This window comes from Perognathus longimembris, chromosome 24 (assembly GCF_023159225.1).
Source record: "Perognathus longimembris pacificus isolate PPM17 chromosome 24, ASM2315922v1, whole genome shotgun sequence".
In the NCBI taxonomy this organism is placed as follows: Eukaryota; Metazoa; Chordata; class Mammalia; order Rodentia; family Heteromyidae; genus Perognathus; species Perognathus longimembris.
In genome coordinates, this window is record NC_063184.1 from 24379739 (window position 1) to 24451827 (window position 72089).

Here is a 72089-nt window from a genome sequence, read left to right on the forward strand (position 1 = left end):
GGAGCTGTGATTCAAGTGGTAGAGTGCCAGCCCTGAAAGGGAGGCAGGATCAGCAAAGAGGTTCTGAGTTCAAGCCCAGCACTGCGAGACAGAGAGAGAGAGAGAGACAGAGACAGAGACAGACAGACAGACACAGAGGAAAGAGAAAGAGGGAGAAGAAGGAGGGAAGGAAGGAAGGAAGGAAGGAAAGAAGGAAGGAAGGAAGGAAGGAAGGAAGGAAGGAAGGAAGGAAGGAAGGAAGGAAGGAAGGAAGGAAGGAAGGAAGGAAGGAAGGAAGGGGAAGGTAGGAGCTACTAGAGTCTAGACTGTCTTGGAGTCTGGTGACCCACATAATCAAGGGCCAGAATTCCCGCTGAGTCGCCCGGGCTCCCCAGCCCCCTTCCTAAATCCCGTCCTTAACTTTCCATCTGTCACCCATCTTCTCCTAGCAGAACCCCAGCCTGCCAGGCCCGGCCCAGCTCCCCCATCCGGCGCGCGGCAGCCTTCGCAGCCAGCCTCCTCCAGGCTCCGGGCGCCCCAAAACACACCCACACCCGGATTAGGTCAGGCAGGCAGGGGAGGGGGCTCGGCGGGGGCGGAGCTCAGCCCGCACCAGGCAGCTGCCGCCGCCGCCGCCGCCGGGGAAGCTGCGGCGGGTGGCGGCGAGGCTCGGACTCGGCCGGCTCGGGGCGAAGGGCGCATCCAGGCAGGGCCTGGGGGTCCGCAGCCCGGCGCTGATCCCCGGCTGCCGGGGCTCCGCGCCCCGCGCCCCGCGCCCCGCGCCCCGCGCCCCGCGCCAGTCCCCGCCCCGCTCGCTCGGGCGCGCCGCCTCGGCTCGCCGCCGCACGATCATTTCGGCTCTGGATCGCGCCCAGCTCGCTCCGGGACCCGGGAAGGGACCAGGAACCCCAGTCCGCGCTCGGCCGGCGGGGGCCCACGGCGCGGCGCCCACCCCCGCCCCCCCGCCCTGCCCCAGAGCCGGGACCCGGGAGAGGCGACGGGAAGCCCGCGCCGCAGCCAGCGCAGCGGCGGCCCCGCGGCCCCGGGAACGGCGCAGGTAGGCGACCCGCGGCCGCCGGCGCGCGGGGACGACGCCCCCCCCACCCCCCACCCCGGGCCACCTCCGCCCTGCGCCGGCCCCCGGGAGACGCGGGGTGCCGCCGGGGACCGACTCGGTCCCGCATTGTGCGCGGGGATCCTTTGCCTGTTGCTCGTCCCCATCCCATCCGGTGTCCGGCCACGGGGGAGGGAGGGAAGGAGGGAGGGAGGGAGGGGCCGTCCGCCCCCCCCACCCCCCCACCCCCCGGGCAGGTGGATTTCTCTGCAAGGTCATCGCTTCCTTAAGCTCTGCCTCTGAAGGTAAACGGGAGGAGATGCGGGTGCTCTCCAGCTCTGTTAATTAATAATCAGATCTGCACACTGCATATTCCTAGAGAGGGGTGTGTGCGTGTGTGTGTGCGCGCGTGTGTGTGTGTGTGTGTGTGCGTGTGTGTGCGCGCGCCTCTCGGTGTTCCTATGCGTTTCCCTTTAAGGTCAGAACACTAGCCCTCCATAATGTCTGTGCATTTACATGTGTGCATGTGTATGCATGTGCGTGTGCATGTGGAATGGGAGTGCTGGAGGTGGGTGGGGAGACGAGAGAGGAAGGGCGGGCAGAGGTTGGGAAAGGAAAAAAAAAAAAATACATGTGCAGAGCAGAGACCTGTTCACTGCCCAGAGGTGAACTTTGGAACCACATGAAATCAAGGGTAGAGGCTGAAGGTAATAAACACTCCACGCGAAGCAGGTGTGAGGAAAGGTTGGGAGAGAACTGTCATCCGATACACAGGGCAGATCTTCACACTGCCCCGGCGAATGGCAAAGATGCAGGGCAAAAACCTCAGTCGCAACAATGGACAGCAAGCCGGGAGAAAGGAGGGGTAGCCAGGAGACGGTGGGACATGAATTTGGGGAGGGGACCAGGTTTCCGGACCCTCTTGGGGGCGAGGGGGGTGGGGGGACCCACTGGGAGAAGTCTCAGCTTGGGATGTAGGCAGTTGTTCAAGGTTAATTTGATGTGAAAACCCAGAGAGAGAGAGAGAGAGAGAGAGAGAGAGAGAGAGAGAGAGAGAGAGAGAGAGAGAGAGAGAGACACCCTTGGAGTGACCACCCAAGTAGCATTGGTCTTCTAAGAAGGTGTCTCCTTTCCCCACTTGGAGCTCTGTGTGTGTGTGTGTGTGTGTGTGTGTGTGTGTGTATGTGTGTGTGTGTTTCTGTTAAATATTTTCTCACACCCTGTTTGTGAAAGATTCATTGGTCTGTGTTTTCGTTTGATGTTTGCAAGGAATCTGGGTCATGGTGGGACTGGAGGAAACTGAAGTGTTTACAACACCAGAAAGATTGGGAGTGAGCGTTGATTAAGGCTTAGCTTCATGAAATATTTACACGTGGCATGCGTGGGCTTTTGTTTGCCTCTGTTGGTACTGGTGCTGATTTTACTTTGCTAATGCTCTGAATGTACTTCTCTCCGCAACAATGCTTCTTGTCCAGTTCAAAACTATTTTTTTTTTGTTTTTGCTTTTTCCATTGTGTTCACCAGTGGGCCTGACCTGAGCAGCCATTGTAAGAATAAAGATACCTGAATCACGGCCCAAAAAGGAAAACTTCTATTGCTACCATCAGATCTCTGGACATCTCATGAATTTTTTTTCTTTTAAATAGAATCACAAAGAACATTTTCTGTCCAATGTGTGTGTATTTGTGTGTTCAGTGGGAGACCATATTGATTCATAAACTGGAAATATAAAGTAGGAATTGCTATCCTCCTAAGTCTGGATGTTAGATCATTCAAATTTTATTTCAGAAACAGACTGGAGGAACTCCTGGGGAACACATGTACCAGGGTGTTGTGGGTAGGATGAGTCTTCACCTAATGGCTAACTAGACTGTTAGCAAAGTGATTAGGGTAAAGTCATGAGGACACAGCTTCACATGGGGAAATGACAGGCTGGAGTGTTGTATGAATCACTCCAGGCTGGATTGGAAAGAGGGGGGATTCCAACAAGCTGTTGGGAAATGAGTATTCTAATTGCCTCAAAAGACTTGCTCCATGCAGTTAATTATTTGTTCCCCTCAATCTTTTTCTTGATTATGCCTCAAAGCCTCCTAAAGAATATATTTAGATACAGCTATCCCTCACTGCATTTCTAGGCAAAAAATCTGCAGCCTGCAGGGGGAAAAAAAAAAGCACTAAATTATCAGTGGTTTAAAAAAAAAATCACAGGATCGTAAAATCCTGGACTCAGACAGTGAGGACGCATGGCTTCAGTCCCAGCATGCTCTGGGCTTCTCTCACAAGCAGCTGCTCCTGCTCTTTGTGGACTCATTCATTCAGTCAGTCACTTGTTCATTCATGCATTCAGCATTGAACTAGACATGTCCTCGAGGGTGGAATAGAAGAATGAACGAGAAGGCCTAGTCTCCGCCAGAAACTTAAAAGAGATGGACAGTAACCACCAGTGAAATGCTACTGAGACCGAGTTGTGAAGGAGGCAGGAGCAGGGCATGTTTTTCTTGGACCTCAAGAATGAGGGGAACTCACCTGGCAAAGAGGAGGGAAAAGGATCTCCTGGTATAGGGACCCAATTATATAAAGATCCTGATATAGCGATCAAAGTATGCAGAGGCCAAGGAAGACAACAGTGTGGACATGTAAAGGTAGAAAGATACAGAAGGAAACAAGACCATCCACAAGCTAGTCTAAAAGAGCTGCTACCTTATCTTATCACTAAGCCATTACATCTGGAGAGGCAAAGTCCCAATGCATTCATATTGAAGCTCTACATGATTCTGATTGCTCTAATGTATTTCCAACTAATATCTGAATACTATAATGAGCTTTGGAAGTCATATTTTACTGTGCCAGGTTTCTTTTATCAAGGAAGTACCTACCACCTACTTTGTACATTATGCAAGTAAAAAGCGAGTGGACCAGTGGACACTTGACGTTTTAGAATGACTTACAGACCCTAGGGCCTTGTGCTTCCTTAGCTAGCACTCTGCCACTTGAGTCACACCTTCAATCTGGCTTTCTGCCAGTTCTTTTGGAGATGGAGTCTTGCAGACTTTATGCCCAAGCTGCCTTTGAACTATGATCTTCCATATCTCAGTCTCCTGAGTAGCTAGTATTACAGGTATGACATCCTAACTGCTGGCAGCATGTTTAGTTTTGAAAAATAGAATAGCATAGAAGGATGATCACTGTTCATTCCCACCCTCCCCCCTTAGTGATCACTAGGTTTTGAACTCAGGACCTCACTCTTTCAAGGCCAGCTTTTTGCCACTTGAGTCACACTCCCCTAGACCTTTTGGCTTTTAGTCTGTTTTGCAGATAGGTCTCCGGCTTTTGCTTGCACTGGCCTCAGACTACAGTTCTCCTATTTAGGCCTCCTGAGTAACTGGGATTGGAAGCGTACATTGCTACACTCAGCCTTGGGACCTTTGTCTATTTGTATGTAGGTACAGAAAGGACTGTGAGGTAATGTGTATCTCCTTACTCATCATATTCGAAAAACCACAGAAGCTGCTGCTTTAAGTGACAGCAAAAAGAGAGACCCCTCAGATTGTAGGAGGCCAGCAGTTAACTTAGGAGAACTGATGTACAAGTGCTTATGAAATATTCCAAGCAGAATTGCCTCATTAAGAAAGGCAAGACTTGTGACTTACCAAATGTGTGGCAGTAAAGAAGGCAGAGATCAAAAGTCCTTGGGGACTGAAGTAGTCAGGAAGGCCTCAGGAAAGAGATGGGACTTGAGCTAGTTTATGAACAATACCCAGATCCTGGTGGGCTATGAGAATGAGCTGGTTATATAAAAGGAGGAAGCAAAGAATGACATCATGGGAGGTTTGTATAGGAATCATCTGGGAAAGAAGGAATGTCAAGTAGGGAGGAAATAATTATAATGGAGTTTGATTATATGGATTATATTGAAATATTGCTCAAGTTGTTAGTTTTTATTAATTTTATTACATGTATTTAAAGGTATTTTTGAATATAGTAATGTGTGTGTAGTTCATAGTATCAGGTTATGAGTTTCTCACCTCCCATCCCCCACCCTACCCTACTCTCAAGAGCAGCCTTTACTCATTTAGCAAAAGTCCTTACTTCAATGCACTCTTGGTAACTATAATCCTTACGGTGTATGAAGACCTAGGGACTTGTTCATCTGTTCTGCTGTCTTATATCCTTATTCCTATTCCTGCAGCTTCAGTTCCTCCTCACCTCCCCATAAATCCTATTTTATTCTCTATTTCTTTACACATAGTCTTCCTATTTTTTAAGTTAGCTATTTTATACCCAAGAACTGTTTTTCTAATTCTGCTATTTTAAGAAAATCGGGCAAGGGTCATAGTCATAACATCCCAAGTCTCACATGTCCTTACATATTTGTTTTTCATTTACAATCATTTACTGGTTGGGCTTTGATTCGGTTGAATTTGGTGATTGAACTATTGAAAGGACAGGCTGCACCACAATGGGCTATGATTATCTCATTTCTCAGAACATGACTATAATCACATGGTCTTGACACAGGAAGAAAAAGGAGCCACACAAGTTCAGCACACCCTTCTATTGTCTTCATCAAGCTCCTCTCATGAGTAAAGTCCCAAGCCAATCATCTACTGCCCTATGAAGATGAAGCAGATGACTCAGCAGTCAGGATCCCACAGAGAGGGCAATGTCCGCCATATTGTCTTTCCATGGTCTTGGTTCAATAACTATCCAGTTTTGCATGTGTTTCTAGAAGTCACCACAGTTGTGTTTTGCTGTAGGTAGCCTTACAATTATTTTGAGAAGAAATTCTTTGTGTTTCATAAAACATTATTGGCTTTCTTCCAGCTCTTGCTGTCTTTCCTCTGCAAATTCTAATACTGTAATCAATGTTGTAATACTAGCACCTTTCTGAATAAAGGTCCAACCTTAGCCAGAAGAATAAATATGCAGCTCATTGGCTTGCACTGGTTGATTTAAAGCATAGTTAAATGCAGAAACTTCCTTTTTTTCCCCTGTAAAGATATTTGGATTTTTCTTTCATCTTCCTCTTCTACTCAGAGTGTTTAAACTAGTGGTAACCTAACTTATTTGCATAAGAGTCAGGTTTGGAATACTAAAAGGCATTTTAGAAACCACATTTGAGTTGAAAAGACATTTACTAAATTTGATGGGGGGAATACATATACATATATATTTACTCAATTTATAAATTTTATGGGGGAAATATATTTGTATATATGTACATATATGTGTGTATATTTATATACATATGTGTATATATACATATGTGTGTATATATATACATATATATATCCTCTTACACTCTAAATTACTCTCTTAAGGACTAGTGAAAACACTCTTCACAGTTTTCTAGCTGGGCATATTGGAATTGGCACTTTTCTAATTTCCCATGTCTGTAATTAGATTGTCGCCTTTACTTTGAAGCCAGCAGCATAATTTGGGGCCCAAACTATTATTGCCAGGAAATAATAACTGACTGGTATCCAGAAGGTCAAATTCAATGACCTCTGCAATCCTGAGTCTGGAGGTAAGATTGAGCAATCTGGTTTTATGGGATTTTTGCGATTTGTTTTGGTTTGTTCTCTTAAGATCCCCCAAAGAATTCTGGATATAGCTGGATTTCTGACACCATTGTGCAGCTCTAGCCTTTATTATCAAGGAAACAAAATGGATACAGATGAATCCCTGGGAAGCTAATAACTTAACCTAAATCACTGTTAGATCAGAGGCTAACATCCAAAATGCTGCTCGCTGATTCTTCCCTGATCATCTGAGGAGAAGAAGAGAAACAGGACCGCAAGGCAGCGTGAGAGAGTCCCCTTGGTGAGGGGTGGGGGAAAATCCCGTCCATGCCACGAGCTTCGTCTCTGCCTGGAGGGATGAAAAGGCACAAAATTTGTTGTGATTGTTGGGAGATCTGATACAAGACATATTCTTGGTTGCACACAACAAACTCCGTTTACATTTTTTAATTCTCGGATCATAAACAGAATGGATATCTTCTACAATGCAGGGTAGATTGCTTCGGGCAGGAGTCTGGGGGGGGGGCAGGGGGGGCGGGGAAGATGAGAACCAGGAGGAAGTAAAGAAGAGGATGAAGAGGAGGAGAAGATTTAAAAAAAAAAAAAAAACTAGATCTGTAGAATCAAATCCTACAAAGTCACAGACATCTCCTGGGACTGTAGTGCTGTTTCTAATTCAGTAAGGGACAGCTGGACAGAGATCTTCAAGGCTTCTTTAAAAAAAAAAAATCACATTAGCATTGCTTAGTTTTTCTGAAGGAAAAAAAAATCTCTTTTTTAAAGCATGAGTTGTAAATAGTCCTCAAAATTGAAGAGCTAGTTTATGGGGAATAATCAAATGCTTTATGTTGACAGATTCTCGGTTGTTATTTTGAAAGATATTGATTTCTAAACAGCCTAAAATTGAAATATACGTCCTGTGTCCGTGGGGAAGAGGCTTTAAAAATGTTCAAACTGATATCCTGGAGATAACAAAATGGTTATGTGTAACTATAGTATCTGAAACATCACAGCATCTTTTGTGTTTCGATCCTTAACCATTTTTTTCCTAAAATATGAGAGATTATGCCCGTATATCCATTTTAGTAAGTACAAATGTGCCAAGCAGTATTAGGATTCAAAATTTTGCATGGAGTCCAGATTTTAATTCTGAATTATGGCTCTGTAGGAGACAGATACTATGGATCATATTGAAGGGGGATTTGAGGTGGTTGTGGTTATTTTGTTTTTCTTCCATTTTAGCCTGTGACGTGAATGTTTTCCATCAAATACTTTTGTTTAAGACTGTTCAAAAATGCAAAACAACTTTGGTGGCTCATTGTGGGTTTGGTCGTTACCTTTGCAGCTCTCCTACATCATTTTGCAAAGCTCCTTCCCTCACTCTAATTGATGTCTCCAGACTCCCAAACAAGGCTTAAAGCTCCATTACTTCAGGAAACATGAGGCTTGAGATCTTTGTATAAAACTTTTCTCCATGCCATGCATTTTTTATTTATGCTCACTTTGTATATTGCTCTAAACCTGCCCTTTTCTAAATTCTTCCGTACATTATTTCTCCTTGAAAAAATGCAGGTCAAGGGAAGCAACTAGAATTTTCAGTTGCTGATAAGAATTTTAATCAGGGCTCTAGTTAAATTGTTTATGACAAATGAGAGTGGGAAGGTGGTCCTTGTCTTCTTGTTGAACATATTTGAAAATAGTCAGAGAGCACAAATGTGTCAGTGTCAGGGCAGGGGCTGAGTTCTGATACAGGAAGACGCTTTTGCCATGTTGGGGATGGTTTCTTGTCTATGCATATTGCTGCTCAGAACTGGAGGAAGCTTTGCCACAAACCTCAGAGGGTTCTCTGTACCCCTACTTTCCTGCCTGGGCCTCCATTTGGGGGATGTCTGTAGCAGCTCACAAACAGAAAACTGGTAGTCTTCCTATGCAGCAAGGAATCTTTGCCTGTAGGTATTTGCTTTTAATTAAGCCAATAATTAAAAGTCTGAAGACCTTTGATAAGAAAGGAAACACGAAGCACATTCTCTCAGCTGGAGCTCAAGAACAGCATTTGTTACCTGTAGCTTCCTTGCAAGCTTGCCAGTGGTCGGCCTGAGCGTGACCTTGGGGCTTTGTGTAAGTCACCTGTAACTGTACTTGACTGTGTTGCCTTTCTAGAGCCCATAGGTGTTGAGTTTGTGAGCTAGCAAAGTCCGTGACTGTACTGATGAAATGGCTATGTCTCTGCAGAGCAGAAATGTAGTTCTGAATACAGTTAACTCCCAGAAGTCACTGGGAGCCTAAAACATTTCTATCATCAAGCTATATAGATTCTGTAAAAAATATATATATATATATATATATATATATTAGTGAATCTCAAGTGAGTTGACCTGCTCTGTTAGTAACACAGAAGTGGAGGTTTTCATTTGTTTGCCTGTTTATTTGCTTGCTTAGTTTGAACCAGAACATATATGGCAAGTTAAAAGTACTAAGTTTTAATAATAATGTATTTTTTCCTTTACCTTCAAGACTCATGTCTAAGATTTTACACTGAATGGCCCTTATCTAATATTAAATGCAACATATCTTTATGTGCAAGTCTTTAATCTATATCAAGCATTTATAGCTTCTTGAAAGGCCAGACTGTATTCCAGTCCTTTAGGTAAAGGTTCAGTGTACTCAGTAGGGAGGGCAATTAGGCTAAAGCTTCAAAATGGGGACTAGGAAAGGTGAGAGGGACAAGAGAGGGAGGAGGGGCAAACAAGATCAAAATACATTGTACACATATATGAAATGTTGCAATGAAACACGATATTTGATACAATAAAAAATAAAAAGAAGAAGCAGGGCATTGATAACTAGTGCCTGTAATCCTAGCTACTCAAGAGGCTAAGATCTGAGGACGGGGGGTTGAAACCAGCCTGAATAGGAAAGTCTGTATGACTCGTAGATCCAATTAACCTACCAAAAGCCAAAGGTAGAGCTATGGCTCAAGTGGTAGAGCACCAGCCTTGAGCAAAACAGCTGAGGGACAGCACCCAGACTGAGTATTAGCCCCCAGTACTAGCACAGCAATAATAATAATAATAATAATAATAATAATAATAATAATAATAGTAGTAGTAGTAGTAAATAAAAAGGGAATAGTCTAAAGTGGTACCAATTCATATTTCAGTTTGTGTCTGTGTCTGGACAGCAGAGAAATGCTCACACAGCGTGCTGCTGGGCCACCTGGCAACTTTTCTCTGGAGACAGTCAGATCACCTCACACACCCTTGACTGTGCAGGACGGCTCTGCTCATGTAGCTTTGATGGTGGCGACCGGCCTGAGCGAGAGTCGATGTCTTTGAGCAGCAATAAAGACAAGTACTCTGTGGACATCTCAGAAAAGCTCCAAACCCAGGCCAATCTCTCCAGGAAAGAACACTGCCCCAGAAACTCCCTGAAGTGCTCAATCTTTCTCGACTTCTACTGTTCCTTCCTTTCCCCAGGCAAACCTCACTGCCAGCCCTACTCGGTGCCTCCTACCTCACTTCTAAAAACATCCTCTCATCTAATTATTAATCCTAAAGTGTCGGGCTTCAGGCTCAGAAGACAGTTAGAGCTAAGAATAGTACCGATCGGTGCTAACAGAGGACACGGTGCTCAGGGGCTTATTACTTTCTCATTCCTTGTAAAATGAGAAATATTTGGGTATTCTGCATCATGACCCCTGAGATAGATTGATAATATATAAAAGGCCACGCAAGAGTGTCAGCAATTCTTTAGGGATAAGGTATTTTCTGGGTGGTTTTTAAATAAGCCAATTTGAGTTATACTCAAACATCCATATTGCCATAAAATGCCTTTGGTGATAAACTGATGCTGCAAACTGAAATGATAGGCCTTGAAAAGATCATCCTCCCAGAGTTTGTGGCTTATGGGTGGAAAAGCCACGTCTCAGACAGTTTGGGGAAACTGATTGAGTTGGATTGGATTCAGTGTGTGTGCCTTATAAATTTTTTAAAAGAAAATGCTTTCCTTCACTGGCAATGGGAAGAGAAGCCCTTCTGGAGATGAGGTGTAAAGTGTGAAATGGAGCTGATGGAAGGACCTGTTTTAGGGGAAGTGAATCCTTTGTATCATTGAGTGAATCTATGTAGATCACTTGACATGAACTCCAACCCTTACACTGGGTCCCTTCCTTCTCCTGCCAGGCCAGTCTGAAAACTAGAAGTCGTTTCCATAGTATTCTTAAAGTCTTAGCAAATAAGGCTTGAGACATGTGTACTTTCAACTTCATTCTAAAGGCAGGCAAGTGACCAAGATAGAGAAATTGTACAGGTGCCCCCAGTGTCGGCCATGAATTTAGGGGAACCCTAAGGAAACAGAAATCATTTTTTAATTGAGGTTAGTGTAATTGACATTAGGCAAAATGTTACTGGTACTTTATCACGGTTCATTAATAGTGCACCTTAGCGTATTGTAATTCTGTCTACGGTCCACCGTCTGGGAGCATCATTGGGACCCTCATGGGTGGCCTCCATCTTGGGACTGACACTCCCTCGTGTGGAAATACCCAGCTCGTTGCTGGAAATACCCAGCTGTTGCTGTGGGAAATCCTTGACATGCTCCAGACCCTCTTGGATCTTTTGTTCCTAAACAGATGGTCATGGCTCTTTGGCGGGTGTCCTCTCCAGGCCCATGACCCGATATGTTCAAGTGGTAGCTCCTGCCCTGCAGCTGCTACCAGACGAATCCATCTCTGTGCATTTGCACAGACTTAAGAGGAGGCCTTTTTGAAGTTAGTGGTTACCTCTAAAGGCAAGGAGAAGGTGAAAAGTGGGGTAAAGAAGGAGCTGGAGACTAAACAGAACCACAAAGGCATGTCACCATCGTGGTTCTAAAGCAGTGGAGAGCTCTAATATATCTACCCCTTCCCACCCATCCCACCCCTCCCCCCAAAAAAAGAATGAAGGAGAGACTCCAGGTCTGGGTTACTCTTTCACAACTTGAAGCTTCCCCACGTAGTTATCAGCTGAGCCCACTTGTCATTTCAACAAAACTATGGGGATTTTACTATTGTTTTCTCCACGGTAGAGCTGAAGAAAACTGATTACATCACTGGCTCAAGGTTCCATCTACTGAGAGCAGTTGACCGGGCTCTACGTGGGTTCAGTCATCCATCGTCAAAGGCCGTGTGACTCACTATGCCGGGACATAGTATTCTGCTGAATATTACATATCATATCAAAGAAATTAGCAACACTGGATCAAAATATGAGGAATATGCACATTTCTCCTGTCTTGGATTTCATTTCGTGTCACTTTAAATAGCAAAGCTTCTGAATCAATCAGAAGACGTTTTAAACAATCAGAGTGAGTTCAAGGACAAATATTTGAAGTTTAAAAACCTTCTAAATCATTGTATGAGCAAAACAAAAATTGGCAAACATAACTTCTTTATCAGAATACCCAGGTAGCACATATGCTCAGCAAACAACATTTCTTTGCTTCTCAAAAGCAAAGCCAAGTATATTTCAGAGAATCACGTGCACTGAACATGCACACACGTGCAGAAACACGAGTGTGCTCACACACACAACCAGAAAAAACAAGCATGTGTCTTTGTTTAACTCCATCTATGGACTTCGGACCTAGAGACTATTTTTAGAAGTAGCGTTTCCGTGATTGATGTTTTAATCATAGACTCATTTACTAAGGAAAATTGAGCAATTCTTTATGATAGCTTACAGCTAAATGTTCTAGGTGAAAACTGAAGAGCAAAAGAAAAGGTAATTCATGCTCATTTGCAACAACTTCTGTCTTAAAGCCACTGTTGTGATGCATTAGGACTGGCTTTTCTGAATATGAGAATTCACTATTATTTTAAAAATCATGAGTTCTGTACTTTTTTTCTTTTCAATTTTTTTCTTTTTAGTTCTTGTTTGGGGTTAAAACAATTGACAGAAGTCATCTGTAGGCATTATTTCATTACTAAATTGACTTGTGTCATTAAAAACTCCTCTTTGTTCATGGGGGCAAAGCAGAGGGCATTGCATTGCCTGGTCAGATTTCTGGTAGGTTCCTGGGCTCAAAACCCTTGGGGTTTTTTTTTATTTTGTTTTGTTTTTTGTTTTTGTTTTTTATTGGTCATGGGACTTGAACTCTGGGCATGGGTGTTGTCCCTGAGCTCTTTGACTCAAGGCTAATGCTTTACCATTTGGAGCCACAGCACCACTTGTGGTTTTCTGGTGGTTAATTGGAAACAGAAGTCTCATGGACTTTCCTGCCCCAGGTGGCTTTGAACCACAATCCTCAGATCTCAACCTCTTGAATAGCTAGGATTACAGGTATACACCATCAGCACCTGGCGTGCCCTTGTTGGTTTGATAGCTACAAATATATATGGGAAATACTACAACAAATTTACAAGGCAACTTTTTAAGTATGCTCTATGGAAAAAAAGTTTAACTGGAATGTCAGACCTGTGATTTTATAGGTATTAATTCTTAAGACTAGCTTAGTATTTTGAACTAGGGCACTAGCCAGAGTCAATTTCATAGACAGCACCACTTAAAACAAAGTTTAACTAAGAAGCACATGAGGCATGGCTTGTGAAAGTAGTATAACAACATCACAATCTATGAAATTAGAGCACAGAGTCATGTCATTGCCCAAGGCCTATCAGGTTCTGTCTAGAAATGAGACCATTAAACCCAAAATCCCTATGACCCTTTTAAACTCTAATGGCCACTTGCTTTTGATTCACAATTTCTCATTTTAAAATTTCATTCTAGGGCCTGTTTTCTGAATTTGAGGCCTCTTCAGCCTTCATTACAACGTAGACTCTTATCTCCCTCTCTGCATCAACTCCCAGCCTGTACACTCTCATTATCTCATGCATGAATTTATTTAAAAAATAAACAACAACTAAAAAAATGCCTCCTTCATCACTTTGACAATAAATAGAAAAAAAACAAAATTAAAAAAAAAATGCCTCCGGAGATCTGACATTCTAGGTCATGTGGCATGTGGCCAGGCAAGATAGGTAGAAAGTTCTAGACCTCTGTCATCCATGTTAAATGAGTTCATACGCCTGTGATTTACATAGATTCAAAAGCCCTTAAAAGCCCTGGTCTTCTGCCATTAGCTTTTCTCCATCCTTCCTGAATGTTCTTCAGTGGGAAAGTCCCTTGGTTGGTAAAGACACATTGTGGAGGCCCATGCTATACATTTAAAGCATGTGTTGTTACACAGTTTGAATGGGATTCTACATGAGAAGGCACAAAAAAGAGTTTTCTACATTTCAAAGCTAGAAATATCGAATTCTTAGACCACGTTGAACACAAAAGGGGAAAATTAGCACTTGTATGGTTTAGGACACGCTGACACTTTTTTAGTTCGGATTTTTTTCATGTCTGAGTCAAACAAGAAGTTTTAACACTTGCGAGTTCCTTTGGGGTTTTTGAAACATCAGCTACTTTGAGAGGAGTATTAAGTTTCAACAGTATTTGTGTGGTGTTCCATAGAATTTATCCCCAAACAAGTAGTTAAGGTGTAACTATACCTATGACAATTTTTTCCTTGGGGATTTGTCCTTGAGAGGCATTGCTAAATGTCTGCAGCGTGGGCAAGTGTAAGGCACCGTCAACGTTTCTGTCATGTCAGCATAGCTGTTTACGCTTACCAGCGTAAACTTGAACTACTCAAGAGGATATAGCTGTGGTTTCCTGTTGGAGTTTCTACATAATAGTGAGAAAATCGCAAGAGGGTGCAGTTGATTTGGGTTATTTGCCCGCACTGCTGCTCTTTTCAGTAAAAATGAAAGAAAGGAAAGAAAAAAACAAAAACACGAAGGCAAATACTGTGCCCTTGACTCAGTTGATGTTTTTGTGTGCCCATAAGACAGAGTGAGAAAGATAAACCACCCTGAAGGACCATGAAATCTGAAGAGATGAAGTCAAATTTTGAGAAGTTAAGCATCCAAGTTGACATTCTAGCCAGGTGCTGCCTGCCTGTAATCCTAGCTACTGGGGAGACTGAGATCTCAGGACCAAGGTTTAAAGCCAGTGCAGGGAAGAAAAGTCCATGAGACTCTTATCTCTAGTTAGCCATCAGAATATCGGGGGTGGAGCTGTGGCTCAAAGTGGTAGCTGCAGCCTCTTACACACAGTGGGTTGAAAAGTCGGAGCAGTGACTACTTCTAAGTAGGGTCTTGTTATTGAGGACTTAGTCTCTGTTGCAGGCTCCTCTCCGGCCTTGTGAGGCTCCCATGTGTAATGTAGGCTGAATTGGCTGCCTAATAGCATCCACTGACCTTTAAAGGGTGAAGTGTAGCTCGTAGCCAGTGTAGAAAAGCTGCAGTGTCCTGATGGACTATTTTCTTTTTCTGTAGCTCCATGCTCTGCATGGAAAAACAAGCTGAAGGTGAATCCTAGCACCCACCACACACAAGATAAGAACAACCCGCAAGTCATTAAAAGAAAAATTTCAGCACAGAAGGTGTCATTAAGTTTCATTTGCAAGGCCAGGCACGGAGGCTCACGTCTATAATCAAGCTATTCGCATGGCAGAGATCTGTAAGAGCGCGGTTCCAGGCTAGCCCGGTCATAAAAGTGAAGGAGACCCTATCTCAACAACCAAGCTGGGCGTGGTGGCACACATTCTAACCATGGCTGTGTGGGAGACAAGAGGTAGGAGAGTGGCAAATTAGAGACTAGACACTCTTAACTGAAAAGTAAGTAAAGCAAAAAGGGCTGGGGGGGGAGGGGAGGGAAGAAGTAGCAAAGTGATAGAGCACTTGCCAAGCAAGCATGAAATCCTCAGTTCACACCCTAGTGCTGTTCCACCCAGAAGGTCAAAGGACTCAAAATCATGAATGAAGAAGAAAAATAATTTTTAAAAGAATACTGGTGTATATATAATGGAGCAGATATCCATGTGTGCACAGTTTCTTATGAATGAATGACCAAGGCAGCCTAGAACAATCACCCAGTCATCCCATTTGTTTCATTTCCCTGTGAGATTAGCCTCTCTGCTGTGGTTACCACAAGATCCACTCTGAATTTGCAAAAGGGAACATTTTTTAAACACCTTTCTCTCTCGCTGTCTGTCTCAGGATCATACATTTTCTCTCTGTGAGAACTGCCACTTTAAAAATGCACACCATTAAGGGGGCATCGCAGAAAAGGAGGCATCTGCAGTTATACTGGGACACACTGTGCGGCCCGTGTCCTTGAGATGCCCTACCCCGTATGTAAATGCCGGTCAAGACAGTCAGCCACATTTTGCCATCCTTTGATGGTGCTGGCTGGCTTGACATTGAGCGCAGCACAAACCTTCTGTATGTGCAGAGGTCGGTGAAAACCAAGCTTGTTATAGAATCGGTCTTCTTAGTCTAGGGATTTATTTATGCTAATGTTCCTAATACTCAAGAACATTTCTAAACACATCCAAACATCCTTTTGCTCTCTTTCATCTCACCTTTAACTTAATGAAGTCATTCACTTTCCTTCATTATTTCAAGGTGCAGAGCTTTGAGATCATTTCTGGAATTAAAGCGGACTTCTTAACGCAGTTCTAAAGTCTACCTGTGGTAGGCCTAGGCCTATGAAATAATTTCTAGAAGCAAATTCAAAGTTTTAATATGGCTCTGATATCTCTTCACAGTGCACAGTGCAGTCTATACATGGTAGACTTGAGCCTATGAAGTAATTATTGGAATTAAATACAACTTCTTAACCTGGCACTAAAATGTACCCATAGTAGACCCGGGCCTATGAAATAATTTCTGGAATCCAATCCAAACATGTAATGTGTCACTAAAGTCTATCTCTAGTACACACTATAGTCTATCCTCAGTAGACCTGGGCCATAGTTGCTAGCAAGTTTTCATCTCCTACCCTGTTTATACCCCTCTCTTCCTCTATAACACACTCAGCCATTGCCAAACAACAGTGGACCACAAGAGGCCATCGGAAGTCTATAGCTTCTGTCTTTGCCTATGCTTGCACACATCCCAGCTTGATCAGTTTACATGTGCTGATCACAGGAAACTAACTGCTATGCCTTACTACCTCAAACTTCGAACGGCTTAAGGAAAGAAAATTGTGTGTGTGTGTGCGCACGCGCGCGTGTGTGTGTGTGTGGTGTGTGTGTTGGTCTTTCAATGATGAGGTGGATTGAACCCAGGACCTCCTGCATGCTAGGCAAGCACTCTACCACCAAGCTACAGACCCAGCCGCTCATCTCCTATTCATATATATGTTTAAGAAGATTTATAAGTACCTTTAACAAAAAACTTTTGAAGCTGGAGCATTCTGTCTGGTCCCTGAGATAGTCGTATGGGTGATTCTCCCCATTGAGAAGCAGTGCATAGATTTTCTATATCTTTACAGAGTCTTTACAGAACATAGCCCAGTAGTGTCCTGCACATAAGAAGCATCAATATATATTTACTAAATTCAGTCTATTTTCCATTGAATTCAATAGTGAATCCTTCAGGATTCTGAGGCTAGATGTTAAAAACAAGTATTTTTCTTTGTGTTTTTGTGGTGTTCCTCTTAAATCCTTCTAAGATTAATGATTGTTTCTTTCTTTATAAGTGTCCTGATATATTTATTGAAATATGAACAAAAGTGCATATTTCTTCCATTGGTACTTAGTGACTTTTCATTGTTTTGTTTTATTTTTTTCTTTTTATTCATTCTGAAGAAGCTCCTAGAACCTGTGACAAAGGATAAACGGAAAACGTAGGAATTAATGTGCAAAAGTGGGTGTCCATTGGAAGTGGAACTACATAGAAATGGGAGTCACGTTCTAAATCACATAAGGAAAAAACAGACAAAAGAACTATTGATTCCTCATCCCATTCTTGTCATTCCTTTCCCTGTGTCCACTTCAGTTTGCATACAGGTGAAGTGTTGAGAAATTTCCCTTTGAACAATTATGAAGAAAAGAGATACACAGAGTGCAAGTGGAGAAGTACATTTGAATGACAGAACACGGAGTTGAGAATTCTCAGTGCAGCCTGAAGCCTCTGACACATGTTCAGAATTGAAATGCCCAGTTCTCAACCAAGATCATTTCTGTTGTCTGGGAGCATGGAATGGAGGAGGAAGGGAAAGCGAGGTGGGGAATGAGCAATGGAGTAGGAAGGTTGACCCAGAAAGAAAGCCCAGACTACAGCGGCTCCTCCTGTACCCACTGGTGAGCTCTTAGCACACACAACAACCCTGCCAGGTGTTTGCATTTCCAAGATGTCAGCATTAAGTTGCTAATCTGCCTGATGCCGCCGGCAGCTAGCAAGTGGCAAAGTGGATGTCAACCTCAATCCTGGGATACTAAAGACACGGCCCTGCCGTTGGCTAAGCATGGCCTGCGTCCCCAGAGGGACACCGTGACTCTGACGGGCCCAGCTTCATGCTCCTCCAGCCTCCTCCCTCCTCCTCCACATTGATGGGCCACAGACACGTGGCCTCGTGAATAAGGAGTCCTAGATCCATTCCTTCCTCCCTCTTCCTGCCAGCTGTACTCAAAGTACTTCCGCAGTCACCTGAAGGGCACCTCTGCCTCCAGCACCCACAGGCCTGCCCTCCCTCCCTTCCTCCTTCCCTCCCTCCTTCCCTCCCTCTCTCCCAGGCTGCCTGGGACCAGGCCCATGGTAGTCTCACTCTGTGACTCCCTTTGCCCCCTTCCACAACAGATGGCTGCCTTGCCACAGAAGTACTGGCAACGCCCCACTTCTCTTTGTTCCAGCCCCACCCCACTTCCTCACCCTCAGCCATTTCTCCCAGCCAGCTGTCCACACATCTGTTCAAGCGTTATTCCTGTGCACCTGAAGTGAACCCTCCTCTTCCCATGACGGCCCACCCCAGGGGCGCTGGCCTCTCTTCCAGACCGGTGGGGCCACAGCGTCCTCTCGCTGCCAAGGGCTCGCTGCTCCGCCCTCCAGCCTCCCTGTATTTCTGCCTCCTACACGGAGGTTCTCCTGCAGTGAGACCTGGTGGGTTCGGTGCATGGGTGTGTACTGTTAGGCACTTGCTGTTCCTGGTGCTTTGGTTTTTACCTGGGGTTAGCAGCTGATCCCCACTGGCTTAGAGGACTTCCTGCCTGGCGGAAGTCAGGGTGAGCCACTCTTCTCTGCTCCATCCTTAAAATTTCACACAGGAGTCTGTGAAGCTGGAGACGGAATCTTTGTTTTTGTTTTTGTTTTTGTTTTTTGCCAGTCCTGGGGCTTGGACTCAGGGCCTGAGCACTGTCCCTGGCTTCTTTTTGTTCAAGGCTAGCACTCTGCCACTTGAGCCACAGCACCACCTATGGCCATTTTCTATATATGTGATGCTGGGGAATCGAACCCAGGGCTTCATGTATACAAAGCAAGCACTCTTGCCACTAGGCCATATCCCCAGCCCTGGAGATGGAATCTTAAGTGGTGTTTGTGGCTCTTTACAATTTTATCACAGGCGTGGCCCATAGGATATGGTAAGCATGAAAGCAATGCCCCCCCCCAAGGTAATGTTGTTGTTCCGTGTTTAGTGCTTAAGAGTCTGTTTAGTTGCATGAGAGCGATTAAGAAAAACTCATTATGGCAAGGCTTTGCCTCTTCCCATCCCATAGGCCCCGGTTCAGAGATTTCACAAGCAGCGTATCAGCACTGCTCATCTGAATAACAGGTCCTCAGGTCCAAGTATGTGTGGATCGACAACCATACCCCTGCCCAAAAATGTCCCAGCCATCGAGGGTGAGGTACAGCAATCACATGCACAGCATATAGCCACACTCGTGAATTCTGAAAAACAAACGCTTCCGGCTTTATTTTATTGTCTTTATGAGGGGAAAGCCCACCGATGTGGGTGATCAGGAAGGGAACTGCTAAGGCCGATGCCGAAATCCCACGGGAGTCAAGGGGGCCCGCCCACCTCAAGCCATGGAAAGGTAATTTTTAGGGAGGGCCATATTTCTTTCTTCTTTTTGTTAGCGTGTATTACGCAGGGAGATTTGGGACTAGAATATACTTTGATCACATTGATAACCTCCCACCCCACCACATTACACTTTTTTTAAACCCCCCTGCCCCCTGACTCCCCTCTGAACTTTCTTTTTAAAAAGTTTAGATGGATTTCATTCTGAACTAGAATTATGTGATAATTCTATTGTATCCTATTTAGTTTTTTTTCCAGGAAACTTTATACTAATTTCCATGATGCTAACACTAACATTCTTGCCGGCAGTGTAAAATGATCCCATCACCCCACCCCCACCCTGCTCACCAACATTTTTGTTGCTTTCTTGATGAGTGACATTCTGATTGTGGTACTGGAATCCTGCTAGTGTTGTTTTCCTTTGCCTTCTTTGTGGCAAAGGATGCCAAACATCTCTTCATGAGTTTATTGGCCATTGTACCTTTTCTTCTGCAGACTTTTAATTCATTTAGGGGGGGTGAGGGTTGGTGTTTGTAAGTTTTGAGCCTTTTATATGTTCTGGATATTAGCCCCTTGTCAAATGCCTATCTGGGGAAGGGAAGATTTCTCTCGCATTCTAATAGGCTCACTTTAATAACTGTTTCTTTCACGTGCAGATGCCTTCTAATTTGTCAATTCTTACTTTTTTTTTTTTTTGGCCAGTCCTGGGGCTTGGGACTCAGGGCCTGAGCACTGTCCCTGGCTTCTTTTTGCTCAAGGCTAGCACTCTACCTCTTGAGCCACTTCGGGCTTTTTCTGTTTACGTGATGCTGAGGAATCGAACCCAGGGCTTCATGCATGCTAAGCAAGCACTCTACCACTGAGCCACATTCCCAGCCCAATTCTTACCCTTGAGCTAATGGGATCCTATTCTGAAAGTTGTAGACTATGTGTATATCTTGAAGTGTTTGCCCCTAGTAATTTCAAGGTTTGGGATCTTATGTAAAAGTCTTTGGCCCACTTTGAATTGACTCTTGTACAGGGTGAGCAGTAGGGGTCTCTTTTCATTCCTCTACATGTGAATCTTCAGTTTTCCCAACACTATTTGTTGATGAGGCTAAGCTGTGTTTCCTCCTCTCCCTCTTTTGTGGAGAATCAGATTAAGGTGCTTGTATTTCTGACATGCAATTTCATAGTCTACTGTTCTACGTATCTTGGATTGTTTCCTAATGAGCTGTTAAAAACCAGAGGAGTTATCCCAATAAAGAAGGGCAGTACTGAAGCAGGTGAAAGATGAACATTTCTGTATGGTCAAGCTACAAGGTTTGCTGTAAACATTCCTGGCTTACACTGACATGGGGAATTTTTATTATTTAGATACTCACATGGTATTTCCTCTTGTTCCAGACTACTATTCAAAATAACTAATTTATTCTTTGGGTATCAGTAATTGTCATCATTGCTAATAAGTAAAATTAGCATCTCCATTTTAGCAACTACTCTTTCCTGTTCAAGTAATTTTGTTGGCAAGACAGTACACATTATCGGTCTTATGTGAGATCTTACTTTTCTCATTAACTTACATCCACTCTGCTTAATGATTTTCAATATTCCATTTGAAGAAAATAAAATTACTCTTCTTTGGAGTCATGTTGCCATTCACTAGACATTAACTAGACTTCCTTTAAATTTTTTTCTTGCCAATGCTGTACAAGATACTGAGGCTATCACATAGCTACTCTGGCTATGCTCCTGGAACATCTAATGAGAAAGACAATGACAGCAGAGCAGGGCATTTTAATAGAGATATGCACACATCCCATGATAGAACTGAGAAAAGACATTTAAATCAAGACAGGAATGAGAAGGTTCCCAAGAAGAAAGGCTATTGATTTAAAGTCAGCAAGAAGTAGGGACAGTATATTGAATGTACAGAACTGCTCCAACAAAATACTACAAAGTATATGGTTAAAACAATCGGAGTTTATTCTATTCCTGTTCTGTAAATCAATCAGTCATCTACCAGAAGAATCTGCTCTCTTCTACCTATTGGTGGTTGCCAGCATGCCTCGATAGTCTTTGGTTAATAGATATATTACTCCAATGTCTCAACCTTCACAAGCCTTTCCTCCCTATATGTCTGGGTCTAGATCCAAATTTCCATCTTACAAAGAATATTGCACTTATCACCCAACCAAGCCCTGTACAATCTTTAAATAAGATCATAGTCCCAGGTTCCAGGTAGACCTAAATTTTAAGGGACAGCATTCAGCCATTATAGAGCACATTTCAAAAGCAAGAAGCAGTATGGATTAAGGAAGAACATCTTTGCTATATTTGAGCCACCACTGAAGCCTCCCAATGACTGGATTAAAAGCATGGAACTCTCATGAGAGACACCAGGCTGAAGCACTATTAGGAGCCTCACTGCAAAGGGACTGGTGTGCCAAACGCAGGAATTTGAATTTCATCATGAAATGTGTGGGTACCATTGAAGGATTTTAATTCTGGGAGTTACATTATCCCATTTGCATTTTAGAAAACCTGTCTGGAAGCACTGTGAATCAGATACGCCTGGAAGCACAGAGAGATTATTCAGGAAGTTCTTGAAATAATTCTGGCAAGAAATGATAAGAGCTTATCTTATGTGAGTGAAGGGAAACCAGAGAAGAGTTAGATAGAGAAAGGACTCAGGACCAAGAAAGTACTTATAAGACTTGGTGATTGGTTGCATATGAAGAATAAGGAGAGACAAGCAAGAATGGTTTTGAAGTTCTTGGCTTGAGTGATGAGATGCATTGGGATCATTAAAGTGGAAGAACATGCTTAGAGGTAAAAATGGAAGAACTTCGTACATATTTAATTTGAGATATCAATAAAGCTTCTAAATGGAGATCTTGTATTTTGGAAATCAATGGGAGTTCTAGCTGTAGACTGAAGATTTATCAGCATATAAGTCTTTGGGCCTCCCAGGTTGGATGTGTAAAGTAAGAAAGTCTGGGAAATGATACAATTTCAGAGGTGGGCAATGAATACTTAAAGAATGGCATTCTCAAGGAGACTGCTATTAGAGAAAAGAAGAAAAGCAAGGAGAGCATACCACTGTCCCAGAGGAGCAGAGTGCTCAAAATGTCCAATGGAAAGTAACAGAGAGCGGTAAAGAAATGTGTCCATTTGTTTTGGCTATTCATTGGTGACTTTAGCCGGAGCAGTATTGGGGTACGGGGGAATAGCGCAGGGTGAAACAAGAAGGGTCCCGAGAGCAACTTGAGTCAGCTTAGGAACCACAGGCTGTCATTTCAAGATGGTGAATTGTGAAATCAAAACTGTCAAGAAATCAGTAGCGGTGTGGGTTAGGAAGGATTTTTTTTTCTCTTGGCATTATAGATTTGAACACATTGTGATCCAACTCTTAGAAGACCTAGGTTCCACAGAGTGACCTTACTGGAAGGGAAGTCGGGGGACAGGAAGGAGTACGGACAAGGGGACAGTTGCTCCCATGCTCTTAAGGCAAGGGAGGGATTTCCCACACAACTGCTACTGCGCATGCTCTGTTAATGTAGAATCAAGGTCTTCCCTTGGATTTCCCTGTAATGGGAATTGTTTGCTCCCCACACTTCTCAAATCTGTTCCTCCTCTATTTAAGGCACTCCTCTTTCCTCTTGGGGAATGAATTCTTCCCCTCTGTGCTTTGCCTTCCTGAAGCTGTCAGTCAGAATGCCCTGCTCTCTCCTTTCAAAGGCCAGTTGTTCTTGCCTCCCAGGACTCTTGTCCTGAAGCCTTTAAACTGGTAAAAGAGTGTTGGTTTACTATTATTATTACTATTATTAAATATTATTTCCTATAAGTTAGCCTGGATCATTTTCTGCTAAGTGCTACCACCAGAGTCCAAATGATACCTCCTTTATTCCAAATTACTAACATTTATTACACTTAACTTGAAAATACAGACAAAATTAATATAATTTCCTGGAGATTGATCATTTGTGACAGTTTGGAAAAAAGGGGGAGAATTAAATAAGGGATTATGGTTGTGGCAAATGGATAAAAGCTCTCGTTTAAGAATCAAATAAAGGAGGTTAACAAGAAATGTTAATGGCATGTTTGTACAAAATTTTTGGCGAATGAAAGTCTGGGGGAATTATTTTTGAAACGTGATAGCGCCACATTGGCTGTTGATGGAAATGAAACAGATATGACAGATCCTTTCTTTGTAAGTTTATTAATGCAGCGGAAAATATGGTGACCCTCAGGTCAGAGTTGAAGGCTCGTGTCACTTATGTCGCCTAGAAGTTAATATTGCTCACTAATCTCCAGTGTTCTTGCTCAGAAAATTCTGATAATGAGTTTCAGGGTACTTTGCTACACAGCAATATTGCAGCAGTAGCTGATAAGGTAGGTACTATGGTTTGAATATATCCCCCAAGGCAGAACTCAGATATGCTGCTGTTCTAGAACTTCCACAAGGTGGTGATGGTCCTTTCTTATTCTGTGGTGTCCCCAAAAAAGACAGAAAGCATTGATAGTTTCTAGGGACCCTGATTAGTTCCTATGAAAGAAGATTGTTAGAAAAATCCAAGTCCCTGAGCCTCTCTAGCTTCCTGTCTCATCCTGTAGTCTCTTCTGCCATTGTGAAAGAAGACAAAATGGAGAAAGGGGCTGGATGCATGGCTTAAGTGGTAAAGTGCCTGCCTGTCAACTATAAACCCCTGAGTACAATCCCTAGTACTCTCAAAACAGGAAGGAAGGGAGAGAGGGAGGGAGGGAGGGAGGGACCAAGGGACAGAGGGACAGAGGGAGGGATAGGAGAAAAGAGGGGTTGGGAGTAGAGGAAGGGAGGGAGGGAACCAAGTCACCAGGTTCCAGCATTTTGGTAGAAAAATGGATAACAAATTAAGACACAGGTTATAAAACAGAATTCAGCAAGATCATTCAGGGATAAATGAGGTTATGGGAAAGCTAAATAAAACTGAATTTCTGGCGTTTAGAGCTGTGGAGGAGGAGCCACCCAAGATAAAGTGGGCAGAAAACAGAAGGGAATTAATAGACTATGGGTCACGGAGGGCAAGAGAAGCATGTATTTCAGATAAGAAACATGCACATGTTGCTAAAAGATCAGCTGAGACGAAGGCAGAAAGTTTTTTGGATCCCTTTAAATCAAATCAAGGTCTGTAGCACGCTATCAAGGAGCATCTAGAGCTCAAATTTGGATTTTGAAAGTCACACAGTGAGCAACTCATTAACCTAGGGTACAGGAGGCTTAAAGCTATAAGAGCAGAGAGTGGAAGAAGAATTTGGGTTTATTAAGATCTGCATATCAGCACATGGTTTAAGTGTCGAAAATTATTAATATCAAAAATACCCTACCTTGTTTGTTCTGTGGCAGAAAGATTGGATAGCTCTGAATTCACTGTTAATTAAAGCAAGGATGTCCTCCAGTTCAATTCTCTTGAGGCAAGTAATGGCCATAGCATCTTTCATTGAAATTAAATCTCCTTGGTGTAGGTTAATTGTAGACATTATTCATTATGTAGCTGGGAGCTCCACAGAGAACTTGATGTCCCATTAAGATCAGATAGGCAGACTGGAGTTTGGCTTTTCTTTACTCTTTATGAAATGAGAAGGCAAATAGGATCAGGATCCCAAAGTGCCTCACTGAGACATTTAGGCTGGTGACAGAGACAAGGATGCAGACCAAGGATTGTACAGCCATTCCTCCCCCAGCAGCTATTTGCACAGTGACTCGGAAACAGGTGATGTACAAGGAAGGCTGCTTTGTCTATTCCTCATTATTTGATTAGCCAGGCACAGAACTGCCAGGGCGAATCTTCTCCACCTGTGATGGAATTGTTCTCAGGTGGGAAGAGGAGCGCAGTCCTTCTGTCCTTTATCTCTGTGTTGATTCCTTTGTCCACCATTCCAAGATAACAAGGTCAAAGAATGCAGTAACTCCACCTAGCACTGAATAGCTAATGGCTCTAGACAATGAATTTTTATTAACTAGAATGTATTTTTTAACTAGAATACAGTTTTAGCATGTATTAGTTGTACAAAGGGATTTCATTGTAGTATTTCTATACTGTCTTTCGAGAAAATTCACTCGCTGTATTACTCTTTATTGTCCCCTCTCGTGTGTGTGTGTGTGTGCGTGTGTGTGTGTGTGTGTGTGTATGAGAATCTCACTCACTGACTTCACTGCCCAGATTGGCTTTGAACTACAACCCTGAAGTCTCAGCCTCCTTCCTAAGTAGCTAGGATTACAAGCTTTAGCCACCAACAGGCTCCCCTTCCCCATTTAGACAGTTTTAACATCTATTCTTATATATGCATGCCAAGTAGCTCCTTCCTGCTCATACCCTTGTTCCCTCTCTGTTGCTTTCCTACACCAACAATCCATTTTACACCCAGGTCAGTCTTCTTTTCATTTATTCTAAATTTATTCTAAATTCTGAATATAAGAAAAAACATGCACTCTTTTTATTTTACTTAATGTGATGTCTCCAGTTCCATCCATTTTTTTTCTTGCAAATGACATAATTTCATTCTTCTATATGGCTGAATAACACTACACACACACACACACACACACACACACACACACTGTGTGGAACGCCTTCAGGGACGACACTAGGAAGATTCTCTAAATGAATGCACTATAAACATGGACTGTAGGAGATTTACACCTTCATTTTTATTCTTGACAGAAAGGAACTGCAGGACCAACCTAACAGAAGAGACAGCATCGCTAGTCGCCATTTTGAATGGCCTAGAAGACTATAGTTTTATAAAGCGTGTGTTTATTTGGAGTGAGTTAGAAAGCGTGAGGATGCTGGCAGAGGTGCAGGTGACCAGCGCCTCCCTTCCCTGCCCAGCACCGGCCTTCCGTTGACCCCAGCCTGACATTCATGGATGTCTACTGGACTGGCCTCATTCCCAGCACTTCCGTTCTCTGTTCAGACTTCCCAACTCTCTTTTGTTTGTCTTACTTTTCTCTCTTATAGCATCTGAGTTCTAGTCTAGAGTTTTCCAGAAGTGTGAGACCCTCAAAAACATGAAATGTATCTATCAATCTTATTTATATTTGGATTCTGGATCTCTGCTCAAAGGAAGCACTTCGCTGATTAAATAAATACATGGATAGTGACAGTATTTCTTAATTGTCTCTGTACGATTTAGGGATTCTTTTAGGTCTAACCTCACTTTTTATACTGTAATTTCCTTCACCGTTCCTTTCATTTGAAATGTCCATTTTTTCTTCAGACTTACACAGACAATATTTTCTTGTCCACAGAGGAGCTGTTAGGAGATGTCAATTGAATTAGAAATATCGGGCCTTTCCCTGATTTGAATGGCTATAAAAGCATAGTTTATTACCACAACATTAAGATACTTAATTAGAGACTATCATACTCACTTACAGCTTTTGACTGAATTTGTCCTGTCGCCTCAAATGGATTGAAATCTCCTTAGGGGAAATAAAAGCAAAACCTTTATGTATTCATGATGCCTGATTTAGTGACTCAGTATTTTACAGCAGGAAAGAAACAAGTTGTTTGATCTCGATATCTCTCTCATTCTCTGTCTCTGTCTCTGTCTCTGTCTCTGTCTCTCTGTCTCTCTGTCTCTGTCTCTCTCTCTCTCTCTCTCTCTCTCTCTCTCTCTCTCTCTCTCTCTCTCTCTCTCTCTCTTTAAATTGTAACCAACCCAAAGATCCTGGCCCCAAGGAAACGGATTCATTGTCAAGAGTAGAATACTCTACATTCTCTCAGACACAAAGCAAAAGGGCAGCACAGCAGAAGATTGTCAGAATCTATAAGCAGATGAGTCTCAGAATCTATGAGAATACTGGAGGAGTCTATGACTTGGCCTCCTGTTGAGCTTCTGTTTCTCTAATAGGAGCTGAAAAGCCTCAACAGCCCAGCTCCATGTATAGCTCTCAACTCCCAACGCCTGCCAACCAACACTTTCTCATAGAGGACAGGCTCTACTCTGGCATAAACCAAGTGCAAGCAGCTCATGCCTGTAATCCTAGTAGGCTGAGATGTAAGAACTGTGTTTCAGAGCCAACCCAGGCAGGAAAGTCTATGAGACTGTTATTTTCAATTAACCTCTAAAAAGCCAGAAGTGGAACTGTGACTCAAATGGTAGAGCACTAGCCTTGAGCAGAAAAAAGTTCTGAGAGAGCACCCAGATCCTGAGTTCAAAGCTCAGGACTGGCACAAGCAACAACAACTTTCTACTTAACCATGAATGATCTCAACAGGTCAGAAAATTGAGGGGCTGCTTTCTGAAAGTTCTAAAATCAGCATTTTTGAGATTTACTGTGGATATGGAATCATACCAAAAATAATCATTTTTAAAAAGTCATTTGTAATTGTTCAGCTGGTACATTTTAAGCGTCATGCAGTGTTTCACTTGCATTATTTCACTTAAGCTTTAGCACAACGGTTTGAGGAAGATGTTCCAGTAGCAGCTGAAGAAGGAGCCTTTCCAACCTCTCCTGTTTCCCATTCTCCCTATGACCTTCTCTATCACCGTGATGGCTGGTGACTCTCTACTCTTCATCAAGATGTATAAAAAGACCTTGCCATTTCTACTAAAGACTCTATTTCTATTAAGACTCTATTAAATACATGGGTAACCTGTTCTCTAATCCGTCTTTTGTCAGTCCAATTTATAGAGCCAGCTAGAGGACCTAGAGAGGGAATCGGAAAGGGAATTCTTTCCCTGTACCATGCATAAACTAAGCTTATGCACAAGCTCATGCACATATGCACATGGATTTCTAGAGAGATCTTTACTTCCCATCAGCTTCTTGAAAAGGAGTCTGTGGCCCTCAGGGTGGCCAAAGGAGATGAATTATTAGGAAGAGTAATTATTGTGAAGGGAGCAGGTATTTCTGAATTGCTCTGTTTACCTCTGCTAGCTCAGTTTAGTAATATAGTTTAAAAGCTACGTGTTCTTAACAGTTTGCTGTGGCTTGTCTTGTTTGATGACACTTCTTGCCTCTGTTACTCACCTCTCTCCCCTTTGCAATGTCAACACAGAAGCCACCTGGCTTTCCAGGGATTCGGTGAGATCCACACAAAACAGTATCATCAAACATGTGGGAAGGCATTTGCTGCACCAAATGATTCTAGTCCACTGGGGAATTAGAGTCCAAATGTTCAAATTGTATTTGACAAAAGAGGGAGTTTGGGATCATTGTGTTTTCTTGTGTCTTTGTTGTTGTTGTTTTTCCTGAGCCAATATGGGGGCTTGAAATCAGGGCTCTTCCTTGACTTTTTCCATTCTAAGCTGTTACTCTACTACTTGAGCCATACTTCTATTTCCAGCTTTTAATAGGTTAATTGGAGATAAGAGTTTCTCACATTTGTCCTCCCAGGCTGTCTTTGAACCACCATCCTCAGTTCTCAGCCTACTGAGTAGCTAGGATTACAGGTGTGAGCCACCAGCACCCAGCTTTGCTACTTCTTAAGAGTCCCCTTTGAACCTCCTGGGTTTTGTCCAGTCCTGTTTATAGCAGAAGTCAATGAACTACCAAGCTAGGCTCTCCTTTGTTTCTAGAAAGTGTTGAACAGAAGAACTGGATTAGGTGAAAGGATACTGATCATTCCTCATAAGCCTTTTGTTCAAGCAGCCATTTCAACTGGAAACACACATGAGAACCTCCTGGTGCCCTGTTTGAAACAGTGCTCCTTCCTCTTCAGTCCTGAGGATTTGCTTCAGCAGCACATTGAAAGAGAGAACCCACTTTCTCAGTGTCTTTGGAGGGGAAGGGGCAGGGAGAGTTCTCTTCGTAGGCCGTGCTCATTTGGGGGGTTGAGCCACCTCTCCTGACAGACCTGAACTGACAGGAGCTGGGGGCTCCCAGCATGAACAGTTAGGACAAAGATTTTCCATGGAAGGAAAAGCCTGAATGGAGTAGGGTTTAGGAGACTTTTTATTCTTTACCCTTCTCTTGAGGATGAGTAGTCTTTCACCTCATACTTATTCTAAGACTCTTTATCTCTGGCACCTAAAGGCTAGACTCAGCTGTCACAAGGCCATAGATGAGGGATTTCTTGAAATTCCTGGAGGACTGCCCTAATGTCACCAAAGACTTGTGATGCCACCACAGAAGCCAACCTTGTCATGCCACACTTCTAACGTGGCCACGGTATTCATTACAGCCTGCGAGAGAGAGGAGTGAATGAGAGAGAGAGAAAGATGATAGATATACAGACCGAAAGATGACAGATAAATGAAATAGATACTGATAGATATTACTATAGGTAGAGCGTGACAAATTAGGGATAGATGGAGGATCTGTAGATGGCAGGTGAGGTTGAGATTGGTAGATGACAGATACATAAATTGAGGGATGATATATAGACAATAAAGGTAGATTTAATTTTCTCTCTTTTCTAGAGTTACAGTTAATAGTAAGAGCTCAAGCATGTGTCTTCATTAAATCAGTTCAACAGGAGTTGCAGATATCCATCCTCGAGTAGTTACTTAATCTCTGAGCCTGTCTCCTAAACTGTAAAAGATTAAGCATGTTTACCCTGCATTCTCACTGCCAGACCAGGCTTTAAATCTTTGCTGGTGATTTTGAGAGTAGACATATCAAAGAAATGGGTTAGCCAGGGAACGGTTCCCAATGCACTTAATGACAGATTCACTTTCAGCTACCTTTAGCTGCTGTGTTACTTATCTATAATTCACAAAGAATTCATAAATCTACAGAGTGTGCTAAGAAAATCCTTATGTTCTGGGGCCTGAGCCACTTAAAATGGTTTTTGCCCATCAGTACTGCTATCTATATATTGCCACCAAGAAGGGCAAACTCCTAGTTTCCAAATAGAAGCAAGAGGGACGATCTGATTGTTTATAGGAAATGTCTCTTCTCTTCACAAAAGAAAAAAGAGAAAGATGAATGAGAAAGGGAAAAAGGGAAGGGGAAGAGGACCCCCAAACACACACACACACACACACACACACACACACACACACACACACACATTCTGCAGTTCAGTTCAGTTCAGTTTTGTTCAGTTTGCAACCTCACATTTAGAAGTTATTAAGCTCCCTCATAATGGCCTCTAGCTAAAGATTAAGACATGTACTTCTCACTCTAAGCCACCGAGTACTTGTGCTTTTAAAGTGTTCCATTTGTCTGAGCCAATGAAGACTAAAAATTTTTGCCATTAGGTGAGGGAGGAAAGAGGAGAGGTGGGGAGCCATTTTTAGGGCGTATGAGTCTCTCCTGGACCCACAGTGGGACTGGGGGACTCCATTCAAAGCTGTGTCTTCCACTCTTTTTTCTTTTTCTTTCCTCTTTGCAGCACTCAGATTTGAGCTAGCACTTGCTAAGCTGGTGTGATACTGCTGAGCCATACCTCCAGCCCTGTTTTGTGCTGGTTATGTTTATTGCAAGGCCTCATGGTCTACCCAGACCCTGTGGGCCTGGAGCTGCAATCTGCCTACTTTTAAGCTTCCCATTGTTACTGAGAACATGAGCCTTGGCCACCCACTGCATCTGGCTTCTTTCTGGGGAGATGGAATCTCAAGACTTTTCTCTCCAGGCTGACCTGGTACCATGAACCTTCTAATATCAGCCTCCCATGTCATCTGAGATGTCAGGCAGGAACCACTGCACCCAACTATGGGTTCAGAAGGGGTCTCTCAAACTTTCATGCCCAAGCTGGCCTCAAACCATCATCCTCCCCTTCTAGACCTCCTGAGAAGCTAAGATTACAGTCATTAGCCACTGGAGCCAGTCGACTGATTACTAATAAGGCGAGAGCTTTGCAGTTAACGGGTATTAACCAATCAATCTGAACTTTTTTCTTCTTGGTTCTTGAGTTGGTGGATAATTTAACCTCTACTGATAAAGCAAATAAATGAAAACAAACTTTGCAAGTTACACTAACACTTTCAACTATGTGGTGGGGGGAAGGGATGTGGAAGTAAGCACAAGGACTTCGGAGAATTTCATGATATCCTTTTCGTGGAAGCCTTTTAACTTCCAGTTGCTGAACTTTGAGCTGATCTTATTATCTTCCATTGCTTCTTGGCAAACCTGATTTCTTGGCTGTAGCCTTGTAACAAGGAAGACATGCTGTTCTCTTGGCTTTATGAAACCTACCAGCTTTTCTTAGCAGGTGTCCAGTATTTTCGGTTATTCTTATCTAACTTATGTAATTATCTAACCTAGTCTAAACCTGGACTACAGGAACACCGAGTTAAATAAATTAATATGACACCACTGTTTTCTGACTTGCATGAATAACATCATTATTGTTTTCAACAGACAAGAATCGTTAAGCTCCCTCCCCCGCCCCCCAGCTAGCAGTATATGTATAGAAATAGTGCATTTATACCAGTAATAACAGGACAAACCAGTGCATAGAAACTACAGCACCAAGGAGAAAGATGAACACCCTGTGGAAGTTATTTAAAAATAGAAAAGAGGGAGCCTGGAAGATGGGTGGATTTTTGAAGATGAGGAGGGCTGACGTAAGGGTGAGGTATGATAAACACAGGTGCTGTAGGAAGACAGGGAAAACCTGGAAGAAACAGAAACAGAAAGGAAATATACAATGGGATACTGGAGAAGTAGTTTAGAGAAGCTGGAGGGAGTCAAGATGGAGGAATGGGAAAATAGTCAACCCATTAATATGAATAATGCACTTAAAAGGATAAACTGGTTGACAGGAGAAAATAAATTTGATTTACCGATTTCCTATGACAGTAGATCAGGAAAGTAGCATTAAACCAAAAGATAAAATGTTTTTTTTTTCAAAACCTAAACCTTACCATATTTAACTTGGCCTTATTTTGACATTTTGCAATCTGGATTAAAATTGTGTTTAGTGTATTAACAAGATTAATATGCTATTTAATGTGTAGGCAAAGAAGTAAGATTCTTGAATACCGACATGGGAAAGATCTTTAGAAATCATGTAACCCATGTTGTGTAGAAATCATTTTGCCATTGATTTAATTTGGGCCCCAAAAGATCAAGTAATTAGCCTATTGCCAACAAAATAACATTAAAACACATTTTTGTAATCATTCTGGTCCATTGTTTTTATCTGTGCGATTTATCCTTTTAAAAAAAATGTCTAGCCAGGCAAGATGGCTCAAGCCTATAACCCTAGCTACATGGGAAACAGAGATCAGGGTATTGTAGTTCAAGGCCAGCCCAGACAAAAAGTTGTAGAGATTCCATCTCAATCAATAGCTGCACACAGTGGCATGCACCTGTCTTCCAATGATTTGAGGAAGCACAACCAGGAGGATCACAGTCCAGGGCAGTCCAGACACAAAGCATAAAAGTTAATAAACCAGATGCCTTTGGCTCTCAGCTATCATCCTAGCTACTCAGGAGGCTGAGATCTGAGAATCAGAATTCCAAGCCAGCCTTGGCAGACAAATACCCAATACTCTTATCTCCAGTAAATTAGCAAAAGTACATAACTGAAGATATGGCTCAAGTGGTAGAGTGCCAGGAGTAGTTTTTATCTTGTCAAAAGATGCTCACTACCACTGCATAGGTGTGTATCTAGGTTCCTCGATTTTCCTGCAGGATTTTAATTTATTTAACTATATTTTTTACAACTTAATTCTAAATCCATTCAGGGTTTATTTTGGAACTTGTATAAAATAAAGGTCTTGTTTCCTTTCCTTCCAGATATACCAATTCCCCTTGTATTATTAACTAAGCCAACCTTTTCCCACCAAATGTGAACTCTTCATCATACATTAAGTCCACATTTATATTTTGATTTATTTCTTGGCAATGTCTAGGTCAGATATTTTTATCTAGTCAGCCTGGTTTCAATACTTACTAATTTAATCACAACCTTGCAGGATTTTCTGATTTCTGATTAATCAGATTAACGATTTTCTAGACAGCAGTGGGGTGCAAACAGAACCCAATACACCAAAATAATATTTGTGCACCTTTTTTTAAAACACCTGTCTTCCCAATTTTTGCCTCCATAGATACGGGAAGACAAGTGTGGATGTGCTTATATGTGCTAATAAAAAAAATAGCAGCTCAGTGTCGTCTTCATTCTTCCATGCCGTATTAATGGTGCTGTCTCTTTGATCCCCAGGCTGGCTCTTCAGAAGATTGGTTCCTGACTGTGTGTTCACGCTGAGTGCTCACTGCTGCCCACTGCAGAAACCACTGGAGGGAGCGCTCAGCGGTGTTCTGAGAGAGGAGTTCCATGGGAACTGTTCCCGATCCCCTGAGATCCACTAAAACTTCCCTGATTGCCTCTGCTGGGAAGGAACGGGCTGGAGGAGAGTTCCAAGCTGTCCCATCTCAACAGGGTAAGAACGCCAATGGCCTTGCTGGCACTGCAGCAGAACCAAACCTCAGCCTGGGCTCAGCCCCGCAGGTCCTGATGCAAACTTGTGAGCATGAGCCCTCCCAGCCAGACATGTCTTCTGGTTTGTTCAACCAGCTGGAGAAAGCGTCTCTCACCTGCAACTCTCCTGGTGATCCCCAGCTACCCGGAAGCAGCGAGCCCAGCGCCCCATCGCCAACATCTGCAGTAGGAAAAGATTTTAGACACTCATCCTTCACCATGCCAGCCAATCAGCACACCTGCCAGGCCATCCTAGGGGATCAGCCCACTGCCAGTAGCTCACTGGTCTCTAAAGATGCCTCCATGAAATCCCAGGGCACAGCTGCCCAGCAACCAGAGAGCAACAGTGCAACATGGCCACAAAGCAACAGGGCGCAAGCTGAGGACTCTAGTCACCCTGCAGGTGACACCTGTGACAACAGCAAAGATGAAGTGTCTTGTGATTTTCCTTCTCCAGATAAACTCCAGGAAATGGTGCACCCTCCGAGTGCACCAGCCCAGGCGTTGAGTCCCTCATCCTCTCCGGCAGGTGCATCAGAAGGGGAAAGGCAAGCCTCTGTTTCCATGATGATACCCTGTAACTCTGCAGCAGGAGAAGGCGAATGCACAGAGACCCCAAAGCCCTCTGCCACCATCTCCCAGAGCAAAGGCCTCGCATCTGAGACATCTCCGCCATCACAGCTCACTAGGGGAGAGTTACCGTGTCTTCTGGGTTCTAAGACTGTGCCCACGCAGCATCAAGTGTCAAAGTTTAGAGAAGCCAGTACGATGACCACCCAAGCTGATCATGAGATCGAGGAAGTCCCTGGCAGGGCTCGGCAAGATGCTGAGGTACAGGCTGTGGCAGTGGTGGAGAGCAGGTCGGTCTCTACCAGCCCCAGCATCCTCACCGTCTTCTTAAAGGAAATCCCGGCCCCGGAGCATTTGGAGCCACAGGAGCAGCTGAGCGTCATCTGCCATGGCAGTGGTAGCGGGAGCCACATGTTGGAGCTGTGTAACAGTGCATTGGCCCCCCAGGTGTTAGGGCAGTGCCCTGGCACCCAGCCATGGGTGCCCATCCATGCAGCTGTGTCTGTAGGTTTCCAAGGAAACCATAATCCAGTGAGCCAATCAGGGGACATCTTCAGAGCCCCACCCATCAGTGTGGCCTCTAGTCCCACCCAGGATGGGTGCAATCAAGATGGGCCATCAGCAGGCGTGACTCCAGCAGGGCAAGACCGAACCTCCACACGGCTTTCAGGGACTCATTCCGCCTCGCAGAAAGCTAGCCGGGTTGACCAGATGTCCCTCAGTGCCGGTGTTCAAACGTGTGAACCCAAGGCACCTGTGCTTGGAGTGGAACCCACAAGTGACCACAAAGCAGAACCACCTTGCCAACCATCTGTATCCTGTAGTCCCACCAGCGAAGGTGGCCATGCCAGGAGCTTGGACCCCATCATGAAAGGAGGTGCAAAGGAAGGGACCCCCGCCTCTCCTCAGCTAGTAAGAGAGCAGGAGTCTGCAGACATGAGTATTCCAGAGGCCAAAACCCTACTGCTCACTCCCAAATCTCAAGAAAGCACAGGCCCAGGGTCAGCTGCTCCTAAGAAAGAACCCTCCCCAATAAGAAAGACCCAGGAGAACATCTCAGAAGACAACAGACAGAGCAAGCCAGCCGCGAGCCTGAGCCTGCCCCCCGACTCCTTGGGGGACTCCAGCCCAGGGTCTGGCAAAAGGACCCCTTCTCGGTCAGTGAAAGCCAGTCCACGCAGGGGCAGCCGGGTGAGTGAGTTCCTCAAGGAGCTGAGCGTGACGGCAGCGGCCGCGCAGGTGGGACTCACCCCGGGAGAGAAGAAGAAGCAGCTGGACGCCAAGGCGCAGCTGAAGCAGTCCAAGCGTGTGAAGGACGTGGTGTGGGACGAGCAGGGCATGACCTGGGAGGTGTACGGTGCTTCTTTGGACCCAGAGTCCCTGGGCATCGCCATCCAGAATCATTTACAAAGGCAAATTAGGGAACATGAGAAATTAATCAAAACACAGAGTGACCAGACCCGAAGATCCATTTCCTCGGATACTTCTTCTTCAAATAAAAAGCTCAAGGGAAGGCAGCACAGTGTCCTCCAGTCCATGCTGCAGAATTTCCGGCGCCCCAACTGCTGTGTCCGCCCAGCCCCTTCTTCTGTGCTGGACTAAAAAGGCGACTTGTGTGGGGAGGGGAGAGAGGGTCCATGCACAGGTTTATGATATTCTTAGGTGTCTGTCAAAGCTGACTTCCTTTGACTTTTCCTGAGGAGCCAGGAAGATGAAGCAAGTATTACCTATAAGAAAACTCTATTAAACAACTGTTGGATCCCTTGACTTAACTGCCATACCCCAACCCCCGCAAAAAAAAAAAAAGTCATTTCAACTTGAAAGAAAGAAGCAGAGGACCAAGCTTCCCTGAAGGTTTTTGCCGTCTTAATGAAGCAGAAATGATGTCCACCAGGATTTTTTAATGTGATTGTTTTTGCATACATATAAGAATAACATGACTAATATACATGATCATTTTGTATTACTGCCTCTGTTTATCACATAATAGTATTTCCATTGAAGTCTCTGCTTTATATTGGGGAAAAAAACACTATCAGCAAAAACACTGTTATAATTTCTAGCCCTATTGAAATAAGAACGTTGTTGCCACAGAAAATTTAAATAGAGCATAAGAATCATAATGCAAAGCATTGAAACAAAACGGACCTATTCCTAAGAGATGTAATCTTAAATGAAAGCACCTAAAATGCATATGTAACAAATATGAATTAGCATTTGTTAACATCTGCAGGAAATGCTTTTTTATATAAAACTTGTTATAGCTCTGAATAAACATAAGAAGATTGAATTAGGAAGATTAGCCAAGTTTTCAAATATGAATACCATCTGTATCAAATATAGATTTATACATATACATCTTTTCTCTGTGATTCTGATCAAATTAAATTTACATTTTCTTGCTCTTGAGAAAAAATATGAAACTGGATTCCTGAAAAGTCATCAAATTACAGATAATAAATTTTATGTTGAACAGGTGTAAAGTAATACTCTCCTGAAACTTAGTTAGTAAGGTCCTGGTAAGGAATTACAAATAGCAGATTACCAAACACTGTTTTGTTTTGTTGTGTATCTTCCCATCATATTGATAAAAGGAAACCTTCATTAGTAATAAGCATAGTATATTTAATCTTGCTGTAAACCACAGAAAATTTGTGTTTCTCTTTTGATTTAGTTTCGTAGCATCTAATAGCAAATCTGGACAACACCAAATTGAACATATGCTGCCTTACGGGCAGACTAATTTCTTCCTTGTGTCTAGAATCATTGCTAACATTTAGAACCTGGAGAAAAAAAATAATTTCTGAAAATATTTATTTTAAGAGAAATACCATCAACTCTCAACTTTCAAACCCAGCCGAAGAGGTCTTTATGAACCCATGGTTTGAGTGGTGTGTGGACAGTGTCTAGAAAATGGACAACCTGCCAGAGCTCAGTCCTCACTCCTCTCTAGGAGACAGGTTGGTCCCAGGACCACAGAGCTTTCCTCCATGGCACTGGGCGGAGCTACCCAGCAGTCTTTGCAACGTGGAGTGGTGTGGAAAAGGGGAATGAATGAGCCAGGGCCCTGGGGAGACTTTCCCTCCTGGATTCATTGTAGGGACAGAGCACCATTTAGAAGATCAGACTGTTAGATGTTGGAAATCTTCTCTGAACTCATTCTCCTGACAAACCAGAAAAGAGTGTCTGATATGTTTTCTTTATGGACTCAAGTCCCCTTAGCAGTCAAGCTACAGTACCTCTTGTTTTTGTTGTTATTGTTGGTGGTGATGGTGGTGGTGGTTTATGGTATTTTTATGTATATGTATTTTGCAGATTCTGTACATAAGCAGGGAAAATATAATGCCTAAGCTTTCATACTACAGCTAAAGAGTCTGATTTAGCAAAAGAGTCTGATTTCTTCCAAATCAGTTTGACTGTATAAGCAGCCTGGCATAAGGAGACAGCCTTGCCTGAGAATGGTAATTACAGCTGCTATACTTGGAATTCATAATGATTTTTTTAATAAGGCACATTTTTCAGTTTCTAATTGACACCTATTAAGAATGCTATCTAAAGTAGAAATTATCATCAAATTACCAATCAGATTGCTATTAATGATTAGAGATTTAGTCTAAAGCTCTCTCTTTTGGCTAAGTACCCATTTGTGTCAGATGCCTTCACCAGAATGCAATCCACCCCCTGTCACTCACGGGCTGCTTGAGTCACATATTAGCACCCATATAGGGCATCCATGGAGAATACCTGCATTCATTGCAGCAAGACCCACGCAGATAGGTGGACCACAGACAATACTCCCTCCTAGAATGTGGCTGGAACAGGTGCTTCCTGTATTAAAATAGGAGAGATGCAGAAGTGGAGGTGTGGCTCAAGTGATAGAGCACAAGCCTTGAGCAAAAAGGCCAAGTAAGAGTGAGAGGCCCAGAGTTCAAACCCCAGGTCTCTATGAACTCACAATTTTGAGTTATGAGTGAGTGGACAATCCCTTGAGAATAGACCCCTGCCCACATTGGGCCCTCACTCCTCTCTAGGAGAAGAGTGGTGCAACAATTAGCTTATTAATTAAAGTGGGAGAGGTGAAAGAATTCAGATTTGTTTGCAAGGGTTAGAGGGAGGTGAAGCCAAGACTTAAGAGAATTGTAGACAAAAGGCTCACATTAGATCAATCAGGCCTGCTCATTTGGCCGTCGTACTCTCAAATTAAAATTTCTAAGCAACAATGCCTAATGTGATGTTTGATTTTTGTTTGGTGCTAGAACTGAATTCTGTATTTCTACAATACCTTTCTTGCTTTGTTACTTCTTACATCATACAGAACAGTTTTTAGAAACAGAAGCAGCAATACACCATGAAATTGTTGAATAACATAGAAGCCTATTCGTGACAGTGCTTTTTACATAATGATATCTACCCTAAGTTACTTTCTCATTGAAATCATGTTTGTAGTTTCTTCTTCACATGTATCTGTGACACAGATTCACACATTAGCACTTCATTTGAGATGCCCTGCTTTCTTTCAACAAAAGAAGTTGCAAAATAATTTTCCTGCATACACTGAATTCACCTACACCATGTTTTACCTCCATAATGTGTATTGGGTTGAACATGATGTTTGTCCTTGATACTTTTTAAACATATGATTTGGATGTTTTTAACACAACTCAGTTTTTAAAATACAAATGGGAAATACTTTTTGAAAGCAAGAAATTGAAAATATTTCTTAAACCCAATAATAAAAGAAGGGAGTTTGAATTTAGCATCTGGAGATTATTCAACAATTAAAATGTGACAGTGCTCTTCCATGTTCACCAAGTAAACATGAGAAATTTTAATTTGAGTTGTTCTATTTTCTGACAAGAAACAGAGCATGGTCACAACTGTTATATGTTTATCTTGAATGCTTTTCTTGTTATGTCTGTTTTGATTATTGGGGTTTCATGCCACAGACCAACCATATTACATATAGTAAAATGCAAATTGAACCTACTATTTTGAATCGATGGCATAAGTGGGACATTCTGGGAAGTCAAGGTTAACCAGAAATCTTTCTTTTTGTGTATGTCCAAAAGCAAATATTTATAAAAATGTATTAGTATGTTTTCTTACCTTCAGGTTAGTTATTTTGAATGTAATGTGATCTTTGGTAATTTTTTTAAATCTTGATAATTGTCTAACATGCATGATCTACAATACCAATATTTTCTGCATTTCAGGTGTTATATCAAAATTGAAATGAGTCATACCAAGTATTTATGTGTCACATATGCTCTAGGTGGGACTGTTAATAGGAGCTTGCTGTCTGAACATAGGAAGGCGAGGAGAAAATGGCCATTGGTTGTATCCAGTATTGAAATTTATTGTTCATAGATTATTTCGATGCTTCTTCTCTCATTTGGGGGGAATTCTTTTTGTCCTGGGGAGAGCTGTATATAACACACTAAGACTAGGATACAATATGACTTAAAAAAAAAACTGTTTACAGAGGAAATATAGGAGTGTGCTATTCATGTAAATCATCTACCCTTTGCTGTATTCACTCTGTTATTCTTTTGCTGACAAGATGTGAGAGACTATCATATTCTTTTCATCCTACATATTGTGCCTGTGGGTTTTTTTTAAATGCTCATTTTTTGAATCACGTAATTCACCTTTATTTATAGACCACTTTTTTGCACTCCATATAAAGAAAAACAAATGTATTAAGATAAGGTTTGCATATATGTGTTCTTACTGCAAATTGGACAACTGTAGCCTTTTGTAGACTTCTACCTGCCTGATTTGCTCATTATCTACAATGCTGCCACCGTGGAGATGAGGCTGTTTACTTCCTCCTGCTTTGTCCAAAGTGGTGTTTGAGAAATGAAGCCTGTGGATTTCCCTCTGTGCTAATAAAACAATGAGCTGAGCAGCTCCTTGGATAACTAAGCTGACCATCTCATCGTAGGCCTGTTGTGTCCGCAAAGTGAATGAGAAGTATTTTCCCTGTCCACTTTAGTATGTGCTGTTTCACCTCTACAACTGAATATATTGTTTCTGTCCACCAGCATTCCCTGATGTTAATGTCATCTGTGGCCTTTTTGGTCCACAATGGCCACCTGCAAATAACAGGCAATTTGCGCTATCTCCTGTCTAGCCTGTAACTCTATTCTTTTGAATAAATTTCTGCAACTGGTTGATCATTAGAAATGTCATCTGTGCCAACTCATGAACTTGAGAACAGCTAAACAAGTTCTGGAAAATACTCTTGTAAATACTGAAACAGATTTCCATGAACTTTATCTCTTAAGAAAAATAAAAAGAATGGGGAAAAAAAACACCTTGGCTACAGAAATTGAATAAGCTTTGTTTTCAATGGCCAAGGACATACATGAAGATGAAGTAGAAAAATCCATCCCACAAGAAATCAATGACATCTGCCAGAAGTCATTTCAGCTACTTTTAACTGCGAATACTCACTCACCAGCTAAACTACTCACTTGCCACAACCAAATAACCTCTCTCAAAGTAAATCCAGTACATCTGTGCATATGTATATACAGATACAGCGACAAATCCTGAAACATTTCTTCTGGCTATTAGGAAAAAATCATGGTGATGATCATTATAAAGACATTCATATAACCTGGCAGGACCAGAATGGTGCAACATGGCATCATTCCCAAGTCTTTTTAAGACTCCAATATCTCAGATCCTAATCACAAGAATAAAGACTGTTGCATATGAAAGTATAACCAAGCAATAATGTGCCCCAAAAAAGAAGCAGTTAAACTAACAAGTGCATCTTTTAAGGGCACACCATGATATAATTGTGGTTTATTCTGTGAAGATTCACTCTGACTGTAACCCAGAATATAATATAAGCAAAGGAATCATTTCTGCTTTCTTGGGGGGAAAATGTTTGGTAGTTCCTGAAAGAGACACAGCACTGATGAGCATAAGGAAATATACAGTTGACATCTCTGTTTTCCTGTTACCCAAAATAGAAGAGGAATCATTAAGAATCTTGCTGGCACAAAACACAAGATAACTCCAACCAAATACTTCATCCATTGAAAGGGTAAAACTTATAGTAATTATTCCTTCTGAATGCTAGCTCATCAGAGAGAAATTCAATTAACTCTTCCCAGAGAATTGCCAACCTTAGCTATGGAAAAAAATGGGCTCCCAAATGTGAAATTAGTCAAACATGAGTACTCGTATCAAATAATGCCTTACAGAAAATTCTGTTCTCGTTGGTCATTTCTAAATACTAATCCTTCATCAAGTGTCTTTCTGGGGTTCAAGCTGAAAAATTGGCTGATAAAATAGAAAGACACTGATAATCAGTGTGGTGGAATGATGAAAAGAAACTCTAGCAATATAAGTGATTCCTGGAGAATTAAGTAGGTGAGAAATGCTTCTTTCTTGATTTCTTAAATAGGGAGATGTCAGTGGTTTATTTCTGGGGAGACAATTATACCTTGCTTTTGTTCTTTTATATTGCTGCTAGTATTACCTTTTGTTATTTTGAAAGTGAAATCGTTTCTTCATTAGCAAAACTTTTAAGCAGTTAAACAGTTTCTTTCTGATCCATATCATTGCTTTCAAGAACCTACAAAGGCTGAGCAAACTATATTGGATAAGGAGAAGGGATGTCCCATATCAGTCGGCATCCTTAATCATGTTCACTTAGGTTTCTTAGCATTTGTTCTAGGGCACAAATTTGAATATACTGTCTTCTGTTATGTATTTAATATTTAAAACAATAGTAGTAAATCAGGAGATTGCAGTATTATGCTCCTACTCCTTAATCCCTACAGGAGAGCAAAGCCTAATTCTTGCTTTCAGAGCATCTAGAGATACTTTCATTGAGGTTGAGAAAAGTCAACAAGGCCTGAGCACTCAAGAATAATGTACACTAGCAATTACTAAGTTTCTACGTGTATTTATCTCTGCCATACTAATGTGTGAACACTGTGTCATGTACAATCCTGTAGCTGGCTGTGGAATGTCAGTACATTCTGTAAGTGTGTACAGTCTGTGAGTGATTGGTTTGCTATTTTTATGTGTAGAAGAAAATGATACCATGCTGTATCCTATTTAAAGGCCAATTCCTACCATCAAGTAGGCACACATATAAATAAAATCAACTATGTACACGTGTGTGTTCAGTAATAGCATTTATCCTGTCATTTGTGGAAGGTCAGAAAGGGCTGTTTTTATTTTGTTTCCTTATCATCTATGAGAGTAGATAACATAATTATCATAAAGGCTAGGTTTAGTAATCAGTTCATTGGCATGTTACTATATATGCCAGGGCTAATTACCCACACCATTAGTCACAGGTAAGGTCAGTTCTTTGACCACTGGGTTGATTTGCATTCCTCACACCTCGTATTTGTGTCATGCGTGTGACTAGAATGTACATACTTTGGGTGTGATTGTGTACATACCTTGTATGAATTATCTAAATCCACAAAGCTGTCGCAGGAAAACAGGAAAAAGGAGTGGTTATTCAAAAGCCTCGGAAGGGCTAATCAATATGAATTTTTGCTTTCTACACATAAAAATGTATATGTAGCCTAACTGTAAATAGCTAATCCACATAGCTATACACACATAAATGCATTTTATTCATACTGGTATATTTGAATAAATCACATATTAAAACAACTAACTAATAGCTTCATCTTTCTGTGACTTTCGTATTTTATATCTCTTAATATTGGACCAGATGTTTCCCCCCTTAAGTGCCATTACTGTCTGGTAGCAGATTTTGTGATTAAGAAAATCCAATTCCTTTTGGCTTCAAAAATCTAGTTAGCATTTTACTAAGACTCATGCCTGAGCAGCCTCAAAAGTATTAATGCTTTTCTTAATTTTATATCTGGAAATGACACACACTGGGGAGAACCATTTACATGTTGAAGGGTTCATTTGCACATTTATGCATGTGTACATTTGCACAGGCTGATAAAAGCCCTATTTGTGGGGGGTGGGGGTGGGGGGGCGGAATACCTAGATTTTTCAAAGAATGTATAATAACCCAGAGAAGAAAACAACTACAGGCATTGTCCCCATGAGATTAACCAAACCATTTTGCCAACACCAAAGATCTAAATGAAAAAAAGAAATTACAGCTGATGTTAGTAGGTTAATGAGACATGAACAATTGGTAATTCCTTGGGAAGAACACAAATAGGAAATTGCTATTATTGAAATGTATGACTCTGTGTGGACTCTATAGCAAAGTCTGTCATTAGTAAGCTAGTGTCAACAATGGACAATATTTTTCAATTTATCAAAGAAAGGAGGAAAGGAGGGAGGGAGGGAGGGAGGGAGGGAGGGAGGGAGGGAGGGAGGGGAGGGAGGGAGGGAGGGAGGGAGGGAGGGAGGGAAGGAAGGAAGGAAGGAAGGAAGGAAGGAAGGAAGGAAGGAAGGAAGGAAGGAAGGAAGGAAGGAAGGAAAGAAAGATCCAGAAGTCTGGCCTGGATTCTAAAACCTAGTAGAATTTGACCCAGATTCCTAAATACTAAAAAATTATTCATATGAATGGAGACATTGAAATCATCCCAATACAGAATTCCAGTACAGAAAACACAAACTACTCCTCAGTAATATGTTAACAATAACATCTAAATACATATGTTTTAGAGAATAAATGTCCTGACATTATATCTTAGGTAAAATAGGAGGTTAACCTGCTATAAGAATTCCTTGTTGGGGGCTAGGAATATGGCCTAGTGGTAGAGTGCTTGCTTCGTATACATGAAGCCCTGGGTTCAATTCCCCAGCACCACATATATAGAAAATGGCCAGAAGTGCTGCTGTGGCTCAAGTGGTAGAGTGCTAGCCTTGAGCAAAAAGACGCCAGAGACAGTGTGCAGGCCCTGAGTCCAAGGCCCAGGACTGGCAAAAAAAAAAAAAAAGAATGCCATGTTGGTAACTATACTGACAATGTTTTATAATTGCTAAAAATACATTTGTTTATAGGGGCATTATATCCTTTTATGTTTATCAATATTTGCTCTTGCATAAAAGAAATATACTTAACTTTGAAAGATGTGTATTAATTTAAATGGCACCCAGAAAATTATAACTGTCATTGTGAGAATTGTCTGTGCATATTACTCAGCTGAGGAAGATTCATAGTGCAATATTAAATCACTCAAGAAACAATAGTATTCAGAATGGAAAGCCTATTTATGAATATATCAATATTAGACTCTAAAGTTGTATCTCATTATAAGGTCTATATATAGGGAATCATAAAATGGTTCATTTTAAAAGGTTCTCATCCTCTAGTGATCAACAAAACTTCATTTCTAGAAATGAAGTTGATATCTACAATGAATGAAATCAAAGTGATTTGTAGAAGAATAGATGGGAAAAGTTGGAATTACACTGTCACATCCATTTCAGGTTTGATTTTTTGAATAACATTTAATATACTGAAATTCAACTTGACTTAGTTTTATCCTCAAAAAGCTTAGAATATGTTTCCTTTGCCTCTCACTTTCCATAACAAAAATACAATCGAGAATAAAAGTTACAGGCTGGGAATATGGCCTAGTGGCAAGAGTGCTTGCCTCGTATACATGAAGCCCTGGGTTCGATTCCCCAGCACCACATATATAGAAAATGGCCAGAAGTGGCGCTGTGTTTCAAGTGGCAGAGTGCTAGCCTTGAGCAAAAAGAAGCCAGGGACAGTGCTCAGGCCCTGAGTTCACGGCCTAGGACTGGCAAAAAAAAAAAAAAAAAAAAGAATAAAAGTTACTCTGGTTTGCGATGATGTTGTAACTGTTGCAGTTATTCTTGACCTTTGGTCGCTTCCTGTTTGAAATGCATTGATTTCTTCTTAGAATGACAGATTTCTTCTTAGGAATCTGCAGTGGTACTGGAAGATTTGTAACAAAGGCACTTCTGTTCTTTCAAGTAAAGTAGAATTCCTATAGACTTAATGATGTCTCCAGGTCATCAGAAGGAGGTCTTCCCTGTGCCTGACAGTTGAGAGAAAAACAGAGAGAGAGAGAGAGACAGAGAGAGACAGAGACAGAGACAGAGAGACAGAGAGAGAGAGAGAGAGTACACCTGCATGCTTTTGCTCATGGGTGGTGCGTGGTCAGGAATGCCACTGGAAACACGGGTTGAAAGCACGAAGGGAGGTACCAGTCATCTCCCTCAACATCCTCATCTCAAGACCATCCAGCTATCTGCTGGTATGGTTGCACACACTCTGTCTACCCCTGAGTAAGTAAATTAGGACTCTGCCATCTTGATTCTTAAGAGGACACAGACAGCCCAGCCATGCTCTTAATTCTATTGGAACATCAATAAAATAAACTCTATAATTTGATCTCTTGTTGTCTCTCAGAATCTGCCTTCCATTCATCAGGGGAGGAATGCAAGACTTACGAATCAAAAAATCTCAAAAATAGATTTAGCCAATTTTCCATAACTTTAAATAGTGTTATTTCAAAACTTCCAAGAGCCATAGTCTTCCTCCAACTAATGTGTATCTGTAAGGGCGAGCTATTCCAATTCTAGATGGCACTGATACTCCTACAATCTAACTCTTGCGTTCTTAGGCATTGGGTGCAATGCATTTCCAAACGTACGAAGCGGCATCCGCAGACATGCTAAGAGGCAGTGATCATCAGCATGGCGGGCGGAGATTGCTGGCAGCTGCCCCGGTATTTCTTCCATTGGGTGGCACTTCTGTCACTCGCCCCATCTTCACTGTGGACAAGGAGAGGTTCAGCATCATCTGGCCTCACTGGGCAGACTGAGAAATCAAGCAAGCTCTGATTGCTTGTAAAGAAGGGGTCTGCTCTTTGGGAACTTCCCAGAGTCGCCTTCGCATGACCGCCCTGTTTTAATCCATCTGGACTGCTGTCATAAACAGGAAAATTATAAGACACCGAGATTCACTTCCCATGGAGGCTGGGAGGCCCATCAAAGCACACTTGGTGACTGATGAAGGTTGGCAGCCTGGGGCCTCACATGAAGCTTGGGGGATAGGGACGGGGTATCTCTCAGGCTTCTGTGATAAGGGCATTAACTCCACTCCACAGACCCTGCCTCCATGAAGGAATCACTTCCAAAAACACCTCCTCCTACTACTACCAGCAACCTGGGGGCAGCATCCCAACAGGAATTTGAAGGGAGATCCAAACATGCAGACCCCATGCAATTCACAATAAACTCGTGAATACCGGCATGATTTCATTGTTCTCAATCCCATTCCAATCTATCTAATGCCCTGCCTTCCATGGTGTTCAGACACTGGAAACTACCTTAACTATGTTCTGAAACTAGGTTTTCTGAATATCTCATGAAGGACTGACATAGTTCAGATTCAGATTTTTAGGATGGAAGCCGGAAGTGCCTGTTGAGGATTCGGGTAGGAGTATTGGCATCTCAGGAATGAAACTTACCTGTGTCTTTTTTTTTTAAAGTCCCATTAGACACCTTTCAATCAAACTATATAAGGACTTTGGCTTATCATTAAGCAGGATGTTATTGCCAAAGATATCATGAGAATTTAGAAGCATGAAAACCACACGAAGTGTTGAAACATTTCTCTTGGTTGTCTATGTTCCTTTGCTCAAATTGAAAACAAAAAAAATAATTTCTATGTGCAAAACATTCTGCTCAGTTCTTACACATGCATCTCAGCCTTTGGTGATACATCATATCTATTGGTCTTTAGTCATTTTGTTTCCTGTGGGAGATACTTGAGACAAATAAGTTAGATGATCAAAAGAATATATACTAATTAATATTCTGGGTGGGCAGCATAAAACCCTGGGTCCAATCTCAGCTTCCAGGCAAATAAGCTGAATCTTTTTGAGGCTTGGATGGGGAAAAACCAAGCTCCCTTTGAAAAAATGTGGGAAATAAACTAATATACAAGGAGAAATGTTTTTGTTCCTTCCCTTACTCCTTTGAGGTTTTGTTCTCTTCTTGTGCTAAAAGATTGGGATGTTGCTCTTTCTTCTGTAGAATAAGCATTTGAGGGCTGGGAATGTGGCTTAGTGCAAGAGTGCTTGCCTAGCATACATGAAGCCCTGGGTTCAATTCCTCAGCACCTCATAAACAGAAAAGCTAGAAATGGCGTTGTGGCTCAAGTGATAGAGTGCTAGCCTTGAGCAAAAGAAGTCTGGGACAGTGCTCAGGCCCTGAGTCCAAGCCCCAGGACTGGCAAAAAAAAAATTAGCATTTAATAAATCTAGATAAATTCTAAGAATGGTTTTAAACATGACAATGGGACACATCAAATTTTGACTTTTAAAGTCTTTGCAATTTGTGTTTAAATCATGAGGGCAACATACTCCAGCACTTATACTTGTCAGATGTTTAAGAATTAGGAAAAGGATTTTTATTAACTTTGTCACATCTATCAAGAATGATTTCTTAAAATATGAAGTTAAACACCAATAAAAAATGTATCACCGATCCAAAAACAAGGAAGGGCAAGCGGAAATAAAAATGATAACTTTGACTATATTGAAATGTAAACATTGGAAATGATATGCTGAGTTCATTGGCAAATTAAGAGACAAGTCATACAACTAAGTACTAAAATCTAGAAAATAGTGTGAACACCTACAAATTAAAGGGCAACCAATACAAACAGAGAGATCTATTAAACTCTGTAAGCAAACATCACTTCACTAACATAACTCTAGCCCTCACATCTCTATGTCGCAGGATTCAAGATTCACTGAGGTGAACTAGCTGCCTATGTATTGAAGGGTTATGAGATGGTATGTGGTCTGTAAGAAGACATCTGCAGACAGGAGTTCCTTACTACCAAGGGAGTCTAGGGATGAGACTTCAGGAGGAGGATAGAGAATCCACAGAAAGCACAGGAGAGCACCTGAGATGGAAACACCTGCCACACCCAGAATCTATACCCTCATAACCCCCCTGGCATAAGAACCTCCAACAAGGCCTCAGTTTCCCAAAACCCCACCATCTCCCGACACTGCCTCCCTAAATACCAGGTCTTTGAGCAAAATGGCCCCTTGAAGGACACCGACCATATTAAAACCATAAAAGCTGAAAGGGGGAAGTGTTAGATCTTAAACAAGTGTTGGGTTACTATGTACATTATCACTATATGAGACTGGGCATCTGAACTTGGAAATGGCAAGCACACATCCCATGTTGAATGACCCATGGATACATCAAGTGATGCATCCTCCAAGTTTAAATAGATGTTATCCATCAAGATGCAGTTGCTGTCATTCAGCTATGTGACCTATTTAGCCCTAAAGCATCTGCCTTCGCAGTCCCGGCTTGTTTAGAGGCCCAGAAGTGACCACAGATTTTACAACAACCACTTAAGGAGGGCCAAAAGGAGGCAAAAGTCCACCCAGACTTATTCAGACCCACTATGGTAGTCAAGATGTCAAGATGGCATCTAAGATTTCCAGCCCCTGGTGATCAGATTTTCTATTGGTTGTTCAATTATTGCTAGATGTAATTCAGATCCTAAATCACTAGTCTTAAAAAAGGGAACTTAGCTGGGTGTGACATAATCACAGTGCCCTCCTGCTAGTCTTGGAAGAAAAAGTCAGACAGACAGGCTCCAGCTACCTAGCCTGGAAGAAAGCCAACAATACAGTGTTGTAATGGGCACATAGCATAGCCGCATCTGCTGAAATGGCTACTACCCTCTAGTAGCTGACAGTAATAACCAGGTGATCGCTGGAGAGAAAAGAGAAATCCAGTTCTATAACTGCAAGAAAATCAAATTTTCTAAAATGTTTTCAGATGAGAACTGCATGCTTTGACCACCATCCTGGATTTCAGCCAGTGAAAACACTGAACAGAAAAACAAGCCATACTGGGCCAACTCCTGACCCACAGAGATTATGGGATAACAAATTTGTGTTGTCTTAAGGTGCTCGGTCTGTGGTAATTCACTGTAGGGCAGTAAGAAAAGTAAGAGGACTGTTCCCTTCAACTGTGGATTCAAAATGGCTGAAGATCAAGGACCTGCTTATTCATTTGCTCCCCAACCAGGACACACAGACCCTTCCATCCTCAAGTATGAACTTCACTGAAATATTTAGTGGTAGTATTCATATGCAAGTATTTAAGTCATTTTAATATTGAAGCAAATATGAGGTTCTTGTACTGCATATCTGCCATTTTTCTCTCCTCAGCCCAATATCTTCATTCATCCTGCTCTGTGACTTGGAGACTGACTTGTATACAGGACTTTGCCATCCTGCTACCCAGTACATCCAGAACCAGAGATGCTGGCTGGAGTGGGCTGATCATTGGAATGCCAGATATTGTATTCTAAAAACCTAATGCTTTTTCTGCCTATGAGCTAATTCATCTTCCTAATGGATGTTATAAAGCAGTTCTACTAACTCAAACTAGTAGACAATATTGGATGCCATTAATTATTCCTGATCTTTGCCTTTCCCCCCTCCCCCCGCCGCACACTTCACGAGTAGAACACTGCTAATCGAAAGTACCATCTTTTTTGTCTGGATTGTTTTTATATGCCCTATTCTCCAGTGTCAAAGGGGTATTTAAGAGTTTGAAATTGATACGTCTCTTCCCATATGATAGAAGATAAATCCACTACTTACTGAATGCCTTAGAGATATCATGATATTGTGTATCTTACTATGATAAATGCATCCTTAATTCCGTTTAGAGGATCAAATACTGGAGCAATTTATTTTTGCCCAATATACTGACAGGGCAAGGGTTCAAACCCAATCTGTTTTTAAGTCCACAGTCCTATATTTCTGCTTAGAAAAAAACCTACTATCCAGACAGAAACAAAAAGAGGCTTCTTGCTGACCAAGATAATGTCACAAAGTCCATCGCTGAAGCTCATTAACTTGCCCTAAAGGAAGCTCTAGCTCTTAATCAGAGTCTATCGTTGTAATCCTAATCACAATTCCAGATTACCTACTTTCTAAATCCCTTGTTGGACAGAAAACAGTATTTTTTTTAAGTTTTAGCAAGGATTTGCTTTAGTATACAAGGATAAATAGGGAAATAGAATAAGAGGACAAACTATTTCCTACTTTCCCATGCAAGAAGTGGAAGTTAAAGACTCAAAATAAAGATTTCTAACTGTAGCTTCCATACTTCCAGAGCTGGGTCAATACAGTCAGATTATGCAACTCACGTTAATCCTAGACAATGGCTCTGGATAGGTAAAATGGGTGAGGACTACCCCAAACCAAGGTAATGTTTAAGGTTCCTTTTGGCAGAAATGGCTTTCATTTTGTTTCTATCCATTCAGGAAGAGTTCTCAGATTTACCATTTCAAAGGAGAAGGCAGATTTAGAAAGCCCCTTCTAAGACTCCTAATCTTATAATTAAACATCTGTGAGTGTGGGAGCAAGGAGCTCACCTGCTTTTCTTAGCTTCTTGTTTTTTAAGTTCTGAGTCTAGCCTTTTTTTTTTTTTTTTTTTTTTTTTTTTTTGCCAGTCCTGGGGCTTGGACTCAGGGCCTGAGCACTGTCCCTGGCTTCTTTTTGCTCAAGGCTAGCACTCTGCCACTTGAGCCACAGCACCACTTTCTGGCCGTTTTCTATATTTGTGGTGCTGGGGAATGGAACCCAGGGCTTCATGTATAGGAGGCAAGCACTCTTGCCATGAGGCCATATTCCCAGCCCTGAGTCTAGCCTTTTTGATATCTGTTAAACTTTATATAATTTCCCTGTCTCATAGATATCCCATCTCAATGGAACCAGCATTCTTAAATCAAGGAGAAGAATAAGATATAATTAACAGATGGAAAATAAGAGACATTAAAAACCACAGAGGTAAATTTCACAAACCAAAAATAAAACCAGCTGCACAAGACTACTTAGAAGAAAATAGCTCTTCCTTGTAAGATCACATTAATGTAATAGTGAATGTTCATAATTATTTAGAGATATGCTTGTCATCCTTTTACTCTTACACTAGCTCTACTAAATCTTTCCAAAGATAAAAGTTACAGCTATGTTTTCTCATTCATACTTATTTTTTTTTTTTTGCTTAAAGGTAACGGTCTATTTTAAGTACCATTATTGGGAGATGATTGGTTTTTGTCCCAATATGAAAACTGGATTTAGAAGACCATCCAGGATTCTGCTGTTCAAGGCTATGTATACTACGCATCCATGTTTTATAGAGTCCAAAAGAGAAGCAAAGCAAAATAATGTACTAATGTCCTGTATAGCCATCAGCAGTGACGCTTTCGCACAAGAGGAATGACTTAAAGTTGGCAGTCGAGCTTCTTCTCTCCAGGAGGTGGTGGAGAGGTAGAAGTAGCAAATAACCCTCTTTACAATGGGAAGGAATTGGAAGGAACATTTAATCCTAGAACATGAACCAATATACTCCTAACCACTAGTTGATTTACATTTTTTTAATTTATTCCCACCCTAATGTCTACCCAAGATGTACTTTTTTTTTTCTTTTTCAGTCCTGGGGCTTGAACTCTGGGCATGGATGCTGTCCCTGAGCTTCTTTTTGTTCAAGGCTAGCCCTCTACCACTTGAGCCACAGCACCACTTCTGGCTTTTTCTGAATAGTTTACTGGAGATAAAAGTTTCAGAGACTTAACTGTGGGGCTGACTTTAAACCACAATCCTCAGATCTCAGCCTCCTGAGTAGCTAGGATTACAGGTGTGAGGCACCAGCACTTGGCTCGAGATATATCTTTAAATAACTTATTCATCCACTTAAGTATCTCCCCAAGAGAAAGAAAAATATATGCCCATAGAAAAACATGGATAGAAATATTCATAGGAGCATTTTCTCTCAAAGGTCAAAAAGTAGAAATAACTCAAATATCCAAGAGACAAAATGTGGCATGGCCATCCAAAATAACTATACAGCAATGACAAGTAAAAAAATTACTGATTTATCTCACAAACATGATGAGAAATGTTTGAGGAGGTAGAAATGTTTACCCTAATTTGAATGCTGCACAGTAGATACACATGTTGAAACAGCATGCTGCCCCATAAGCATGTAGAGAGTTTATGTGACAGTTAAAATATTTTCAAATATTATGCTCAGATTAAGACAGACAGACATCAAAGGACTACTCTTGCATCATTCTATCTAAATGAATTATCCTACAAAGGCAAGACAGAAAGGGCAGGGGCTGCCCAGAAGTGGAACAGGAAATTGGTAGTGATTGTCATTCTTTCTGGAGTGAGGGAAATGTTGTACAGGTAGATCATGAGGAAGATTGTAAATATGATACAGTCCTTTCAGTTCATTCTCGGCCTTCTGCCTAAAAGGCTTTCAAAATAGACTAATAGACTTCCATTAAAAAATTTATTTCCATTTTTTTAAATTACATCAGAAACATTCACCTACATCCCAAAGGAAATATAAATGGCAGAAGGGTCTTGAACTTGACCAAGTTCTGTGTTAACCAAATGAGTGCTTTCACAGAGAATAGCAAATATCTTACCACCTTTTGCTTTTTTTTTTTTTTTTTTTTTTTTTGCCAGTCCTGGGCCTTGGACTCAGGGCCTGAGCACCGTCCCTGGCTTCTTCCTGCTCAAGGCTAGCACTCTGCCATTTGAGCCACAGCGCTGCTTCTGGCCGTTTTCTGTATATGTGGTGCTGGGGAATCGAACCTAGGGCCTCGTGTATCCGAGGCAGGCACTCTTGCCACTAGGCTATATCCCCAGCCCCCATCTTTTGCTTTTTTGATGAGTACGTTCTGGGAAGGTTAACCTGCATGCTACGTGATTCATGCAGTTAATAAAACTATATTTTATACTTGAAGTATTGTTAAGAGGGAGATCTGGAAGCATGATATACTAAAATCTCATGGAATTATACGTATAAAACAAGTGCATTTTCCAGTATACAAATTATATCTCAATAAAACTGTTTCTTAAGCATAATAGATTTCTATTTTCCCCCTCTAACATTTTAATTGCCTACCCACATTATTCAAAGTCCTCATAAAATGTTTTTTTAATTGAAGCAACATGTGACTATGCTGTTCATCTCCTTCTAGTTTGCATAACTGTCAGGGGAAAAGGAGAAACTTAATTACCCAAAAATTACTCTCATTATCATCCCTACCAATTTCAACAACCAGTGTGGCTACGAGTAATGTCACACACAAAAATGTGCTCCTTTGCAGTTTTATCAACAACAGAAACCAGGTCTTGGGCTGGGGACCATGGTAAGGGGAAACATTCAGCTTAGACTCTGTCTCTGCACTGAACTAGGCTACAAGATGCCCACAGTTTTCATTGTAAATCCAAAGGAAGAATAATATTAATAGTGCGTCTTTTATATTGAAAAACATCAACCAGAAAAAATATTGTATGGATTCAGTTCTATATGGAACTTATGAAGGTCACATTCATAGGAACAGAGTAGAAGGGGAATTGCTAATAATGGGGCAGGGAAGAGGTGAAATGGCAAAGCGTTGGTCCCTGGGAACAAATTTTCAGTTTTATTCTGAAAAAGTGTCACCTTTGGATATATCGAAACCATCAAAAGATATAGGTAACCCCTAATTTCCTAGCCTGTGCACCAAATATGGTACCAGAAACTTAGGGCCACGAAACTGACCTCAATCCTTGTAGCCAGCCAAAAAAGAATTCGGGTAAGACATGCATATAAGTAAAGGTGATATGAGACGCATTCAACTCGCTGAGATTCCTTGTTCACCTACAGCAAAGGGGAGCGAAGGCTTTTCTTCTACAAAGGCGCTCAGTCAATCCTAAGTGCCTCCCTCTTCTATTTCTCTCCATGAAAAAGGACACTGTGCCCCCCAATGCCAGCTTACAGTCCCTCACTGTCTAGGGCCCATCATTCTTGGGTACCACTGCATAGCAGATGCTGTTGAAAATCCACAGTGCTTGCAGTGGTATGCTAATATCCTCATTTCAAAATCACCAAGCATCCTTATTTATTCTAACTCCATGCTATTCTTGCCTATTATGCTTCAGGAATTACAAAAAAAAAAAAACAAAAGATAATGCTAGAACACCAGAATGAAACAAGATGGCAGTTTCATTTACTTTTATATGAATATGTTGAAAAGATTTGCTGTGTAAGCTTAGTTATTCTCCCACTCTGTCGCTCTTTTTTATATTGGCATGCATGCGCTATACGAGAAGGAGGAAGATTTCCTTGTGACATTTCCCGGCATGTATGCAAGGTCCCAAACCACCCCCACCGCTCAGTCACCCTTCCATACAGGGTGGCTGTTCGTTCTTAGTAGCCATGAAGATACATACTGAAAATACAAACCACAGTGAAACTATAGCTCCTGCCTTAAAAGAAGAACTCATCTTCTCTGGAGAGACAGCCTGGTAAACAGCTCATTAGAATGCAGCGCGGAATGTGCAATCATAGCGATGTTCCAGAACTTTGTGGATCATAAATGAGCATTTCATTCTGGAGAGGAAGGGAGCATCAGACTGGGCCTGGCATCCTTAGAGAGAGAAAGGCTGGACTGACTGAAGCAGCCATCTCCACCTCCACTGCCAAAGAAGTCACCAGAGAGCCTTCAAACCACCGATTCCCAGCAATCACACCATACGGTTGCCCTGGAGTGTTGACCAGGCATCAGGACTTCTTAAAGTTATGATATTCCAAAACAGCTAACCTAAGTCCAGGCCTGGTAGTAGATGCCTGAATCCTAGCTCTTGGGGCTGAGGCAGGAAGATCTTGAGTGTCAGGGTCCTCTGAGCTACACAGCAAAACTCTGCTACCCTGGAAACAGACAACATTGAAAAGGGCAGGAAGAAAAGATATGCTAAGAGAACAGCATGAGCAAAGGCACTGAGCAAGAAAGAGCTTGGTGTATGGTGGTGGCTGCCTGCAGGGGTGGTAGGAGGCGAGGCAAGGGAATGAGGATGGGATCATTGTGTTGCCTTTGCAGACAACAGGTCTGAGGCACAGAAATGACGTGGTTGGGTCTGGGTTGCACAGAACTTGTTCTGCTAGCTGACTGGAGCAGGAGAGGCAGGTGAGGCACCCTGAAGAGCAAGCAGAAGCTTGAAACAACATAGAGAAGAGTTCCACAAGTCGTGCAGGAAGTCCCATGAGAAGGACTCGATGCGTTCTCTGTGGGCGGGAGAGAAAGAGCAATCTGGCGAACAGGTGGATGGAGATGAATTCCTACTGAGACAGCGACAAGTCTCGACAGCAAGTTTCGAGCGAAGTAGGATGTTCGGCTTGAACACAATGCATGTGAGATGTCTGTGGAGAGGGTTCGGGTGGCTAGGGGGCATTCGGCCATCTGGTCCAGGTTTCAGATTGGGTGAGAATACTGATGGAGACTCACTCAAGGTTGCTTTGCTGTGGTTTGCTTCTCGAGCAGCATATAAACAATGCAACAATGCAATGGCCTCCCATTTATATTAAGTGGGGACATGGCAAATGCAAAGCCTTAGTGATTTGCAAAAACATCTGTTTGCTGGAACAAAAGGATTACAGATGTTTGCAGTTACTGAGTTTTGCCTCTCAACCATGTCCCTGCCCAGTAAGCCACAGGAACATTTGAAGTCACAATTGTGCTATCCACCCCCCTCCCCAAACCACATCACAAAGGCCTAATGTTTGGGGTCAGAGCTTTGAAATCTCTCTCATCTTAGCACCTTAGGGAGGGGGGAAGCTTGAACTTGGGGCCTGGGTACTAGGGCATGAAGCTCTTTTTGCTCAAAGCTTGTAACATTTCACCACTTTGAGCTCTACTTCTGTTTTTTTTTTTTTTTTTCTGGTGGCTAATTAGAGATAGGAATCTCAAGGACTTTCATGCCCAGGCTAGCTTTGAACCACATTCCTCAGAGCTCAGCCTTCTGAGTAGCTAGAATTACAGATGTGAACCACCAATGCCTGGCTAGGGAATATATTTTTATCTACCCACGTTTGTTTGGCTTTCTACAGCTCTGAGATTCTTATTTTCCAATGATCAGTGATAGAGGAAAACAAAAGAACTAAGGATATATCAGGATATGAACAAAGCAAGTCATATAAACCAAACTCTGCCACACAAAAAGGTATGTATTATTATTTGTTCTATACTCATAACCACTCAACCTTCATAGATTAAAAACAATTGTATTGCCTTCGTTCATGGTTCTAAGACATAATGATCTCAGCTGGGTAGTTAGTTCTTTCTTGGGATCCTCCAAGTCATCTCTCTAGAGACTCAGGTGATAGATGGAACAAAACATCCAAGAGACCTGCTCACGTGACTGGGCTTTAGATGGTGACTTTGGTTGGGGACTCAGCTGAGCCAAGACACCTGTGGATATCCTTACCACATGGCATGGGTTCCCCACCACCTGGCAGCTGGTAGCAGAAACTGCCAGGCCAGGTAAGGAATATGTGCAGAACGAGCTCAGGACTATGTTCTGCCATCTTCTACCACCACAGCAGGCAAGGAGACTTTACAGATTCAGGGAAAGGAGGAGACGGACGTCCATGTCTTGAGGAGAGGATGACAAAGTCACACTGCAGGGGATCATGTATTCTCCAGTGTGAAATTCAATGTGCCTGGGATGACTGTGAACACACACCATAATCTTCCATAATTAGCAAACAGCACGAGACTGTGAGGAAACCTGCTCCCAATAAAGGATGGCATCTCAGGGAATTTTTGTAATCCTTTTTGCTGCTCCTAAAATACTTCCCATCGAAAGCTATTCCTAAAATGTGAGGCATAAAACTAAAGGTCTTCCCCTAGCAAACCTCTCTAAATGGCTTGGGCACTGCACAAAAGCCACCCAGCTACAGAATAGCACGTATCTGTACAACCAGGGCTCTTCACCTTTCCCACTTTGACCTTGGCATAGGTAAGGGCCCCATAAGGATGACATAGGGCCATTAGCTTCATTTTTGGCTCAGATGTTGGCCTATCTGGGGTTTTAGAATGGAGTCTTAGAGGCCAGACACTTTCTCTGTTTCCCTGTCTAAGTCTTTCTATCTGTCTGAGGGAACTGTCTACTCAAAATAGAATTAAAATGTTTTCACTGGCAACTGGCAGTCACAGTGAACTCCGCAAGTCCATTTTCAGTGAATTGTGTTCAAAAGATAGATCACTGGTACTTGAGAGGTACATGCAAGACAGGAAGTAAGGGCTGACCCTCAAATGTTTAAATGGAAGGGTGAATTAGATGAACTCTCAAGACAGCCATGGGGCTGAAAGACCAGTTTTAGACTTGAGTACGTTTCCAAGATGAAGGAAGAAGAGAAAGAAACATTAAAGGTGCTATTAAAAGACAAGATATTCCTTGCTTGGGTTTCCATGGAGACAGGGGAAGAAACAAAGATCAAAGTTAATGAATTACCTTGGAAGGAAGGAGGAAGGGCAGGAGGGAGGGAGGGAGGGAGGGAGGGAGGGAGGGAGGGAGGGAGGGAGGGAGGGAGGGAGGGAGGGAGGAAGGAAGGAAGGAAGGAAGGAAGGAAGGAAGGAAGGAAGGAAGGAAGGAAGGAAGGAAGGAAGGAAGGAAGGAAGGAAGGAAGGTTGTTTTCCAGGATCAGCTGTGATTTTTGGATGGTGAACCTTAGGAAGGCAGGTAGATGATCAAGGGGAAAAGGCTATCCCTCCCCCCAATAAAGTAGAAATCACAATCATGCAGTTTTCTATGGACTCCGCGTTGTTTCCATTTGCTATGGTTTGTTTTAAAATCGAAGAGCACTTCAGTCTCTTTCATTACAATCCAACATGGTACAGATAGTTCTCCTTCAAAGCTTTCTTCTAAAAATGACTCATGCATTGGGCTGCTCCTGGCTTGTACCTCTTCCAGCTTAGAGAGCTTTAGAGCTACCCAATAGAAAGGAAAAAATACAGAGAGTCACAATCATTTTTACGTATCTCTGACCAGAAGTAGCATTGACCTAAATACAAGGGAAATGCCTTCCTTTGTCCCCCCAAAAGTGGAAATCACAGAGCAACATGTAATCACCATTCCAGCAGAAGTGGAAACCTGAAGATTTCTAATGTAAAGCCCAATGACAAAGTATCCAGATCTTTCAAACCTTTCAGAAGAGTGGATTTGCTAGATGGTGGTAGGATGCTGTCATATACAGCCCAGGTTCTCTTAGCTTCTGAAAGACAGAACCTAGCTGAAGAGAGTCAGCCTTCGCAAGCTACGTTCCCTTCTTGGGGAATCCCAAATGCCAAGTAGTGTTATAAAAATGTGGTCTTCAGGTTTGAAGCGGGCAATCATGAATTCATCCACGATATATTTTAATAATTACTATATGCCGAATACTATTGTACATGTGACAGGCAAAGATCCTGCATCATACAGGTTTGAACTGCCAGCCAACGGTACCCTTAGATATTTAGTTGAACTCATCCACATGATAAGACAGTTCAAGAAGACATTCTAAACCAAAAATAGTAACAACCAAGTTGGTCTTCTTGTCTGTGGTTAGAACACAGGGGAAAGGCATCCGAGTTCACTACATCAGAACTCAGCTTCTCCCTTCGCTCCCCATATTCCTTCCCTCCTCTAATATCCACAGAGAACACACCCAAGAATCTTCCTCTAGGCCAGTCTCCAAATCAGGACAGCCCAACTCGTAACAAAAGTGGGACTGCCTATGTAATTTGTGGAACCAGAGCCAATAAAATGGTGGAGAACTCATTTACCCACTAATAAATTCAAGAAGCAAGAGCAGAGCATTCCATTATGCACTTTGCTAAACACACGGCCCGTGGGACTCTTATCAGTCCAACAACCATGAAGCTGTTCTTGCCATCACTTATATACACTTTGCTATCTTTCATTATAAGAGAAAGTGGAGAACTCAAGCAAGGTCTTGACATATTGAATAAACAAAGGGAAGTCAGACCATCAAATCATTTACAGACAAGGAACATCAAAGGCTTTATCTCCAGCTAAGCTTCACAATGGTAAAATAGCCAATGACTTGGAGCAACATACAGACCAAAGAATGCTAGTACCATCTATGACCTTTGGGCCCAAGAGATCTGGGGGGATGTGTTTTTTTGCACAGAAAGTAATATTCTCTATCAGGTATATTGGATATATTGGTATTGGAATCAAAGCAATGAGGGAGGAAGAGAACTCTTAAGAGTTACATGGATTTTCTACAGATTGCAGGCCTGATCTCAGAACTAGCTAAACTATGGCTGGCATTGGTTAATTCCATCATATCGATTTTCTGCATTGGTACCAGTGTAATCATTGCAATGTTGTTTTCCCACAGTGGGACTGGAAAACTATCTACCCTAATAGTTTCTGATGCATTCTTCTGATGAACCTCTCCTATACTAAAGACCGGCTAATCTTTCTTAATGAAGAGGGATGCCATTTTAATTGCAGGGTTATGTTTACAATGGTAGGTTCTTAATTACGGGGGAGATTATGGAGATAAGTGTTTGATTTGCTCTCGAGGATGTGCTTGTCTCAGCCTCATCTGTTTTCTTTGTTTTAAGTAAATGTACACTATATTGAAATTACAGCTTCCACGGATTGCTGTTAAGCTAATTTATGAAAACAGTCTGTATAATACTAGCGTTGTCTCTCTGGGTGTCGTTCATTTAAATTACAAAATCAGCAGCGCTTTAAATGCCTTTGTTTTATCCAAACTACTAGTACCATTGTCAGAGATACGAGGTGAGCAGCAAGCATGATTTGATACCATGCTGAAGTTTGCACAAGGACACCAATAACCAATTAACATGCCCCAAAATAATGAGGAGCACTTTTGCAATGCTCAGACTCTCAAGTTTGCCATGCTGTTAGCTAACGCCACAACATCTACACAGCTAAATTTTCAGCTTCTCCCCACCAGAGAAGAGTAATTTCTCTTCTTTCTTTCCTCCAAAAGAAAAGATCTACTTTAAAGTTCACTGGCTAAACTTTGCACACAGTCCTTCCTTCCACACCCCCAACCCCCAGTGATGATAGCAATGGCCCGGCTTGGCATACATAACCCCAGGAGTGCCTATGCATTTTGCTTTTACTAAACCAGTTTCTTTGTTTATTGAATTTGAGGGGAAAAAAAAGGATATTAATGTGTCCCTGATATTAATTAGCCAATGCAAAAACAATTAGCTTGATATATTGATAAAGAGGCAGACTAGTCCAAATTGTGATATTGTGCAGAGTATCTGGCCTGTATCCCAGCTATTGAGGAGGCATAGGTAGGAAAGTCTCAATCCAGACAAACCCAGAAGCACAAGACTCAGTGTGAAAATTCATGACAGCAAAAAGGACTCCGGACATGGGTTAAGTCGTAGAATGCTTGCCTAGCAAGCTCAAAGTTCTGAGTTCTTACTCCTGTGACTCCAAGAAGGAAAAGGAGGAGGAGGAATAAAGAAAAAAAAGGAGGGAGAGGAGGAAGACAACAAGAACAAGGAAGAACACAAAGAAGGAGAAAGAAAAAAATGGCATTTTGCTGATCAGCTATATTTCATATATATGGTATATATTTTTCTATTCTGTAATCTTTCAATTCATATCTTTCCTATACTTGCATTGAGTCTTGTATTTGCATATAAAATCTTGCTGATATCTTGAAGCATTTGTGTAATATTCCATTTGAGATGGTGCTAAAATCTGCTTGGAGAGCAGACTGCTGGACCTGGCCCTTTCTCTTATGATCGATCTCCAGGGACCCCATTCTGGTGACTCTAGGCAAAATGAAATGGTGCGCTTCAGCAGGGCCAGGTTTGCGGAAGGCGGCCCGTGAGTGCAACTATGCGTTACTACTAGAGAACAGTAGCAAGCCATTACACCCAGCAGCCTTTTCTCTATTTCATTCTCTTTCTTGGGAGAGTTTCAATGCCTCCATGATATTTCAGTCCTTTGGCTTCCAGTCCTTTGGCTTGGACTCAGGTCTGAGCACTGTCCCTGGCTTCTTTTTGCTCAAGGCTAGCACTCTGCCACTTGAGCCACAGCGCCACTTCTGGCCATTTTCTATATATGTGGTGCTGGGGAATCAAACCTAGGGCTTTATGTATACAAGGCAAGCACTCTTGCCACTAGGCCATATTCCCAGCCACCTTAAGTATCTTTTATAGGTTGGCATTTAGATTTCCACAGTAGGCTGGCATCTAGTCAGGATCTTGATCCCAATCTGGGTTGTCCTAATTAAAGTTGTTGCGAAAAGGCACCAAAAAGTAATGAGAGAAACAAAATATGTCCCTATAGCAAGGATGTCATAACTCCGCCACTTAATCGTCATCCCCCCACTGTGGCTGGCAAGTATGTTTATATTCAGTTTATTGTGTGAGTAAATCTAAATAGGAAGGATCTCTTCCTCCAAGGATTTTTTTAAATAAGCCTGATTAAATTATCAAGTGCTTATTTTTTAATTAATGTTACTGCAAGCTATAGTCACTCAGATTCCTACACCCCAAAAAATGCAAAAGTAAAAAAGGACAGGCAGCCCAGAATATTTAATAAAGCCATTTCTCTATCAAAGGCTCCTTTTATTCTCTTCTCATATGCACAGACACCCTTTTTACATTTGCTTTACAGCATGAGCAGATAATCCAGGAACACATTCACCTTCAGGCCAAATATGTTGTCTAAGGAGACAAACATCTCCTTGGAAGATCACTGAAAGTCCCCCCAACGTCGCCATATTGCAAGAATTCTGTTTGTAAAAGCTTCACTTTCAATAGGAAATGATTTAAATAGATGCATAGCATAACCAGAAAAAATAATGTTGTTTCCTAGAGATACCGATCTGACTTAAGTGCAGTACAGTAAGGCACTAGTGCATTTGGCCCTGGATGGAGGGCACCACAGGAAAGAAGGCAGGCCCTGGGAAACCAGGGCGTCCCTGCTCGCTTCGGTGCGATTTTACTTGTCATTAAACAGTTGTACAAATCTGCCATTTAGCAAGCATTTAACCATGCATAAATACAATACACCTTGATCAATGTCACCCCTTTCAACATTCTCACCCATCCCCCCCACCCCACTCCTTCCCTCCCTCCTCTTCATTTTGTAGGACATACATTGGGTTCTTGACTACATTCTCCCCATCTTCTCCTCTTCATTCGTTCACCCCTTCCCCCTTGACCCCACCCTACCCCTTTCTAGTACCCACTTCCTGGTGTTTTATTTTGAACTTTTGACTTTGCCTCTCTAAGGAATTACACACTGAGTTCTCCATGGAATCTACCGTATTTTTTTAATACATTTGTATATACTCACATACCACCCAATGTATTTACTTCTAAGTTTATAAGATAAATTTAGCTTCCATATATAAGGGGAAAAAATGCATCCTTTATCTCTCTGGGCCTTGACTTACTTTACATATTTTTTCTCAGTTTGTTCCAATTCTTCACAAATGGTGCAATATCATTCCTTCTAATGGATGGGTAAAATTCATTGTGTATACATACCACATTTTCTCAATCCATTCATACACTGAGGGTCATCTAGGCTGATTCCATACCTTGACTATGGTGAATAGTGCTGCAATGAACACACATTTCCAATGAAAGCAAAATCAAAATGATCAGATGTGTTTCTTTTCAAAGAAAAAAACACTGAGTTGAAAGACGTACCTGAAAGACTAAAAAATAGGAAAAGCTTCCCCTTACCTGTAAAGAAAACACAGCAGTTTTTTGACATTTTCTATCTTTGACATTTATACAGAATTAGGATATACATTCACTACAGCCTCTTCATTTAAAGATTGCGTTACAGAGCCATTCTTTCCTCCTGCTAAAGTATGTCAAATGGCACTTTTGACCATTTTGATCATTTTTCTCCTCTCCTAAATCATCCCTATCGCTACAAAACTTTAATTTTCTATTCACCTACTGCTCATCAAGCATCAATTCAGTGTGAAGCATTGTGTTTTCATATTGATTAAAATGAGCATAATTTATGCAGCTTTTGATATCTGGCAATTTGAATGTGATCAAGACCACTCTTTTTTTTCCAGTCCTGGGGCCTAAACTCGCGGCCTGAGCACTGTGCCCTGGCTTCTTTTTGCTCAAGGCTAGCACTCTACCACTTGAACCACAGTGCCACTTCTGACTCTTTCTGAATATGTGGTGCTGAGGAATTGAACCCAGGGCTTCATGCATGCTAGGTAAGCACTTTGCCACTATTCCCAGCCCCACTCTGAATTTTTACAAGTTGATAATAGATCCCAGAGAAAGATTCAGGACAAGAGGCTTTCCCAAAATGTGCCCATGATACCAGGCTTGATAGTATCTCCCTCAAACCTAAAAATCAGATCTTAATTTCAAGAGCAACTTCATAACAAAAGGGTCCTTTGCTATTAAAGACCAATGGATTAAGTGGAGAATACTCTATAACCTGGAGAGAACAAACAATCTTGTGTGGAAACAGCCCTGGAGATTCCAGACCCTGTCTCAGCATTCAAAACAACCATTGAAGTACCATCCCTACAGGAAGTGGTGTTCAATACATCAGATTGTGAATTTTACACTTGAAAGGGACCTTTGAGATCAAAGTAGCGGGTTATGATTGGCAGTCTTCCCTCCTGAAAACACAAGGGAGTATGCATTAACAAAATGAATGTTCACACATTTATTACCATCAGTGTTAAATCTGTTTCTTAGGGGCATAACACAATGGTTTTTGAGGTGCTTTCTAGTACAAGAAAGGATGTCTCCTCGTTCCATCATCCGTGAATTGGAAACTAGTTTCCAAGAGTCTAACACCATGTTCTAATAACTTGAATGCATTCAAGCAGGTTATAGCTCAGAAGGCTGCTGATTTTTTAATCATTGTGAGTTGTCTCCGGCTACCCGACAACATATCTGCTGAATTCTCATTTACTTCACTCTCCCTATATCTCCTTCCTATTTCAACTCTGTGTCCTTTACCCAAAATCTTCTCTGGTATCAATAGAGCTACCTTACCCTGGAAAAGGGATTGGAGAATACGGTACAGAATTTCCATGTGTCCTGTACATGTTCAAATAAGTGGGAAATCGAGACCATCTCTGAAGACATGAGAAAGGTCAGAGCATATATTTAAAAGCCCAGAGCCCAAAGACAAGCTGTGAAATTTCACATAATTCATCGCATATAGTATTTTACTTATTTCAGTAACACAAAGGCAGCTAATTTTATCTCATGGTTCTAATGTCAGGTTGGAAAGTATGCATATTAATCAGATTAAAAAAAAATTTAGCAGCCAGGAGTTAAGAGCCTGTTTCCTCTGACTCAATAAAGGAAATACTTGCTAAGGAATTTTGACAGCCCACAGCCCGTGCAAGGGGCATTCACAGAATCTTCCAGAAAAAAAACACTGGCCTGAATGGATTTAAGCAGGAAAAGCCCAAGAGTAAATACATGCAATGACTTTTGGGGATACTAATTAATTTTTTTTTGAATATGTTCTGGTCTTTAGCTTCCAGTTAAAAGGTACATTTTAAGCACTTCTGCTGAACTGAGGACTTTTCTATCAGTTTTAATATAATTGTACGACTTCCAAACTGATAAATGGTATTATCGGGATCTCTGGCTCACTAAGAAACTGAGCTGCTGAAGGTATGTGTAACCCACCCACCAAGGCCTCATAGCTAAGAGGGAACAGAGGTTTGTCCCAGAGCCCAGACCCATGCAATGAAAGAACCTTCCTATGATAGATGAGATGCAGTTTATAATATCTCATTTAATGTATGACAGGTGCTATGTGCTCATCTGTAGGTGACAGATGCCACTTTATTCCCATCAAGCTCATGAACGAAGCTCATGCATTTCCCTGAGGAGGAAACCGGCTCAGGGAGACACAGTCCTTTGTTCACAGGACACGGGTGGGTGACACAGTTGACACCAATGCTGAGTTAGGCTGCCTGCAAAGCCCAAGGTGGCACGAACTCCACTGAAGATGGTTGCTACGCATTGCTACGTAAGGGACCAAGAATCCTTTGATGAGATATGAAAGAATGGAACCAATGCCCAAACTTCAGGCTCACTGTGCTTTTAGGATGCTCTCTCTGGACCTGAAAATAATGATAGAGCAGACAGGCAAGTCCCGATCGAACACCAGCCCCTCCCCTTACTGATGGTTAAATAATTCTCTGAAAGGCAAGGCTGCACAACCAGGACCACGTCTAGCTAAAGCTTTGTCCCCAAATGCCATGGCATCTCTTTGGTGTTGGTTTTGTTTTTTGTTTTTTTTTTTTTGCACGGTACATCCTACCTCATATAGCAGTTGGTAGTATAATTGGATGCAAATGTATCTCAGATAATTGTGTTATTCTTGGAAACCCTCTTGCCCTCCTTTGCTGATAGGATTCTCCTTCGTGGGGCTATAATTGCTTGAAGGTCATTCTCTGCACAATTACTGAACCAATTTCAATAATTGGACAATATATTCATGCATATACTCTTTTCTTGCTTTCTTAGGTATCCTCTGAGATTTTTTTTTAAATCTCATTTCCAATCTTAGTCCTCTCTAAAGGTATTCTTTTACTTTAAGGAAGGATAGAACCCTGGAACAAAGACCTATGGACCCTCCATGCCTTATGCACAATTCAATGAAAAGGAGAGGTTTGGGATTTTGTGGTGGTGGTTGTTTTTGTGTGTTTGTTTTTCTTGAAGCAGTTACCCTCGTTCCTATTCATTGTGTGACCTAAGTCCATAACTGAGCTATTTCCCAGAATCCTCCTGGAATCCCTGCTTCCTCTCTAGAGCCTGTGCAGGCAATGTCTCCTCCTTCATTCTGGGCCTCCCGCCATGTTCTCCCATTCCTGAGCCAGCACCTCCCGGGTAGATGTGGAAGCCACTGGCTCCTTTACTCGGTGTGTTGTTTTTTTTAATTTTCAGTCATATACATTAACAAGAGTTAGTCTATCCCAACAGTCACAAGAAGAGACAATTCTCCCAGCTCAACTGCATGGCCACATGTCCAATTTCCAGTGCCACCTTCACGAAGGTTAACAGGAATCACACGCTGTACTCTATTCTATGTACTCTTAACTGCTGCTTCACATTAAAATTTCCCAAAGGCAAACTCTCAGATCCTAAGAGGAGGTAGTGGAAGGCCAGCATGTGGGTAGAGAAACAGGAGGAACTTTTCAGGGCAAGGAATAGGGTCACTGATCTTTCCAGAAGTTTTCTTGGTTCAAGATGGAAAAGAAGGGGAGCGTGATCTACTCAAGAAGGGACAAAGTGAAGAAGGAGAATACCCGCTCTTTACATGGGCATATGAACACGAAGATTTTATTTCTGCCTCAGTGTCTTGGGTTTACCTGGAATTTTGGCTGGCCCCCTAAAGGTCTCGCCTTTGTTGGGCTGCAGCCTCAGGGAACAACATCTCTCCTGAGACAAGAGAGGAAGGAATGGTTGAGTGTTGCTGTTCCTGTCGCCATTTTGTAAGTGAACTTGGATTTGAATGGCTACTTTTGAGGTGCCTCTGTCCAAAGGGAAACAGGCAAGGCCCTAGTCAGATGGAATCTTTTCAGGGTCACAAATCACCATCACCGTGCCTCACAAGAAGAGCCCCAGGTCCCCTCCGCAGAGATTATATCCATTTGGGAAATGTGAACTCAAGTAACCTTGCAAAATTAAGTTCTCACTGGTAACAGATATCTGATCGTTTCTTTTTAAAACTTCAGGGCTTTTTTTTTTTTCTCTCCGTCTTCACTTGTTCTTGCCTCTTAGTAAGGGATGAAGCCTTTTGAAATGTCATTGTCAGCATTTCCAAGCTATGATTTTCCTGTCTCATTAACAAAGGCCTCTTGTGCTTTTCCTCTCCCCGCTTGCAGGAAGGTGAGTGCAGTCGATCTATTCTTGATGTGCACATGTAGCTTCCAACCTCAGCCTCCCACTGCTGACTTTCTGAACTTGACCTTGAGATGGTCTAAAAATTGAATCTTTTTTTTTTTTTTCAAGCTTAGGTAAGTCCAATCGACAGCATTCACACTGCACCTTGCAACAACCCATCCACAGGGTGGAGAATGTCTCCCATACCTTGCTTTTTAAAAGCTCTTCTCCTTTTCCCCATCACAACTGGCACACAACACTCACCAAGTCACTTTCTTACCTTGCTGATGGCTGAGCACTGTTGAACAACTGGAAGCTCAGACCAAAACGAATACCCACAATGCTTTACGATAGTAATGGCTCCCTGCCTTGGGTACCACTGTATCAATGTCAATTGAGGGTTTAACATGGATATTCTCATTAGATCCTCATAGCCAGAGGCAGACAGCTACTTAACAAGTAGAAAACTAGGGTTCCCAGACTGTCTTTTCCTCACAGTGTTTGCACAGATATCAGAGACTGGGCAAGATTCAAATCTACAACATTGACTCTAAGGCTTTTAACTGCAAAACTCATGATTCGGTCTCCTCTCGAGTATAACTAAATAACCAATTAAGATTATGAAAATGGGTTTCAATAGTAAGATTCATTCTTTCCTCACAGAGCAATGCCTTCTTTTAGAGAAGAGGAAATAAAATATGTTTTGTCAAATTCCTACTGTGGGTTGAATTAAAATTGTACAAACTGCCAAGCACCAGTGGTTCACATTTGTAAGGAAACTGAGACCTGAAGGATCACAGCTTGAGACCAGCCATGACAGAAAAGTCCTCAAGACTGTATCTCTAATTAAGCAGCCAAAAGCCAGACTAGAGACCTGGCTCGAGTGGTAGAGCACCAGATGTAAGCAAGCAAGCTGAGTGGGAATGTGAGGCCCTCAAACGAAATAGAAAGAAATTAAAGACCACATAAAATAAAGTTGGAAGTTCATTCTGTTCTTGGTATAATGCAAATACATCAGAATGCGTTGATTGACATGGATGCTGTTCTGTTGGATACTTTCTGTTTTAATCCTGTTAAATTTGACCATCAAGAAAACAGAAGCTGAAATAAAGATTCCTGTTCCACTTAGCACACAAGGGTTCCTTTTCCCTTTGACAAATCCCTTAGCTTCTAATGGCATCTGTGTGAGAGAAGGTGGGTATGATTTATGAGTCTCTTTCATATCCTTGCCACTGAAGTTCTCCATATTCTTTCTTTTTGTTTAACAAAAAATTAGAGTGTATTAGTGGTACAAGGAGACTGTGTTGTGATACTTTTGCACATGTAAGTAATATGCCTTAATTTAACTCACTCCCTATTACTGTCTTCTCTCTCTTCCTTCCAGCATCAACCCCATAAACCAAGTGATGTTACCTTTACCTTCGAGTTGAAGGAATGAATGACAGAGAAATCCAGTAGCTTTTTCATGGCAGAACTGACATTCAAACCTCAGATTCTCTGCTGTTCATTAAATAAACGACCTAAAATTTTAGAGCAGTATTTACACCAGGTTGTCAGAAAATATAAAGAGGTCATACCTCATTAATTAAATGAAATCATTGCCTTGTTTTCTAATAAAATGCCCTGCTGTTAAAACTCTCGAGACCCCATTTAAAGCTTTAATTGCACAATTTGAGTCAGGAGCATAATACTTTAAGCTTGGCACTGAGTAACACAACTTGAAACACTACCAAATATGTTATTATAAACAAAGCTCTTGGTATGGGAGTGCTGGCTATGTTGATAAAACATTTGCTGATAAAAAGAAGCACTGATTTTGATAACTTTGAGGTCTAGGCTATAGAAATCTCCGTGCTTACTGGCTTACCAGTAACTGAAGGCATGTCTTCATTCCTGTTGTGTCTAATCGTTGTGAAACTATCATTCCTATCGAAGCTTCAAGCACACAATGACGAAATAATTGCCAGTTTCGAAGGAGAAAAAAAAAAACCAGTTTGAAGTCCTGTATATGAAAGAGGTCCTACTGGACAAATTTCTAAACGAGACAAAAGGCAGCGTTAGGAAATAGAAAGTATTTTGTGTAACTGCGTCATTGCAAAAATCTATCACCAGGCCCTCTCGAAAGCAACAAAAGCAGATTTTCCCCTTCCTATTTTGTTGTTGTTGTTGTTGTCCTATGTTCTATTATGAAAAGAAGCAATTTTGCTGTTTCTAGGGTTACACTTTTGAACTCGCCTGTGCTGTAGTCTATATGGATTTAATAGTAAATGTGGAAAAGAAGAAGGCCGGAAGACAGAGTGAATCTTCATACCTTCTAGATTCTCAAATGGAAGTTCTGCTCATGCCCTCTGATGTCACAAACAGAACCTAATAGTCACTCTTCTGACATCTCTTAGCTTCTTCTCCTGTCTTCGAAGGTCTGGGAGAGTTTGTTTTGGTTTTGGCAGCACTGAGGCTGGGACTCAGGGCCTCGTGCTTGCTAGGCAGTGCTCTACCATTGAGCCAGGCCTCCAGCCCTTTTTTAAGGGAAGTTTTCCTTTGTTTTTTAACTTTTTATTTTAATGAGGTACAGAGAAACCAAACCCAGGGCCTCCTGTCACATTTTGGTTTTTGGGAAGTCCTGGGGCTTGAACTCTTGGCCCGGGCACTGCCCCTGAGCTCCTTGTGCTCAAGGCTAGCTCTCTACCCCTGGAGCTACAGCTCTACTTCAGGCTTTTTCTGTGCTTCATTGGCGATAAGAGTTTTCTGTCTGGGCTGGCTTTCAATAGCAATCTTCAGATCTCAGCCTCCTGACTAGCTATTCAGCTGTTCCCAAACAGCTAGGATCATGGGCATGAGCCACCAGCGCCTGGCTAGGGGCTTGCTTTCGCCAAGCACCAAGACCGCAATCCCCCTATTTTATTCCCCCTCCCCTGTGGCTCTGATGGCGGCGTGCTTCTGCCACACCCTGCTTCCTCCTTTAACTTAGAATTGGGTGAACGTTCAAGCCCTGAGATGCCCTGGGACCACCAGCCTACTGGCCTCAGCCTCCAAAGCTGGGGTGACACATACAGCCAGTTATTCATTGCAAAAGGGTCTCGTGAACTTTGTGTCTGGGCTGGCCTCAAGCTATAATCCTCCCCAGGGTTACAGGCATGTGTCATCAGGCCTGGCTTCAGCTCCATTTTTTTAAGCCTCTGGGGTGTGTGTGTGTGTGTCTGTCTGTCTGTCTGTCTGTCTGTCTGTGTCTGTGTGTGTGTGTATGTGTGTGTGTATGATTATTAAATCAAATATCCTCCCTGCTGACCCTAAGAAATGGCCCTGTGCTGGGGACTCCCATCTGTAAACCTGTCTCTTCAAGAGGCTGAGATATGAGGATCATGGTTCAAAGTCAACCAGGGCAGGAAAATCTATGACATTCTTATTTCCAATTAATCACCAAAAAGCTAACGTGGTGGAGCGGTAAGTGGTAGCACTGAGCACTGAGCACAGAGCACTGAGCACAAAAGCTCAGGATCAACACCCATAACCACTACCAAAAAAAAAAAAATGAGAAATGTACTCATTACCTTATTATGTAATCCTCTGTACATTACCTTGACAATAAAAATTTAAAAAATTAAATTGTACAGAAACAAAAAAATACAAACATGTTATTATTTCTCCTTTTTTATAAAAAATAGCATACAATATATAATATTTTATCCCCCACCTTAGAGATCTTTGCAATATTAAAGGGATTTGTGTATTCTTTTGGGGTACTAGTGTTTCATGGATGAATATATAGGTTATTCCCAATATTTTGCTTGTGTACATGTCCTACAGTGAATAACCTTGCATATTTCTTTTTTGAGTAGTTGCAAAAGTATATGAAATATATAATAGTCAAGGTACAAACCCTGAAGTGAAACAATTCATTTGTAATTTAGATGGAATTTCCCAAGTTGATCTCATGAGATCTATAGTAGTAACTCTTATGTGGCCAGACTTTCTGTTTTGTAATAATCCAATATATAGAAAGTGGCATCTGTTTCAGTTTAATTTGAATTTTTGTTATGGGTACCTGGACTTGGAACGTATTTTTCATATGCCACTTGCTTTTCCTGTAAATGTAGTCTGTAAATCTTTTGTTCATCTTTTTCATTGAGATTTTTTTTTCTCTATTTCTGGGAGTTTCATGTTTACAATAAAGAAATTACTTGCATCACTAATATGGATTGTCTATGTTTTTATTTCCTCATGTCGACATTTGGCTTTTGGTTCTCCTTATGATATTTTGAAATATTTATGTTCTACACTTAATGGTCTAAATCTTGGTTTGGGGCCCTAAAATACAATCATGATTAGATTCTTCTTTTATGTTAACTGAAATGCAGAAAAGCAAGTATTGCATGACTGCTCTCAGATATGGGGGTTAGGATTAAATAAGTAGATATATGAGGATAGATACATAACTCTATGAATACACTAAAGAGTGATATTGTATATTGTACATGAATTTTATAGTATCGAATTACCTTTTTTTGGTCACTCATGGGGCTTGGGCACTGACCCTGAGCTCTTTCACTCAAGACTAGCACTCTACCACTTTGAACCACTGAGCCACTTCTGGTTTTCTGGTGGTTAGTTGGAGATGAGTCCCAAGGGATTTTTTTTGGCCTGGGCTGGCTTTGAACCATGATCCTCAGATCTCAGTCTTCTAAGTAGCTAAGATTACAGGTATGAGCCACAATAGCCCAGAAAATTACATAAATTTTATATATATATATATATAGAGAGAGAGAGAGAGAGAGAGAGAGAGAGAGAGAGAGAGAGATACATCTAGGGCTGGGAATGTGGCTTAGTGGTTGAGTGCTTGCCTAGCATTCACAAAGCTTCAGTTCCTCAGTACCACATAAACAGAAAAAGCTGGAAGTGGTGCTGTGGCTCAAGAGTTAGAGTGCTAGCCTTGAGCAAAAGAAGCTCAGGGATAGTGCTCAGGCCCTGAGTCCAGTCCCCAGGACTGGCAAAAAAAAAAAAAAAAAGATACATCTAGCCATGTGCCAGTGGCTCACACCTGTAATA

The 72089-nt window shown here is 41.9% G+C and overlaps 1 protein-coding gene and 1 long non-coding RNA gene across 2 annotated transcripts; one reads left to right on the top strand and one right to left on the bottom strand.

The window, feature by feature from the left end:
• Positions 1-31396: 31396 nt before the first annotated feature.
• Gprin3 (GPRIN family member 3) lies at positions 31397-36060 on the top strand. The gene is made up of 2 exons (XM_048333847.1): positions 31397-31570; positions 33530-36060. Exon 2 carries the CDS (start codon positions 33644-33646, stop codon positions 35957-35959), a length of 2316 nt encoding a protein of 771 aa, XP_048189804.1. The 5' UTR covers positions 31397-31570; positions 33530-33643; the 3' UTR covers positions 35960-36060.
• A 219-nt stretch (positions 36061-36279) lies between these two features.
• On the bottom strand, positions 36280-48676 carry LOC125341725. The gene is made up of 3 exons (XR_007209064.1): positions 48664-48676; positions 47919-47924; positions 36280-41672 (listed from the first exon to the last, which is right to left on the bottom strand). It is a non-coding gene; the product is annotated as an uncharacterized LOC125341725 (long non-coding RNA).
• Between the last annotated feature and the right edge of the window lie 23413 nt (positions 48677-72089).

Excerpts from the sequence above, each read along its gene's own strand:
- Gprin3 (XM_048333847.1), top strand. The coding sequence starts at position 33,644 with ATGGGAACTGTTCCCGATCCCCTGAGATCCACTAAAACTTCCCTGATT.